The sequence below is a fragment of the Hibiscus syriacus genome, unplaced genomic scaffold, assembly GCF_006381635.1.
Source record: "Hibiscus syriacus cultivar Baekdansim isolate YM2019G1 unplaced genomic scaffold, ASM638163v2 tig00111097_pilon, whole genome shotgun sequence".
NCBI classification, from domain to species: domain Eukaryota; kingdom Viridiplantae; phylum Streptophyta; class Magnoliopsida; order Malvales; family Malvaceae; genus Hibiscus; species Hibiscus syriacus.
The window spans coordinates 311,098-383,186 of NW_024062982.1; the positions used below are offsets into that span (position 1 = coordinate 311,098).

Sequence of the window (72,089 nt, forward strand, 5' to 3'; positions counted from 1 at the left end):
CGATCGTGAAATGTTTGCAATGTTTCCCTTTGCCTTAAGGCAGTATGCATCATCATCCAAGTTGGTTCCAACGAGTTGGACAATCCAAATTAGGACCCAAAGCTTTTTATTAACGGACTTACAAAATCGTTTATAATCATTTAGTCTTTTGTTGTTGTTACAAAGAACCGATTTTATCATTGTTTTGAATTCTAATCTAATCGGCTCAATAACCTCCAAACGGCTTGCACGGATAAATTAATTATGTGTGCAACGCAAGGGTATGAAAAAACGCACCGTCTAAAATCGGTGAAAGTAATATTTCAATCTTGGAACCGCGTTTGTATTATTCGATGCATTATCAAAGGATATAGAAAAAACTTTATTTTCTAATTTATAAAGACAAATTACCCTTTTTAAAAGTGTAAATAAATTAACACCGATATGCGGCTCACCGAATAATTCAAACGCGATTGTTCTTTTCATCATTTGCCAATTATCTTGATCTAACCAATGTGACGTAACGGCTAAAAAGAATTTCCGGTATTATGAGGGGAACTCCAAACGTCACATGTAAGCGACACACCATAACGGTGTTCTTGGAATCCTAAAATCATTTTTTTCCCTCGCCGTACGCCACATTTTTATAGCATCTCTTCTAAGGGTAGTACGACTTACTTGAGTATAACGTGGTTGCATTAGTTGTTGAATTGTTGTCGTGAAATCTTCATCATCAAGTGGTCGAACGGCAATGCTTTTGTAATCACGAACTTTGTAAACGCTTCTCGTAATTTTTCGTTGTCGTAAACAAAAACCCACCTTGCGGTGTAAGATTCGATTGACTAGGATCCGATCTTGAGCGAAGTGCCTTGCATGATTTTGTCAAATGGTTCTTCAACGTTGTGTTTCCTTCCGATGCAAGAAACTTTAGACAAAGTTTACAACGCGCCCTCCTCGAGCCATTTGACATCTCACATAAATCGTAGTGATCCCAAATGTCTTTGTTTCGAGTGTGTTCGATCACTCTCACGACTTCAAGGTTTCCCCTGACGGAAGATTCAGCCGTGTTACTCATGATGAACAAAAAATTACAAAAGTAAGATTTGAGAGATGTTTAAGTGTTGTGTAATAAGATTTGAGGAATTTGTAATCAACCAAATACATCCCCAACCTATTTATACATGTTTAGGGTGGTAAAATGGTAATTTTTTAAAGAAAAAAACGGTCAAAAACGGTCACAAAACCCCCCCAACGGCTATATTAACGGCTAGTTTTTTAAACCCAGACCGATTTTTTTTTCCGGATAAAAACCGGTTTTTTAACCGGTTTTTTATCCGGTAAAAAAACCGGTCTAGGTTTTTTTCTCCAAACCGGTTAAAATAACCGGTTTAAAAAAATCCGAACCGGTTAAAAAAAACCGGTTTTTCCCAAAACCGGTTTTGGATATTTTTTTCGGATATTCGGATATTCGGATTTTTTGTGCACCCCTAACCACACCTAACTTCATGAGAACCTCTTCTATCAATCAAAGAATATGAGATATTCACTAAATCCAAAAAGTATTAGTGACCTTTGGTGTGAATTACCCGGAAAGTATTGATCAAAGCTACATATGATTGCTCGATGTTGAGACTGTTAGAAAAGATTTTATCGGCTATTTTAATCATATCTAAGGTATCTTGTTTTACCATCAATGATTTACGTGCACCGATGAAGCCTTGCCTTGCCTCAAGTTCAGTCATTCCCAACAACTGCAAAAACAAAGTTAGAAAAAGCAGTGAGAACAGGCCCCTGGTAAGTATTTCTGTGACAATCTCATCAATTCAACTTACCCCTTTCATTCACCTCTTGGATGATATAATTCAAATAACTGATAAAATCTTTTCTAACGGTCTCGATATGAACAGCACCTTCTAAAGGATCATAATATATCTGCACGAGGAAGGTCACGAGAGAAGCATCGCATTCTAGGCCTCCAGGGCCATCAGGCATTATAGCAAAACCGGAAGGGTTATGTTAGCCATTCTATGATCACAGTCCTCATAAAAGCTTTGCTTTCCGCAAACAATGTGAACGTTCACAAACTCTTCAGGAATAGTTTTGGATAGGATAAAGGAGCAATATTCGTCCACTGAAACTTCCTGTAAGATGTATAAGGTTCCCTGATACAACGAGAAAGTGGAAACGAATGACTGAGCGAACACTAGTAAAAAAAAAAAGGAAAATTTTGGGTTTTATTTGTGAGCATACTTTTACCTGTTCTGTATTCCTTCTGTGCAGGAAGTTGATATTACTTTTATCATCAGTGGCAAATGTGAACAATTGCTCAGGCTCCTCATGGACCTCATCAATCTCAGAGTTTGAAAACGCACAGAACTGAAATGCACATTCTATTTCATCAGAAATGGACAACAATTGGTTTAAAAGATTTATTTCTTTCATACCGCCAACTGTAGATCCCTTTTCATTAAAAATTGAAAAAACTGAGAGCGGTTTATCTTGAACCCTGAAGCTGTTTAGGCCGACATCTGTTAGCGTTCGGTTATGCAGAATCCTTACTGGATCTTAATCACTAGTTGTTACAGTAAGTACAGCTTTATCGGGATGCTGAGAAACACACTCCATAAAGAAACGCTTCATGGGTTGGGTTAAAGCCAAGAGAAAAGAAACAGCTGCACACCACAACACTGACAAATGCTAGAATCAAAAAGTTTAATGTCCGAGAATAAAACTGAAAAGAAAACAAGACTTGTTAGTACCTCTGGGATGCACATCAATTTTGATATCAGCAAAAGAGCTCTTGTCACGCTTCAGCTTCCATAATAGTGTGCTTATCCAACGATGTGCACAGTATGCCAAGTGGGAAATGATTATTGAGTACAAGTTTTCTCTGATTTCCTCCACTTCCACATTCTCAATCCATATAATCTGTTCGAGAAGAAATTTGGAATACTAACTGAAAAATATTTTTCCATTACACTGAAGCAACTGTAAGGGAAAAACAAGTTATAAAAGACTACAAACCTCAGAATCTTTAGGTCCATGTTCCCTGATTATTACCGCTGATGGTCTCTTTTCACTATTACACTTTGCATGAGGATGACCAACATAATGGCTTGTGAAATCAACAATTATGTAAACACCATCCATTATCTCTTTAACATAGAGCAAAAATTCGAAATATCTAGTCGGCACCAATGTTGATGGTAGTTGAATCTCTGCATGCACCTGTGCCAATCATATATACATGGAACATACAAGTTTAGTATAGGGGACAAAATCAAAGACAATCGTGCCTGCAAATCTCAATCTCAGCTAAACAAACATGCATTGGTTGACAGATGAGCAAATGACACTAACCAAATGGAAGTGAACTCCATGAAAAGAAGACCAGTTTACCTCTATTGCACCCCATATGGTTACATCAGTTATGCTTAAATCCCGAAGACCCCCAATTACTTTATACTCCTCTCCATGTTTGACTAAGGGAAACAGTGACTTTTAGACCACTTATTGTTCTGGAAACATATACAGCAAGAGCATAAGAAGGGACAACTTCTAATGATTATGAAGTATGAACCATTGATACACAAAACTTGCAATATCAGATCCACTACAATTCTCAAGTCTTAACAAAAGGGAATCTAAGAAAAATATGAAATACTCACCACATGCATCATGATAGCGACCATCTCAGATGCTGGGATATCTGGAATGACTGCAGTTGCAGCAGAGAATTCTATCTTTTTTCCAGGAAGAGGTGGAGTTCGGAACACATTTACAAGATCATCCAGATTACCTAACCAGGGCTTTGCTCGAACCCAAGTGCCTGCTTCCTTTGCCAGTGTCATGACCTCCAGGTAAGCTGCCTTTCAGTGATCGTTTGCAAATTGCAATATTTGGTAGTCAGTAACTAGTCGTTTACGAGTAAGTGGTCTGAACAATATTGAAGAGTCTATACAGGCGTATATTCTATTTGCAGAAGGCTTGTCTTCCTTTTTATGCCTATTCAACTCAATAGAAGAGGGTCCATTGCATTTGCCTTCCTTTGTAGAAGTTCTAGTTCTTTCTTCATCTGCAAAAGCTCCACCCGTAGAGTTTTCGTGATCATCTACATATATCCTTATCCTCCTACACCTAGAAGGTCCAGGAAACTGCAGCAAGCGACTTTTGTCAAAATCAAAGATTTAAGTATCATTTTAGTTTTTCTCTTAATTATTGCACTTAAATACTAAAATGCTTCATCTTTATTGTTTCAACCAAAAAGAAAATTGGTGAATTTTTATACTACACCGGTCTAGAGTCCATCACCAGATCTTCGACACCTTGGTTTCCAAGCCTGAAAGACATAAAAAAAATTGAAAGTCAAGTTTACAAAAAACAAGAAAAAAAAATAATGTTCTCAAGGTTTCTCATGCGCTCTCCAAGAAAAGAAAAGAAAATACCTGAAGAAGATTAATTAGCTGTCCAAGAATCAAAATAAAGTGATTGAAACTACAAGAAAGAAAAAGGCCAAAGAGAAGAAAACGAATTTCTTGGAAAATTAATGTGATACATTCATAAGTTTATCAAGAAAATTTGTTTGTTCTTCGATACTGATGATTCAAAATCAAATGCAATCTATCTTTCAATTCAATGAAGAAAAATAGGAACGGAAAAGGATAAAAGATAAGTAAAACAAAGAGCAGAAAAAATACCTCGGAAAACAAGAACAAACTCAAATATTTCTTCAGATGGAGAAGAAGTTGAGAGAGAGAGAGAGAGAGAGAGAGAGAGAGAAAAGGGCTTTAAAGAGGGTTTTTTATAGTGAGATTAAGGATTGTTTCTGTTTCCAGTTATACTCCCGCCAGAACTTGAAAAGTCTCCAAGGGTTTAAGGTAGTTATATAAGTTGACGCGTGTTTCCGTTGGTCTTCTAGAAGCAAGATAGATTGAGTATAAATTATGAAGTGTTCAATCGGTTAACTCGGTTAACTTATTAATTGATTATCCAAAATTCATTAAACGAATTGTTTATTTTTTAGCAGTTATAATTGAACTATTTTTTTTAAACAAATTAACCAAACCGAACTAAATTATGTTAATTGGCCTGCTAACTAAATTAATCAAAATTTATAAAAAATATATTTTATATATTAAATATTAAATATTTTTATTTTATTTGATTATTTTGGTCGGTTAATTCATTTAAAATCAAAGTTTAAACACCCATAAACTAAATAATATATAGATAATATATAAGTATAAAATATTTAATAATTTCAGTTAATTTTATTAATTAACTCATTTCGAACTTAATTACTCAATAACTTAAATTTGAAAAAAATCACTAATTATTAACCAATTAATCGACTAAAATTTCGATTTGATTGACTAATTCGATTTTAACTAAATTATGAATATGTCTATAAATGTGGGCCAAAGAAAGAAATAGAAATCGATTTAAATTAGATTGTATGATTTAATTTAATTTAAAATTTTATTTTCATTCAGTTTAAACATTTGATAATTTATAAATGACTGCTCCAATTTAAATTTTTTAAAAGAATATTATTTTATTTTATTATTAAAATCACTTAATATATTTAAGCTTAAAATATACTTTCTTTGGATTATCTTCAAACTTTAATTAAAGCAATAATGACACTGTAGATACGCCTATAGAGACCCTGAAATTGCATGTAAAAAAAATAGAGATCCTCAAATCAAACCATACTTTTTTTCCCAGTTCTAAAATAGGTTCACCCAGAAAATCCCTCTGTTTGCTCCGTGTTTCTCTGTTTTCAGTCACTCTCTTTGGTGGGTCTCTTACTTCCTTTACAATAGCTGCAGATTTCACCAACTTAGTCTTCAAGGGCAGTGCAGACCAGAAATTTCAAGACGCATCAGGAGTTTACTTACAGAACCTCATGTCAACACTGGTTTCACAGTCATCACTGAAACCATTCTCCAAGGCAAGCTCCGGCGAGGACACGAATGCGATAATGGGGCTTTACCAATACAGGGGAGACCTTACAACGACCCCGTGTTATACCTGCGTCAGTAAGATCCCAGAAATGATTGATAAGCTTTGTGGAAAAGCTGTTGATGCTTGGATTCAGCTGAGCAGTTGTTATCTGAGGTACGAGATCGTTGGGTTCAAACAGGTGCCGGCGACTGAGTTTCTGTACAGGGTTTGTGGGTCATCGCAGGCGAGTGAAGCCGAGCTCGAGAGCAGGAGAGACGCCGCTTTCAACACGGCAGAGAATGGTGTAAAAAGTGGTGGCGGGGGCAACTTGTTTTACACCGGACAATATGTATCGTTTTACGTTTTGGGGCAGTGTGAGGGTGATTTGGGAACGAGTGATTGTGGGGATTGTGGGAAAAGTGCTTTTGAGGCTGCAAAAGAGGACTGTGGTGACTCGGTTTCGGGGCAGGTTTATCTGCACCAGTGCTACATTAGCTATAGCTACTATTTTGATGAAGCTCATGTTGCGGAATACGGTTATCGGATAGAACAAAATCGTTACTGATAATTTAAGAAAATAAAAATGAAGATAAAGAAGACACAAATTTTACGTGGAAAATCGCTAAACAATATAGGGTAAAAACCATAGGCAAAGATAGAAGAATTTTACAATGAGAAAATAGAAATTACAACTTTTCTCGATCTAACAAAGAAAAAACAATAATAATGATCTCTTTATAAAAATGAGAAAACAAATATAAAAAAAAACTCTATAAATTCTCTAGTATTGAGAGAAAACTAGAATGATTTGGGATGATTTTGAAGCCAAATGGGTTAGGGAATTTATAGTTGAAGTTTAGGATTAATCTTGTAAATACCCTAAAGTACATGGACTAATTTAGCAATTTTACCATTTATGTTTTTCAACAATTGCTGCACTGAATTTTGACAAATTATTTTTGGTGTAACAACTTGCACCACCGAAAACCAATTTTCAACAATATCCCATTTGAAGATTTGATTGGAACAATCATATCTTCACACCATTCTTTCTACCTTGTACCATCATGTTGCTTACGTCTCTGACAGGCCATAAGTGGATCGACACTAGGTAAATTTATCAACATTGATTGCCTTCGTCATGAAATCTGCTATGTTGTCTTTGGTATAGATTTTCTGCATATCTATCGTCACTTCTTCCACCTTTTCACGAATGAAATGGTATTGAACTTGTATATGTTTTGCCCTTGAATGAAATGATGGATTCCTTTCTAGATGCAAGGAGCTTTGACTGTCACAAAACAAAGAGACATACTCTTGGTTGTGCCCAAGCTCCTCCAATAACATCTTCAACCAAATTGCTTCTTTACTGGCTTATGTAGCTGCTACATATTCTGCTTCTGTTGTAGATGTAGCCACAACTGACTGCAATTTTGAAACCCAGCTTACAGTTCCACCAGCAATTTTGAACACATATCCTGTTGTAGATTTGCTTTTATCCAAATCCCCTACATAGTCAGAATCGACATACCCATTGATAAATAAGTTTGATCCTCCGTAATATAATGCAACATTTGAGGTCCCTTTGATGTATCTTAGGATTCTCTTTATTGTATTCCAATCCTCTTTACCTGGATTCGCCATGTACAAACTAACCACTTCCAGTGATTGTTCAATGTATGGTCTTGTGCATATCATAGCGAACATTAAACTTCCTAATACCGATGCATACGACACTCGAGACATCTCCATCCTCTCCTCTTTACTGCTAAGACTCATACTGGAGGATAATTTGAAGTTAATTGGAAGAGGGGTAGAAATTGGCTTACAATCTTACATGTTGAATCGTGACAAGATCTTCTTCAAGTAATTCTTTTGTGAAAGCCAAATCTTACTATTATTTATGTCTCGGTGAATTTGTATCCCTAGAATCTTGTTTGTTGATCCCAAGTCCTTCATTTCAAATTCCCTATCCAGTTGTGCCTTCAATTCTTCAATATGATCATTGTTGGGTCCTGCAACCAACATGTCATCCACATACAACAGTAATATAACAAAATCATTATCACCAAACCTCTTGAAATAAACACAAGGGTCTGCATTAAGTCTGTTGTATCCAAGACACATAATGAAGGAATAAAATCTCTTATACCAACACCTCGGCGCCTGCTTTAGACCGTACAAAGATTTGTTCAACCTACAAACCAAGTTCTTCTTTTCTTCTTCTTCAAAACCTTCAGGCTGGAGCATATAAATCTAGTCTTCAAGATTTCCATGAAGAAAAGTTGTTTTAACATCTAGCTGCTTTAGATGTAAATTCAATGTAGCACATATTGTCAAGACTACTCGAACTGTTGTTAGTCGAACCACAGGAGAAAAAATTTCATTGAAATCAATACATTCTTTTTGAGATATCCTTTGACCACCAGTCTTGCACGATACTCTCCACTTGATCGTCACCATTTCACTTGATTTTGAAGACCTATTTGTTACCAATTGGCTTCCTTCCTTGTGGTAGTGGCACAAGGTCCCATGTATTATTTTTATGAAGGGCTTTAATTTCTTCTTGCATCACCATCATCCACAGTAAAGCATCTGATCTTTTTATTGCCTCCTGGTATGTTGATGGCTCACCATCCTTTGTTAAAAGGCAGTATGCAATATTTCCTTCTATAACATAATCTGAGCATCAATTTGGATGTCTTCTCACACGATCTAATTGACGAGTTGTTGGAGCTTCAGAACTCTCTGGTTTTTGTTCATCATGTGCTGGTTCTGCTTAAGAAGAATATACTTGTTCAAACTCATTTTCCACATTTATCTGTGTAGTCTCTGACTTTTCAGTGCTATCATCTTCTTCTTTTCTTTGTAGTTTATCTTCTACAAAGATAACATCCCTACTGATGATCACTTTGCGGGCAGTGGGATCTCACAAGTGATACACCTTTACTCCATCAGCATACCTCAAGAATTTGTATTTCCTGGATTTTGGATCCAACTTTGAAATTTATTGGGAGTTTTATATCACATACGCAATACTTCCAAATACATGGAGGTTTGAATAATCAGCTGGTTTACTAGTCTACATCTCCATTGGTGTCTTCAGCTCTATTACAGTTGATGGAGCTCGATTCACCAAATAACAGGTGGTATTGACTGCTTCTGCCCAAAATGATTTTTCTAGGCCTGCAGCCCTCAACATTACTCTTGTTCTTTCTAACAAGGTTATGTTCATATGCTTTGCCATTCCATTTTGTTGAGGAGTGTTCACCACTGTGAACTGTCTTTGATGTCTTCTTTCTTGCAAAAGTCATCAAATTCTTCACTTGTGTATTCTTCTCCATTATTTGTTCTGAAACACTTGATCTTATTTCCAGAATCAAGTTCTACCCGTGCTTTGAAGTTTTTTAAAGTTAAAAACACATCTGACTTATTCTTAATAGGATACACCCAACATCTCATGGAGTAGTCATCAATAAATGAGACAAAGTATTTTGCTCCACCTAGGGATGTAACTGATGCTTACCATACGTTAGAATTATCTAATTCTAGAACACTTTTGACTCTAGAATTTGACGTGTTAAATTTCAACTGGTGTTTCTTACTTGTTATGCAATGTTCACACAAAGTAAGTGATACCTTTGTTATGCCTGGAAGTAGTTTTTTCTCCACAAGGACTTTCATTCCTTGTTCTGACATGTGTCCAAGTTTCTGATGACATAGCATTGCAGAATCTGAACTACATGAGGCAACAGAGGCTTCTATTTCTAGCAAAGTCTCTCCCTTCAGCATGTATAAGTTTGCTGCTATATTTTCACCTTTCATCACCACAAGCGCTCCACGAAACACCTTCATGATTCCTTTCCATGTTTTAATCTTTCTTGCATTATTATCCAACAATCCGTAGGATAATAAATTTTTCTTCAGGCCTTTCACGTGCCGCACATCTCGAACAACTTTAATTGTTCCACCATACATCTTCAATTTGATGGTTCCCATGCCAACGATCTCTAAGGCATGATCATTGCAACTATACACAGATCCTCCTAAGACAGGTTCATAATGATGAAACCATTCTCTTCTTGAGGTCATGTGATATGTTGCTCCTGAATCAATGAGCCATATATCTACAAATCTCTTTCCATAATATGAAGTGTTTGTTGTATTGCCTTGTGGATTGGAGTTTTATTTAGACTCCAACAATCCTTCTTCAAGTGACCCTTATTTTCATAGTTGTAGCACTTTAAATCCTTCTTGCTTCTCGACTTTGATATACTATGTTTGTGACTGCTTCTTTGGCCACTTTCTGTTGATCTCCCTCTCATCGTTGTCAACGCTTCTGCTTGTTATAGATTTACTTGTCTGTCTTCCTTGTTCTTGCACTGATTTTCTTCTTGTAGAACAGCAGCTGCAACATCATCGAAGACTAGAATGGTGACATTATTGTTTGTCAAGTTGATGATGAGTTGATCATACGAATCAGGTAGACTTTGAAGTAGAAGTTCAGCACGTTCTTGTTCTCCTATTGTACATCTTAAGGATGTAAGCTGAAAAAATAAAGTGTTCAATGTGTTTAAGTGCTCCGTCACTGAAGTAGATTCTGGCATCCGGAGAGTGTATAATTTCCTCTTAAGGAAAATTTTATTGTGCAACGATGTGGCCTCGTACAGTTTGGTGAGATGATCCCATATCTCCTTAGATGTCTTATTCTTCTCGATGCTTGACAATACTTCATTTGCTAATGGTAGATGAAAATTTACCATAACATTCCCGTTTTCGATCCATTTGTTGTCATCTGTGAAATTTACCAGCATTTCACTGATAGCTGCTAGACAACCGTCTTTCCTCAGGAGTGCCTTCATCTTCAATTTCCAAAATGAGAAATTTCTCCCATTGAACTTTTCAATATCAAATTTCGTTGCCATAACTTCTATTACGGATAGCTCTCACTATTTCACTATCGTGAATAGTTCTCTAAAACCTTCAAAGAATGGGTAATACCTTATTACTTTCTTATGTTATAAGATCTACCTTTTGGTGGCAACCACAAATACAATAAGTAGATATTACACACTCAAATCTGGCTCTGATACCAATTATTGCGGAATACGGATAGAGCAAAATCGTAACTGATAATTTGAGAAAATAAAAATGAAGATAAAGAAGACACAAATTTTACGTGGAAAACCGCTAAATAATATAGGGTAAAAACCACAGGTAAAGATAGAAGAATTTCACTATAAGAAAATAAGAATTACAACTTCTCTTAATCTAACAAGGAGAAAACAATAATAGTTCTCTCTTGATAAAAAGGAGAAAACAACTCTAAAAAACTCTCTAAATTCTCTAGTATTGGGAGAAAACTAAAATGATTTGGGATGATTTTGAAGCTAAATGAGTTAGGATATTTATAGTTGAAGCTTAAGGACTAATCTTGTAAATACCTTAAAGTATATGGGTTAATTTAGCAATTTTACCATTTAAGTTTTTCAACAATTATTGCACCGAATTTTGACAATTTTTTTCGGTACTTTCGATGCAACAACTTGCACCACCGAAAACCAATTTTCAACAGCTCCGACCATATCCCCATCTTCTGGTAAAGAACAATAAATTATCTTCCAGTTCTACATTAACATGTATGTCAAACTTGGTTTCTTGCACCAATCTATCCCTTTGTTTTTATTTTTTTATACTTTCTTCTATGATCACCTCTTGAAAAACTGAAGAAGATAATTTGCAAGCTTGAATTCTCGGGCCAAGGCTCCACCTGGACCTCTAAGTTTTCGTTTTATGCTCTAAAGATAAAGCAAATGACTTTAAACAATGATGTAGATCGTGGCTAATTAAAAAGAGATTGGTCTTTTTGTGAAGAATACATGTGGATTTCTATTTTGTTTCCTATGGTTTTTGTATTTCCACTTTATAAAATCGGATCAAATAAAAATCCATCGGATTCAAATATTAGTATAATAATAATAATCTTGTAGAGGTCCCTTGTTTATTAATGGTCCTTTAATTTATGTTAGTATCCTAGCTTCATTCTTTGTCTTAGAATCTTCACCTAATAAGCCAACATACTTGCAAAATAAAATATGGTGTGGTGGTTTTTCAACTGGTGTAGGGACAAGGACAGGTACGATGAGGCAAAGTACTCAGAGGACGGTGGCAATCGTTTTCGGAGGAGTGGCTGCTTTGGGGTTCGTTATCGTTTGCCTCATGTTTCTAAAATCAATGTTTAAGAAACGAAGAAGCAAGCTTTCAGGTTATGCTACAATTTCTAACACATTTACTCATCTCTCACAAGTGTCAGATCATTAATTTTGTCGATACTGGGAAATTATACATTTTCTGACATGATTATGTGCAGGGTATTGAGAAAATGAGCTTTGCGGTCTAAAATGTAGAAATTTTCATGGGAAAATGTCAATCTTCGCCACAGATGAATACTAACCATTTTAACTTGCAGCGCATGTTATTTTTTGTAGCTTATAGGCTGGTCTTTCATATGTATATACATTTTCTATGTATATGTATATATATAATAACATATATCAAGAGTTTTTCTAAGATTCATATACTTGAAGAATTGTAACTTCATAATTATTATCAAATATCTACTGAATGCATAAGTCGAATGTGTACACTTTTACAGGAAATTTTCATTCGCTGGCTATTTAAGTGCTTGCCAAGGCTTCGGGAATGCTATCGATATCGCTAGGCACCATACATTCATCTCCATCTTCATCTATTTCCTAGAGAAAACTAGCATAAGCTGCTTGAACATGGCTGTAACAACAGAAAAATCAATGTTTTTTTTAGAATGTAAGTTGAGAAGTTGAATAAGAAGAAATGAATAACATCTGGTTTTATTATTATTCCATCTCTGTAACTACAACACAACTAGCTTATATAGTAGTCATGACTTCAAGCTTTCTCAATCTCACAACTACCTGTAACAACATCCATAACAAACTTCATACGTCACTATTCTTAACAACCATAACAACTCACACACACACAGTAAAGCTCAGTCAATGCACACATTAGCATTCTACATACTCCAATATTCTCACTACTCTTTTCATTCTCCTTGAGCAAATGAGAAAACATGCACTTTAGGTCGAAATTGCTCAAACGAAGATTTGGACAACGATTTAGTAAACCATCCATTCTAGTTGAATTGAAAGTACGATAACTCATTCCGTTCGACTTGAATTTGAAGTGCGATGCTTCCTTCCGTTCGACTTGAATCGAAAGTACGATGCCTCCTTCCGTTCGACTTGAATCGGAAGTGCGATGCTTCTTTTCGTTCGACTTGAACCGATGCAAACTTTTGATGTGAATGAACATTAAAAAAAAATTCTAAAAAATTATATTCTATAAAAATGTGAAACAAACCAGACACCAGCAACATCATTGAAACATTTGGTCGAATAGATTGGAAGCATGAACATACGAATTGTGATTAGGATCAACCGCTTTTCCTTGAGCAAGATTGAAACTCATCGAAAGTGTTTCAACTTGAGTATCAAACCCAACAAGTTAAGTTTAGACAACAGTACATAAGCTTTTCAGGGAAAGTGATTCCCTCATGGCAATTATAACAAAAAAAATGGTTGATATTCACACGACAACCCCTTTAAAATACTGACCACATGCTCCATCGACGAAATCAGATTTCCACAGGAGGCAAGAACATTGCACACCTCTTTAATTCGAGTAAGGTAAACCCATATTGTATCACTACCTTTCTTGAGCGATTGAAGTTTATAATGGAGGCTCATTACTATCGTTGTCGACCGGTTTGCAAAGAATTACAACACACGCACTCCAGATGACCTCAAATTTCTCAGTTTTTCCCAACACTATCTCAATCTTAGCTTTCTCGAACTGACGACCCTTTCGATCCTAATGGGTGTTGAGCACAATCGATGTCATTATTCATTTCTGGATTGCAAATCTATTTCGCTTCAGGATCTCAACTATGGTAACAATAGTAGGAATAGCCATTCCTAAGCCTCAAAGTTCAACCTCGTTGAACGTATTGATGTACCTCTTGGCATTCAAATAGAAGATGAATGACTTCTTGGTGATGGAGACTTGCACCTCTTTCTTCTGTTTCTTTTTCTTATCGTTCTTCATGCTCTTGGTCTCTTGGACTGACTCGACAGTTACTGTTGGAGAAATGGTGAGAGCAACCTCGGCATGGTGATTGGCGGTGACAACTACATCAACGATAATCTGTTTCTTGTCATTCTCTAAGTTGAAGTCATCGCCGGAGATGATAGTCTCCTCGATCTTGGCTTCTTCGTTGGCTTTAGGTCTCTTCGATTCAACTCGTTCAACTACAATGCTCGACTCCATGAGTGAAGAAACAGAAAGAAAGAAAATCTAGAAGCGTGAAAACAAAATGCCCAGAACCTTGGCGAAAGGTACCATGTTGAGAAGTTGAATAAGAAGAAATGAATATCAGCTGGTTTTATTATTATTCCATCTCTGTAACTACAACACAACTAGCTTATATAGTAGTCATGACTTCAAGCTTACTCAATCTCACAACTACCTGTAATAACATCCATAACAAACTTCATACGTCACTATTCTTAATAACCATAACAACTCACACACACAGAGTAAAGCTCACTCAATGCACATACTAGCATTCTACATACTCCAATAATGTAGATTACAATATACATATTAGGGAAACAATGGTGAAGAGTGAAAGAAAATTACGGTTACCAATCTTGAGGAGAGGCTTGAACTGCTCATTCGAAGTAGCTTGAAGCTCTTTCTTCATCACGGTGTAGCTCCCATACTAACTTGGCATATTGCGATAGGGTTTCACCATCTTTCAGATCCGCTAGAATGGCTCGACTGTAATACTCTTTTTGACTGTTAAAAAATGCTCTCAGTGATTACCATATCAGAAGAAAGAAAATGGAAAGGTGAATTAAGTGTAAACTAGTAATCGAAAACACACCTGATATAAAAACTGAGCATAATTCCCCAAAAATATAGGGTTCCTTGGATTTTCCTTCACCATTCTCTTGTAATACTCCTCGATTTCACCATCTCCATTAGAGTATGCTGAGTTAAAATCACCTCCACTGCCTCCCCAATCGCCACCCCTCCTGTCACCATCATCCATGGATGCCTCAAGTCCTATAGAAAGAAACATTTCTACACCCACTAACCCTTTTTCATCACTGACTGTAACCTGCTCATTCAATGACGGTTTCTCCAAGCTGATTGAGTTGAATCCATAACTACTACCATTTACTCCAGCCATTACCTCTTCTTCTTCTCCTTCGGAATCATTCTCGTCTTCTTCCTCACGCCTCGAGCCTGAATTATAAAATGAAAAGGATGGTATGGTTTGCAACACCAAGCACTTGTTTCTTGCAGACAACTTCTTGTGTTGGTTCTGATTGTAAAATTCATCATTACCATTACAAGCAGAATAGGCCAGTCCTTCCAAGTTCCCATCAGATTACGCCCGACGAAAACCTTTGATTTCGAAATCCGAACTTTGGTCGATGATAGAAGGGGATATAGGAGAGGAACCACAAGAAACTAGTGTAGAAAGGTGGACTGAGCCTGGAGATGGATGAAATGAGAGTCTGTTGCCATGAAATAAGCTTGATGGGTAGCACCTTAAGGGGGTTATGGTTTCATGGTGGTGATTGTTGTTGTTAGGACTATCAGCAGCTATGTAAGATATGAGTGATCCAAGAACCGGAGTTGAAGAACTTCTTAGCAGCATACCCCTATTCTAGTTTTGAGAAAGAAAACAATGTTTTAATAAACAGTTGATTGAAGAAATGCAAAATGTTGAGAATCAAAGTTAGTGTTATTATTGGAACTTTTTATAGGAAAGAAAACAAATAAGAAATGAACATGCATATTCCTATTTGGTTAATTATAATTTTCTATGTTTGGTTCAAAAGAAATATAATTTTCTAGGATGTTTAGAATTATATTTCCCAATAAAATTTATAATAATTTGTGTGGTAGGCATAGCTTTGATTTGATCTTCATGGGGAGGAAAACTTTAACACCCTACTCCAATTAGACCTGAAGATCCCTAGATTACAATGTTACATGGGACTACCGAAATAGTGACAATTTGTTTTTATTTTAACACTGCTTGTAAATCTCTAAAATTTAGACATCCATAATGTAATATAAAAACATAGAAATAAATTGAGTTTATAATTAATGGGGAGCTCCCAAAATAAACCCGCAAAAAATACAAAATAATGAGTTTCAAAAGAGTTATGACTGAATACATAACAAGGTCTATAACAGTACATGCCCTCTAAAGATGACTCAAGACATACTCTGAGAGGTCTCTGAAAATCTGCTCTGTTGCACTAGAATATCTGATGACGATAACTCCCAACAATTTTCCCCTAAGAACTTGCGTACGGAAACACATTCCAAACATTGAGCTTTCGAGCTCAATGTCTCACTAAAAACTGTACTATACTATATGCATTCACTACATGAAATGAAAATATCATAGGTATGAGTGTACAACTACTGGACTGCTAATCTGTGGCTGACATCATGATACGACTAAGGGATTTTGTATCTCGGAGCTCACGCACCCCTCTAGCACTACCGAAGCACCATCGGGTACTCATGGGTGAGATCCAGAATTTTTTATCGGAATATACACCCACCGACTTACTTCATCGAGTCTTGGGGCATCTGCGCCCAGTCGACTACTATAGTGTCGTGGCACTGACTTGGATCCACTGACTATCGTATTTCTTCTAAAAGGGGCTCGAGTGTCCTGATTATTTTCTCGAGCTTTCAAACAAGGATAGTTTTATTTAAACCTAGCTATTTTTGTTTCTTCTATCCTTATATTAATTATTGTTCTCGCTTGAAGTCTTATTGGAGGATATACTAAAGGGTTGGGATACCTTGAGTCTAATTCCCTTAAAAACTGGATTTTTGTCCAAAATAGACTGAAAAGTATCGATACTAACCCAAGAGTATCGATACTCTTGAAAAGTTTTGAAATTTATTTAAGTGTAGATACTTTTAAACATTATGTTCTGCCTGGTTTTAAATTTTTATGGGAGTTTCGAAACAATGACCCAAAGTATCAATACTCTTTTGAGAGTATCGATACTCTTGTCCAAAAACTCACGAGTTTTCCCGAGAAGAAGAACAAGTTTTGATACAATCCCTTTAGTATCAAAACTCATCCTGCATAGAGCATAAAATATGTAACCACCTAGACCCGGCCTGGAGGTTATGCTTATTTCTAGGTGATTACGTATCACATTCAGAAGTTCTTTTTATTTTAAAACAATATTGAAATCCATGTTTCATTAACATATGAAATTTATCCATAATAAATATTTATACAATAAACATATATGAATACATATTTTAGAAAACCATATAAAACACATACATATCAAAATACCACAGAAAAACCGTATAAAACATTTACAGAACAAAATATCGGTAATACAGATATATCCAAAAATGATAGCAAAATACATGTCACCAAATACAACTGAAAAACATATAGATATATACGGTCATACAAAAGTAAAGGTAGTTGATCTCCCCTGATGCCAAATCTGCTAGATTACGGTATGCTGTTATCTGAAAATGGTAAAATTTACAGAATAAACTAAAAAGCTCAGTGTGCTCTTGTGGTGTATAAAAACATATAGATCAAAGTAATTCATAAGAAAACAATCAATTTATCAAACATGTTTTAAAAACATGAACACTACCCCATCCAATCACCAGAATGTGTAGGTTCACCCGAACCGTACACCCACCTGTACACCGGTAAGTGTTAACCTGTGCACAAAGCAGAGGAGCCTAGGAAAACTGTAAGGCTTACCCTTGCACACAGTAAAAGAACATGGGAAACTATAAGGCTTACCATTGCACATAGCAAAGGAACCTTGGAAACTATAAGGCTTACCCTTGCACACAACAAAGGAACCTGGGAAACTGTAAGGCTTACCCTTGCACACAGCAAAGGAACCTGAAATACTTCCTTCAATCATACCCCCAGTGACAATAATAACATGTATGTATTGGAGTAAAAACGGTAATTAATCCATTAAAATATGAAAATGTTCCATATTTAGAAATCAGGTACAAAAATACCGTAACTATAAACCATATCAGAAATATATGGTAAATCAGACATTAAATAAACATTATTCACAACATCGAATATTTTCTAATAAAAATATTTAGTATCCTCAGAAATATAAAACAATTCATATAGATAATTTAAAAATAATTAGATAACACCGTCAGGAAACACACCTGTAACAGACTGAGTAATCGGATAGGGAAGCCTACTATTGAGTCTGTCGATCACGCTCTGCTACAGCTCTAGATCCTACGAATCGGAAAAATTCATATTAAAATCTTAATATGAATAATCTTAACCTTTATTTAAATAATTTATGAAAACCTACAGGTAATTCTCGTAGTACGCGGTTTGGGCGGATTTGACGAACGAACAATATCGGGCCTAACTGATTCTCACTTAGGTGAAACACAAGTACCTTCATAAAATATCTTATTGGATTAATTCCATAACCATATCTCAAATAAATAATCAAAAATGCTAAAAATACTAAGCATTTTTGGGTTAACGAGCTCGATTTTGGGATTTTGGGATTTCGGGTTAGAATTTGGCAAAACGTACTTCGGAATCAGATTCAGGACGTCGAAAAACATAAAATATGACTTTTCAAAAATTGACTTTTTGGTTAAAGTCAAAGTCAACGGTTTTGATTGACGATTTCGAGGCTTTCAGATTCGAATTTCTAAAAACGGACTTCGGATTCGTACTCAGGATGTCGAAAAACCTAAATTATGACTTTTCGAAAAAAATGACTTTTTGGTCAATGTCATCGGTCAACGGGTCGGGTCGGGTAAACGTGTCGAACCGATTCGGACTGGTCAAACTACTTATAACCTATTTCAAAGCTCCCCCACGCGTAAGGGCGAAGCATGAGACCTCCTCTGGTGCTGGAAAAATTACAAAAAAATTTCCTAAAATTATTTTATGCGATTTTGAGGCACTTACAAAGCTCGATTAACAATTTTGAACGGCAGAGAGCTTGATTTCAACAAGCCTGAAACTTTAACCGCTTCACCTCCCTCATGCGCCAGCTACCATGGAGACGCCACGTATACGGGTGAACTCAGAATGACACAAGGAACTCGATGGTGCGGGAGGTGTCAAAAACGGAGCAACGATCGAAGATTAATTGAACATTTTCTTCGACGGTGGGGCTAAAAAAACGTCGAGACTTTGAATCGAAATTCATGGCGTTTGACAGCGTTTCAATTTAATTGTTTTACAGGGATTGTTCATCGATTGATGACGAACGCAATGGTGGTTTCAAATAGTCGATCGGTGGCCGGACGACATCAGGATCGGGTTTGGAAGTTGGGCGTTGGAGGAGGTAATTTGATCAATTAGTTTCTATTTTGCAGAAACCAATTGCACACATATATAACCAAAATTCTACCGACACTCTAATGGTATATTCAGGGTTTGGTCCCTGAATTTCATTCAATTCTAAAATGGCCTACAAGTTTTGAAAACTTTTAATTTAATCCTCAAATTTTGCCAATTTACACAATTATAAAAAAATTCTACTTTTCCAGGTTGTTACAATTCTCCCCATCTACAAGAAATTTCATCCTCAAAATTTACCTTATGAAAATAGATGAGGAAATTAAGCCTCCATTGACTCCAATATCTCCTAAGTAGCTTTTGAGGGGCCACAGTTACTCCACTGAACTTTAACCATTGGAATATACCTATTCCGAAGAGCACGCTCATCCCTTTCTAAAATCTGAACATGCTCCTCCTCGTATGACAAATCAAGTCTCAGCTCTACCTCATGAACCTGAATGATGTGATCTGGATCTGGACGGTATCACCTTAACATAAACACATGAAAAATATTATGAATACGACTGAGATGGGGAGGCAACTCAAGCTGATAAGCAACAGGTCCGACTTTTTTTAGAATACGATATGGCCCAATAAATCTCGGACTCAGTTTACCCTTACATCCAAATTTCAATACTTTCTTCCATGGAGATAACTTGAGAAAAACCTGATCCCTAACCTCAAACTCGATATCCTTCCGTCGCTTATCTGCGTATGATTTATGCCTATCAAATGCCTCTCTTAAGCGATCACGGATCAGTCTGACAGTAACTTTAGACTCTCGAACCAAGTATGGACCCAAAGTTGTCCTATCATGCAACTCTATCAAACATATAGGAGTTTGACATCTAGCTAAGATTCTGACTGGTTCCTCTGACTGGTTCCTCTGAATAGGTCATATATGAGTTGACCTCGATATGTTCTAAAGGTATGACTTATAAAGGATTGGAACGGTATCTTCTGAGCATAGATATATGGAACACATTTTGAATGCGCTCCAACTCTGATGGTAAAACTAGTTTATTAGTCACTGATCTAATTCTCTCAAGCACCTCGTAAGGTCCTATGAAACAATGAGTCAACTTTCCCTTGTGCCCGAAGTGGAGCACCTTCTTCCAAGGGGAAACCTTGGGAAATACCTTATCCCCAACTACGAACTTGATATTCTTACGCTTTAAATCTACGTAAGACCTATGTCTATATGAAGCTTCCTTAAGTCAATTCTGAATCAATCAAACCTTATCCTTGGTCTCTCTAATTAAGTCTCGACCTACAATCTTACCCTCACTGAGTTCATTCCAACAGAGTAGAGTCCTACACTTCTGCCCATACAAGGCCTCATATGGAGCCATCTGAATGCTCGAGTAGAAATTATTGTTGTAGGAAAACTCCATTAACGACAAGTGGTCCTCCTAACTACCCTCTAAATCGATGATAGTACACCTGAGCATGTCCTCGAGAATCTGGATAACTCATTCAAACTGGCCATATGTCTGAGCATGGAAAGTTGTACTGAAGTGTAATCAGGTGCCTAAATACCCATTAAGAGTTTTCCATAAGTGATAAGTGAAACGAGGATCCCTATATGAAATAATGGAAGTCAGTACACCGTACAACCTCATTATCTTACGGATATACAACTGAGCTAGCCTATCTAAGATATAGTTCATCCTAATTGGGAGGAAGTGAGATGATTTGGTTAGGCGATCTACTATGACCCAAACTATGTCATGTCTCTGTCTAGTCATTGGTAACCCAGTCACAAAGTCCATGGTCACCCTGTCTCATTTCCACTGAAGTATCTGAATGGGATTAAGTAAGCCTGAGGGAACCTGGTGTTCCACTTTAACCTACTGACACACTAGACATCTAGAGACAAACTCTGATACTTCCTTTTTCATGCCTGACTAATAGAACAATCTACGAAGCTCCTGGTACATCTTGTTACTGCCTAGATGTACGGAGAGTGGTCTGCAATGTGCTTCATGGAGAACCTTAATACGTAACCAAGCAGCTGTGGGTACGCATAACTGACCCCTAAAGTATAACACATCTCTATTTCGAAGCTCAAAACCTGAGGTCTTTCCCTGGCGAACCTGATCGATCTAACTTCTCAACCGGTCATCTAAACGTTGTAGCCTCCTTTTGAATTCACCTATCAACTCTAGCTCGAATCGTAATTCGACTAGCAAACCATCATCACTGGATAAACTCAAACGTGCTAGGAGGGCTCATAACTCAGTCATTGATTTTCTGCTCAATGCGTTTGCTACTACATTCACCTTTCCCATATGATAATCTACCACATAGACGTAGTCCTTAAGCAACTCAAACCATATGCACTGTCTAAGTTTAAACTCCTTCTGAGTGAGAAGATACTCGAGACTCTTGTGATCGGTGAAGATATAATACTTCTCAATAAAAAGATGGTGTCGCCAAATCTTCAAAACGAACACTATTACTACTAGATCAAGGTCATGATTAGGGTAATTATGCTCATGAGACTTAAATTGATGGGACATATAAGCTAAAACTTTACCTTCTTGCATCAAGATGCATCCAAGCCTATTCAAAGAAGCATTGCTGAAAACTGTAAAGTCTCTACCCGACTCTGGTTGGGTCAACACTAGGGCTTGGGTCAAAATGACCTTTAACTGCTCGAAGCTCTCCTGTTGGCTTTCATCCCACACAAAGGGAACTTCATTCTAAAGCAATTTGGTTAATGAGGTTGCTATAATCGAGAAACCCTAAACAAGTCGACGATAGTACCCGACTAACCCAAGGAAGCTACGTGCATCTAAAACATTCTTAGGGGGATCCCACTCAACTATAGCCCAAATTTTTTTAAGGTTGACTCTGATGTCGTCAGCTAAAACGACATAACCTAAGAATGCCACCTTCAATAGCCAAAACTAACACTTCCCAAATTTGGTATACAACTGTCTGTCTTTAAGGGTCCGGAGAACAATACGCCGATACTATTCATGTTCTCCCTCCAATTGGGAGTACACTAGGATATAGACTATAGTCACCACCACAAAATGGTCCAAGAATGGGTGGAAGACGTGATTCATTAGGTCTATGAATGTCGTTGGGGCGTTGGTAAGCCCAAACGACATTACTAAGAATTCATAATAACTGTACCTTGTTCTAAAAGTCGTCTTCGCCACATCCTTGTCCTTGAATTTCAACTGATACTATCCTGATCGTAGATCAGTATTTGAGAAGACACATGCCCCTCTGAGCTGGTCGAAGAGCTCGTCTATCCTGGGGAATGGGTAACAGTTCTTGATGGTCAACTTATTTAACTGCCTGTATTCGATGCACAACCTCTTCGACCCATCTTTCTTCTTAACGAATAAGATAAGCACTCCCTAAGAAGAGATACATTGCCAGATGAAACCCTTCTATAGTAACTCCTGAATATGAGCTTTTAACTCCTTGAGTTCAGTCCGTGCTACACGATAGGGAGTAATGGACTTCAGTGCTGAACTGGCATTAGTTCAATGTCGAACAATAATTTACGCTCGGGTGGCAAACCCAACAATTCCTTTGGGAACATATCGAGAAAGTCTCGCACTGTTTGGATATCCCCGAGTGTAGGTACTGAAATTCAGGTGTCGACCACGTGAGCTAAGAAGGCTTCACACCCATGGTCGATCATCATTTAGGCTTTCAAAATTGAAATAATCCTCGTCTTACGGGATCTTTCACTAATAATCACCATCTTGGTTTCATCAATGGCTCTGAGCTTAAGTTGTCTGGATTTGCACCTTAAACTGAAATCGTGCTCGGTTAACCAATCCATCCCTAAGATCAAGTCAAACTCCATGAAGGGTAACTCCATAAAGTCTGTTGGAAAGGTCTGATCCTGAATCCTCACTTGGCATTGTTTGAAAAATTTTTCCACCAAGACTTCTAAACCTAGTGGGGTAGAGACTTGAACACCTATATCTAGGTTCTCTACAGGGATTTATATTTCTTGAATTAAGTTGGAGCAGATGTAAAAATATGTGAAATCGAGGTTTATCAATGTGGTAAATGGTAAAGAAAATATCGTTAAGGTACCTGATATGACATTTGTCGCATCGTAATCCTCTATGGATCGCACTACATACTGCCCGAAGGCCACTCTCGACTCGACCCCAGTCTTAGATCTAGCCATCCCATGACTCTGCTGCCCAGACGTATCGCCACCTCTAGCTGGCCCTCGTCATCTCTGTACTGATGGTTCTAATTGTTGAGTCGCCACTAATGTTGTGCCCTAAGCTCCTAGGCAGTCTCTGGTGAAATAGCCCATGCAGCAACAACTATAACAACCTCCATACCCCATCCTACATGTCCCTGTGTACCTTTTTCTGCACCTAAAACATGAGGTAAAGGTGAACCATTCAGTCGGATCATTAGCAACACTCTCAAACACTAAGTTTAATGGCATCCACCTCGAGTCAGACCTGACTCCACGACCTGAACTCTGCCTGATCTTTCAGGATTGCATTGTTGGGGGCCTTAAAGAACCCTGACTGTCTCTAACTCTCTTGGTTGAAGTCTGAGAAGGCCTTGCTGACTCAGCGACTCTCCTGACCTGTCCTATAGCTTCACTGGACTACCTAGTCTTGCTATCTAGTGCCCTCTCAACTGTTTTCGCATGGTGGGATAGTTGAGCAAAGAATTTAGGAGGATTTGTTGCAAGATGGGTCAAAATGTCACCCCGAAGGCCCTATCTGAACTGATATTAGCGATACTCCTCAGTCGGGATCAGTTCTGCGACATATTTACTAAGCCAGAGAAACTCTCGCTCATACTCCACCACTAAGCAGTCCCCCTAAGTCAAGTGTAGGAACTGCTCCATTAGGTCTTGGTATGGATCTGTCCAATGTAATTCTCTTTGAATTGGGTGAAGAACTAGTCCCAAGTAGACATCTCTGGCTCCATCGCCAACTTTACAGTCTCTCACCACTCTATCGCATCACATTTAAACAGAAATATGACACACTCTAAATTACCCACTAGGGAGAGATGCAATTGTCTGAGGGTACAAAGCATCTCTCTGAGCCACTAATCCGCCGCAATAGGATCATCATCACCAGAACTGAAGAACTCGGTGGTCTTATATCGACAGAGTCGCTCTACTGGGGACTCTTGGGAATGGGCACTCACTGAGCTGGGGGTATTAGTGGGGGATGTGGTACAGCTGAAGAACTAGGGAGAGACCTAGCTATCTACCTAAGTATGGAGGTAAGGTCCCTGAAGAAGATAGCCTCCTCAATCCATACATCTGTTGGATACTGGCGTTCATAGGTATTAGAAATAAATCCCTCACTAATATTGGGTGGTGGTGAGGCATGATACTCATCTCTTCCATCCTAACTATAATTTGGGTCGTCTTCCATATGGTCTATATGAAATTAGAAAATGAAGGTATTTATTATCGTCACTACAATCATTTAAGTACTTTGGTCTCTCTAGAGGCATGTACGTATATAGACACTTATAGACTCTAACCCACAGATCCTAGAAATGACTAAACATGGACGCTTTGATACCACCAAATATAACACCCTAGTCCAATTAGACTTGAAGATCCCTAGATATAATGTTACATGGGACTACCAAAAAGTGACCCAAAAATTTCTTTTAATACTGTTTGTAAATATCTAAAATTTAGACATCCATAATGTAATATAAAAACATAGAAATAAAATGGGTTTACAAATAATAGGGAGCTCCCAAAATATATCCGCAAAATAATACAAAATATTGGAGTTATGACTAAATATATAACAAGGTCTATAGCAGTACATGCCCTCTAAAGATGACTCAAGACGTACTCTGAGAGGTCTCTGGAAATCTGCTATGTTACACTGGAATATCCGATGACGATAGCTCCCCACAATCTGCCCCTAAGAACCTACGTATGAAAACACATTTCGAACATCGAGCTTACGAGCTCAGTGCCTCACAAAAAATTGTACTATAATATATGCATTCACTACATGAAATGAAAAGTGGCACATGTCTGAGTATACAACTATTGGACTGCTAATCTGTGGCTGGCATCATGGTGCGACTGAGGGATTTTGTATCTAGGAGCTCACGCACCCCTCTAGCACTACCGAAGCACCATCGGGTACTCCTTGGTGAGATCCAAAATTCTGCATCAGAATGTACACCCACTGACTTAGTCCATCGATTCTTGGGGCATCTGATCCCAGTCGACTGCTATAGTGTCATGGCATTGACTTGGATCTACCGACTGTCGTATTTCTGCTAAAAGAGACTCGGGTGTCCTGATTGTTTTTTGGAGTATTCAAACAATGCTAGTTTTATCTAAACCTAGCTATTTCTGTTTCTACTGTTATTATATTAATTATTGTTCTCGCTTGAAGTCTTATTTGAGGATATACTGAAGGGTTGGAGTACTTCGAGTCCAATTCCCTTAAAACTGGTCTTTTTGTCCAAAAAAACTGAAAATATCGATACTAACCCAAGAATATCCATACTCCTAAAAAGTTTCGATACTTTATATAAGTACTGATAGTTTTAAACATTATGTTCTGCCTAGTTTCGAAACTTTCTGGGAGTTTTAAAACTATGGCCCAAAGTATCGATACTATTGCCCAAAAACTCACGAAGTTTCGATACTATCCCTCTAATATCAAAACCTATCCTGTAGATATCATAAAATAGGTGCAAAAACTCCTATTATACTATCCAAAAAACCTTAGTGAGGTCCCCAAACATTATTAATGTTTTATTAAGATACAAAGGAGCATAAATAGGGCTTTAAACATGTTTATAACTCTAAAACATGAAATTTACCATGGGGATGCTTCAAGCTTATGCAACCTACTACATTTCATCTAAATGACTTACATATGGTATAGTTGAGTCAATAGTGAGTTACATTTGATGCTAAACTGCTGAAAATACCCAATGCTCAACCAAGGGTGGGTTTCTCTTTCCCTTTAGCTTTGGAGCTTTCTCCAACCTCCCTCATTAAACAAGATTCAAAACAAAGATTACTAGTTGAAAGTGAAGGCTAAGAAGGGTTTAAAAACACTTTCTATAGTTAGGAAACACTGAAAATGAGATGGATTCTTTGAATTCCTTAAATCCCTTTAAAACCGATTTTTGGCATCCATCACCAAACCTTACAAGAGTCGGCTTGAAATGATGCTTGGGAAGAGTAGAATGTGGTTCTTACCTTGGTTTAAAAGGATAAACTAGAGATAAACTAAAGCTTCCACCTTTTCTCAAGTTTTCTAAGAATGAAGATGAAGCTTTGGAAGAAGAAAATGACAAATGAGAGTTGAGAAAATAAGGAAGGGAAACAGACGTGAAATCAACTTCAATTAAATGATTTCAACTTTTTTTTAACAAAGGTATAATTGTTTCCTTAGTCCCTCCAACACTGACTGCAGATTAGAAACACCCGTTTTAATCTCTATTGGGCTTATCTCAAGCCTACATCCTCTATAATTTGGGTCAAAACTTCCTACAAGCTAAGGAATTAAACCAAGGCCCATCTCGGGTTAGCCTAATACTTCTAGACCGGGATTCGGGGCGTTACAAAAACACCAAGTTGTCCTCCTCACATAATTATGACATGGGTCAGATGAAGTTAGGATTTTGATATATTTAAATTTATTTTAATAATTAAATCTTTTTATTCGCATTCCCCTGATTTAAGTTTAGAAAGATTTCGTTTGATCTAAAGCTCGATCTGAATTTTAAAATTTAAAATTTACATACGATTTGATTTGATCTATATATACATTTATATTATTTAATTGAAAAAATATAATATAAAGAGAGTATAATTTTAATTATTTTTAAATATATAAAGAATAATTATAGTGTTATTTAGGAATGGTCAGGTAGAATTACTTTTTCAATTCGATATGACTTCATCCAACGCTACTCTAAATTTTTTTTAACCCAGAGCCGGCTTTAGGGTGTGCAACCTGAGCAATTACTCAGGGCCCCTAAAATTTTAATTTTTATAAAATAGTCCTCATCTTTTACTTTTATAATTAAAAATCATAATTTAGTCATTTTTATGCTTTATTAATATAATATTAGATTAATTATTCAAAATAGTGTAATATATCTCCGTTCTATAGGTTTTATTTTTCAGTTTTGCTCAAGGTTTATAGTTAAGAATTCCTAATTTTTTTATTTTATAAAAAAATCCATAGTTTTTTGCTTTTATAACTAAGATCACACAATTTAATCATTTTTCTATGATTTATTAATCTAAAATTAAATTAATTTTTCAAAATAGTAGAATATATTTTTGTTTTATAGGCCCTATTTTGAGTTTTCGATCAAAGTTTATAACTAAGGGCTCCTAATTTTTTTAGTTTTATAAAATTATCCCTACTTTTTACCTTTTATAGCGAGGGCTCATAGTTCAATTATTTTTTTATGATTTATTAATATAATATTAAATTAATTATTTAAAATAATAGAATCTATTTTCATTCTATATGACCTATATTTAAGTTTTAGCTCAAAGCTCTGAAAATATTCGAGACGATTTTGTTCTAACCCGACCTAATTCAAATATTAATTTTAAAAGAAACGACCTAATTAAATCAGATCAAGTCAAAATCCTTTGAATCTAGATCAAATACAAATAGAGCTACTGGGACATATGCCGGTCTTGAGATTCCCAGCTAATTACCTTGCTTTGAAAATTCAGTGGTTTTGCCCGGTTGATATCAAACCTAAGCCAAATAAAACCAAAACCCAAGCTTGTGGCGTTCCATGTAACATATGATATTGTGATGTAATTACCACGGTTGATATGCATGTTTAAAGTGCTGCATTTTGTCAAGAAAGCATCAAACCCAAGTTATATTATTACTAGTTTTAAGATTGTTCAACTAAATTTTACATACTTTATGTATTATATAATTCTACCAATATTTAATCTATTGATTGATTAATTTAGATTGTGTCCTGTAAACAATTTATTATAAGAATAGTTTTCAATCTAATTTATTCTATTTACAACGATGAGAATTAAATTCCTGACCTTATTTATCTAGTACATTATCTTAATAAATCAACTAATTTTTATTTCATATATTATTTTTTTAAATATTAAATGACATAAAATTGGGTTAAACACTTGGAAATTAGTTCAAAAATATTTTGTCCCTAAGTCGTTTGAAAGTAAGCATTGGACCATCGACTCAGATCGTTGTAATCAACCCATTGGGAATACATGAAAAAAATGAGAAACCCGAAGCTTTTTTCATGGGGTTCCAAGCGAGTCGAGATAAAGGATCACAACTGACTCCAAGCTATTGCAAATTTCACACACATAGATAGCTTCACATTGAAAGAAATTGAAAAGAAACGAACTTTGAAGTTAGAAGGGTTTAGGGAACATCCATTTGTGACGTAAGGACGAAAGATATGTTGGCGAGAAGGTTGACTTCTTTCTTCAAAAGTTCTCCATCTTCAAATATTTTTAGGTACTATTTGTTTTTTTGTTCATCTCAGTTCTTTTGCCATTCTTTCTTTTTTTTAGAGTTCAAGTTTAAGCATGTTTTTTTTGGGTTGATTTAAGTATTACTGTTTACCAGTCTCATACTCAACTGATTTTTTTTTGCGAGATATTAAAAGTGGGTTAGTACCCAAAACTGAAAAAAAATCAAGGGATTTCAAGTTTGCCAAGTTGACTTTTAGGATCAGTGTCAAATCCCAGACGGAGAATTAGAAATTCAATGTTCCTTCTAAGTTGGCACATTAGTAATTTGTAATTAATAGTTGAGTTTGTTGTAATTAATAGTATTTTTTTTGTGACAGATTCAAAAATATTTTTTAGGGTGAGTACACATATATATTAATCATATAAAATTTTAATAAAATGTAGACACAACTAAAATTTCAGGATGGACAAAACTATTAAAATATGTAATTATCCGAAGAAAATTTGAATTTAAAAGTGTACACGTGCTCACCCTAGATCCTTAATGGATCAATCACTGGTAGAACTGATCATATATTAAAATTAACACAAGTGAACTAATAACTTAAAATAAATTAATGTTTTTTTAATTGAAAACAAAATAAGGTTTAATTGAGAAACTTATAATTACAAGAGAACGTAATATTTTTATTAATACATAATACAATTGCAATATAATACACTTACCTCATTATTTTTTTATTCTCTACCTATAAGTTCTCTTACTCTAACATACTTTTTATAATCTTCACTACTCTAGTAACAATGATAAATCTCATCTCATATTTATAAATTTTAGTGTTCATTGGATTATTGATACATGTCAATATTTTAACTATTAATCTTATAAACGTTGAAAATATTTTATAGATAATTCTAGATGTAATATAAAATATTACAAATATCTAAATTATTTTACGAATATTTTTAGATATATATTATTTTAGAATATTTTCAGGATATATCTCGTAAATGATAATTATATATTTATATAGTGGTTTTTCAACATTTGTCTTTTTAATGGTTAAAAGAGAGATTCTTTTATTTTAATAAAAAATTAGTTAATTTTTACAAATTACTATTAATTCTTTTCTATCGTTGTCTACAACCGCACGCCGATAAAGCTTTCATTTTTCGTATTTGTTAGATATTCGATATGACTTGACAATATATCATGATGTAGTCCCTTTATCTTAGATTGAATTTTTCTTCTCTTATTTCCCCAGTTGGATGAGGCAACAATGTCGACCCTGTAATATATTTAGGACTGACTGTATATGCCTCGTACAAAACAAGTTGCCTATAACAAGAAGTTCTGCTGTGAGACGCCTAAAATAAGGTTGATGAACGATGTGACCAGTAAAAAAGTAATATGTTAAAAGCGGAGCACAAAATATTATAAATCAAAACCCAAAAAATTATCAATCGAAATAATATAACATGTTGCACTAAAATGTTATACAATGTAAGAAAATAAGTTATAATAGGTAAATGTTACATATACTATTAACATTTTATGTTTTATCTAAAAGGTTACCAGAGTTTAAGCTGATGGGACCTTAGACATTCTCACGATAAGAAAATAAGTTAAAAGCTGAAATATTATGAATATATATATAAGAAATACGGTTGCTCTAAGAATGCCATAGATCGCTAAGAAATAAGTTGCAATTTGTAATATTAATATTTTTATTAATTATTCAAAAGTATTTATAGATTTTAATCCTTTAATTGATTCAAATATATTATTTTAATTTTTGAAATGTATTTATTAATTAATGTTATGAAATATAGATTTAATTTAGTGATTTGATTATATGTTGATTTTGTATTTGTAATTTGTAATTCTTTGATTTAGTATGCATAAAAAAATTTCTTTGACTTAATATATATATATATATATATATATATATATATATATTGATATTATGTTTGATATTTATAAATTTATGTTTGGTATATATTAATTAATTTAAATATAATATTTTGATTTTTGGAAAGTTGATTACTGTCGTTTATCCATGTGATCTCAGAGAATCTTATCCACTTGTCGTCGTGAAGTTGCTCATCGTATGAATTCACGGTCGGAGATATTCGCTGTCACTGAAAAATCTCAATAAAAGTTTTGACCTTTCCTTTAGATTTTCTCTATTTATTTTAGTTTATTCGGTTAATTCTTCTCTATTTTTTAAGGTTTGTAGACTATTTTTTGCAGCTTTTTAGATTGTGTTACAATTTTTTTTACATGTTATAGTCTTATCATATTATTGGAGTTTTTCTAGATTAATCGTTGAAATTTGGGAATAGGTAATGATTTTTGCGTTTTCCGGTATTGGGTGAAAAGTGAATTTGGAGGGGTTGAGTTGATCGGTTAAAGGTTACTATTGGGGTTAAGAGTATTGGATCTGGATTGTATATTAAATTTAGGTTGCATATTGGATTTGGGTTTTAACTAGATATATTTTTGGTTTATTTTGATTCGGGCTTATGAATGAATTTTTAAATCCAAACAAAAATAATGTTTATAATAGGTATTTTTAGTTATCTTTTGAGCATGAATAAATTCAAGATGGGTACAAAAAAAATTAACATAGGCACAAATTAATTTTAGAGTGACACATATATAATTTGAATATTTAATAACTAATTTTAAATTCTAGGGTGGACACATGCCTACCCTAAAAAACATATACCCCACCACTGTTTGTTGTTTATATATGCATTAATTCTTTTATTTTTGGAGTCTTTTTAGGCTCCACCAAAAGATAAGCTATCTAAAATGCTCAACTATGCTGTTGCTAAAGGGATTTTCAGCTTTCACCCAAAGTGTAAGAAAATTGGTCTTACTCACTTAACTTTTGCTGATGACCTCCTTATTTTCTGCAAAGGAAACCTTGATTTAGTTGTCCTCAACTCTTTTTATGAGCTTTTTGGTCTAAAACTTAATGCCCTAAAGAGTGAAATCTTTATTGCTGGAATTTCTGCTCATGATATTGATAACATTATTTCTTTTTCGGGATTCAAGCATGGCATTCTGCCTGTTAGATATTTGGGAATTCCCCTGATTACCAGGAAACTTTCTTTCAAAGACTGTCAACCTCTCCTTGAAAAGATTAATTCTAGACTTCACCAATGGTCTAGGCTGAAACTTAGTTATGCATGCAGGATTGAATTGGTTAAAACTGTTCTCTTCTCTGTTGCTAATTTTTGGTGTAGACAATTGATTTTACCTCAATCTATCATATATAAGATTGAACAAATTTGCTCCAGATTTTTTTGGAAAGGTTCTGACATCCCTACCACTGGAGCTAGAGTGAGTTGGGATCGAATATGCACACCAAAGTCTGAAGGTGGATTAGGGATTAAGGACATTAAATCCTGGAACAAACTCTGCACGATCATACTTATCAAAAACCTCCTGGCTGGGGTGGGTTCCCTCTGGATTGCATGGATTCAAAATTACATTATAAAGCAGTAAAACTTCTAGACCATGGACATTCCTACTAATTCTAGTTGGACATTTAAGAGAATCATGAAACTTCGATCTCTTGCTTATCCTATTTTGTCTGCATGAATTAAGTGTACTAAAAGTTTATGGGAAGAGGTTCGATCGAAGAGCAGCAAAGTTTCCTAGCAGAAACTGATATGGTACCCAATGCACATCCCCAAACACAACATCATCACTTGGATGATAATTCTGGACCGTTTGCCACTAAAGACATGCTGCAGAAATTTGGAATCATTACTAATGCTCAGTGCATCTTATGTTCTGAAGCAAACGAAACCAGAAATAATCTTTTTGCAGATCTTAAGATGGCAGTCTCTATCTGGCGCTCTCTTCTTCTTCTTTATGGTATTCACAAACCTCAATTATCCTGGTCTAACATGTTGATTTGGGCGACTACAACTTGGAAAGGTAAATCGATTATTACCAGTATTTTAAAGCTCTCTTGGTGCGCTTTCAACTATACAATTTGGGAGGAAAGAAACCATCGGCTTTTCAGAGGTGCTTATAGAACCGAGGAAGTCCTTCTTGCAATCAAGCACATTATTAGTACTCACTGAAGTAACAGAAAAATTAATAGATTAGATAGCACTAATTTAGATATATGTAACAATTGGAGTATAATATGATTTTGTTGTACATAGTTTACCCTTGATCTTGTTCCATTGATTGAATTGGTTCTTTTGTAGCAGTTCCTTTGGATAATAAAATCTTATTTATCAAAAGAAGAAGAAGATAATTTATAAGTTGATAATAGTTTACTTGTTTGATTGTATTATGCAGCACAGGAAATTCTGTGAATGAGGAAAAGAGCAAGACGTTTAATTTGTTCCATTTAGATTGTGTATTATAAAAAGTTCATTATGAGAGTAATTTTCAATCTAATTTGTTCTATTTATAACATGAGACTTAAATCCCTGACCTTATTTATCTATTACATTATGTTTATAAATCAACTAATTTTTAATTCATATATTATTTATTTATAGAGTAACATATAAAATTGGGTTAAACACTCGAAAATTCGTTCAAAAGTATATTTTTTCTCAAGTGGTTCAAACAGAAGCATTGGGCCATTTACTCAGTTGATTGTAATAAACCCATTGGTAATACATAAAAAAACGAGAAGCCCAAAGGTTTTTTAATGGGGTTCCAAGCGAGTAGCTAAAGGATCACAGCTGACTCCAAGCTATAACACGTATTCAAATTTCACATACAGATAGCTTCACATTGAAAGAGATTAAAAAAAGAAACGAACATTGAAGATAGAAGGGTTTAGCCAACATCCATTTATGTTGGCGAGAAGGTTGACTTCTTTCTTCAAAAGTTCTCCATCTTCAAAGATTTTCAGGTACTATTTTCTTTTTTGTTCGTCTCAGTTTTTTTCGCAATTCCTTACTTTTTTTGGAGTTTAAGTTTAAGCATGTCCTTTTTGGGCTGATTTAACTATTACTGTTTACCATTCCCATACTCATCTGATTTTTTTTTTGTGAGATATTGAAAGTGACTTAGTACCCAAAACTGAAAAAAAATCAAGGAATTTCAAGTTTGCCCAAGTTGCCTTGTAGGATAAGTGTCAAATCCCAGACTGAGAATTAGAAATTCAATGTGCAGATAGTTATTTCTAAGTTGTCACATTAATTCTTTTATTTTTGGTGTGTTTTTAGGCTCCTCCAAAAGATAAGTTCTAAGTTGATAGTAGTTTACTTGTTTGATTGTATTATGCAGCACTGGAAATTCTGTGAATGAGGAAAAGAGCAAGACGTTTGGTCGTAAAGCAGTGTCTTTTGTCTTGATTACTGTAACAGGTGGTGTAGCCTTGAGTGCTCTTGATGACCTTGCAATCTACCATGGTTGTACAAGGTATGTTCCACTGCATCCGACACTGCTATCGAATTCTAATTATCTAAGGTCTTTGCTTTTCCAAAAATGGCCGACAAGATTCTTGCGTGTGGCTGGGCATGAAACAATGGTGGTATTCATTTCGAAATGCCTTACAACATAGGATTGGATTTAGTGAGTCCAACATGCTTAACTTTCGATTCTCTTCAGGACACAGAAGAGATGAAATTCATTTGCCTCTTGTCATGCAGAAGTTGTGTGGCAGGAAGTGTCAATGGTCCATATGCAAAATTGAGGGTTCCTTGGGTTCTTTTAGAACTCGGTAACTATGCACAGAAGGTTTAAGTCCTTGAATACCATAATCCATACTATGTCTTGACTCAGAAGAGAGATACTTGCATGTTGTTTTATTCTAGTATTATTTATAACATAGCATCCGGGAAATATGAGAAATTGGTAGCTTTATTATTTGTGTTATTGTCATGCAGCTCCGTGCGTAATCCTGTACTTGAGCCCCGGCAACATAGTTTCGGTGTGCATAAAATTTTATTTCATTGAAAGAAGAGATATAGTTTTTATTTTCGTATTATTTCTAGTTTCTAATGAAAATATCTACTTTATTCCTTTTTTCTATTAGTAGTAATAACAAGTCCTTTTTCCTAGTAGGGTACCTTTTCCATTTTCATCTCATTCTCCACTTTCTGTTTGTAATATATATATATATATGCAACTTATCCTTATTGTTGGCCTATCAACATTTCAGCACGGCCATGGAGAAAGCCAGTAAGCATCAGGCAATTATAGATGCTATTGGGGAACCAATTAAGAAGGGACCATGGTACAATGCTTCTCTTGCCGTTGCTCACAAGAGGCGTTCTGTATCTTGCACATTTCCCGTGTCAGGACCACAAGGCGATGGAGTATTACAATTGAAGGCAGTTCGTAATGGAGGTTAGTTTCATCTGCTTATGTGTTTCGTCTTGTCTTTTTCTTGTTCAAACATCTAGATCCACTCATTAGTTACAAAATTGTAACCTCCAAAATCACTCACCTTATCATTTGCCAGTTAGTACGCTTACTCAATTCTTGGTGGGCAGTTCGTAATGGAGGTTAGTTTCATCTGCTTATGTGTTTCGTCTTGTCTTTTTCTTGTTCAAACATCTAGATCCACTCATTAGTTACAAAATTGTAACCTCCAAAATCACTCACCTTATCATTTGCCAGTTAGTACGCTTACTCAATTCTTGGTGGTAAGTTTATTCATAAATAGCTTCCATGTGGAAAGCGCTTTATTAGCTAGTTGTGTTTTAATGAGCAATTGTAATTTTTCAATCCATCTTCTTTCCAAATCATACATTAAGCAGTTGTCCGTATTATTATCTCTTATTCTGAATTATTCATAAGCTGGATATGTATTTCTCTTTCAACCCGAAGCCATTCTGAAACGGGGTTCTTTTACAGATGATACTTGGTATTCCTATTTCCTTCCTCGAGACTGGGAAATCCTAATCATGGAAGCCCTTCTACACGTTCCTGGGAACGAAGAGAAGCAGCGAGCATTACGAATTAGTCTCCTGGAAAACATCCCTCATCCAGCTCAGAGGGCATGCACTGAGTCCAGGCCTCAGAAATCTGAGAATCAAGAGAAGAAATGAGTACCCATACTTGTGGCAAATTTTTTTCTTTCCGTTGGAGTTCGAATCCAACTCTTCTCATGTCAGAACTCCATATCTGATGTGCCCCTGCAGATGAATAAATTTTGTGAAATTTTGCTGTCTTTTGTAGCTTAAAATATGGTAAAAACACCAATTATAAATTTGGTTAATAGGCAGATAGGATTCAAATAACTTTCCTTGTTAAAATAAAACATTCTTTCAGAGAGTCTGATTTGTCTGATGATGTTTTTAAAGAGTGAATCCTTGTGATAATAAAATTTCATTGTTCAAATTTCAGGTTGTATCTGCAACTTTTATATCCCTTCTTCCAATTATTGCATGTAAATGGCAGAATCTTTGTAACTTAAAGTTTTGAGGTACAATGGATTTATCATCTTGCATGACTCGGCTCCTGAAAAACAACTTTATTTGCAGGAGAGAGCCAGCTTGATATACAGTTGATATTCTGAAGGCTATGAACCAGTGATTACAAGCTTTTAACAAATACAATGCTACATACAAACTAGAATATAGTTTTGGAAAGGGAGATTTTATTATGTTCCTAGAACAGGCCATTTACAGGTGATGTGCTAAACACTGGCATGTCTTTGGTCGATGCATTACCGCCATTGCTGCTATTACTGCTTTTCCTCCAAGGATTTGCTTCACCAAGCATCGTAATCACGTCCCTCATTGATGGACGGTCCTTGGGGTGCTTGGCTGTGCAGAGAAGTGCTATCCGAACAACTAAGAGCATCTCCTTTTGAATATGCTTACAGTTCCCTAAGTTAGGATCTAATGCCTCTTCTAAAACTTTGTTATCTCCAACCTTTCTCCTAATCCAGTCGACAATATTGATGGATTCTCCGAACTCTGAATCTAAAGGTCGTTTCCCAATTAAAAATTAGAGTAAAACCACCCCAAAACTGTAAATGTCGATCTTTTCATCCACCTTCAAGGTGTAACCATATTCCGTTACAGGATAATTCAGAAATAAATTAGGATTATCTATAAACAGGGAATCAAATCCATGGAAGTGAGATGTCAAAACTGCTGACTTACCAGGAGCTATGTAGCCGTAAGACCCTGCAACCATCGAGACTGTTTCGTTCTTTCTGACCATCATCCTTGCCAAACCAAAATCAGCAATTCTTGCCTCGAGATTTGCATCAAGCAGTATGTTGTTCGACTTGATATCTCGATGTATAACAGGTGGATGACAATCATGGTGGAGATAAGCAAGCCCTTGTGCAACTCCGACTGCTACGTTATACCTTGAAACCCAATCTACCAGCAACCGACTGGCTTGTTTGCCATTTAAGGCATTGGCTAAGCTACCATTTTGCATAAACTCATACACTATCATCATACTGGTATCATTATGAAGGAATCCTAATAACCGAACTATGTTTCGATGCCTAAGTTTCCCTAGGACATTCACCTCTCCGACTAAATCCCCACCGTTTCCAGATTCGACATCAGCTCCCGATCTCCACAACTTTTTAACTGCTACAACTGCATTTGACTGTGGCATCTTGGCCTTGTATACGACCCCGGTGGCTCCCATCCCCACCACATTTGTTTCTTTGATATAGGCTATGATGTCAGCAGCTGTGAAACCAAGTCTTTGGAATGCCATTAATCTCCATGGCCATTCTCCCTTTCCTGCTTCATACCTTTCTTCGAAGCAACCGCCATTGGAGTACATCCTTTTATAGAGCAATCGCCCACTGATGAGTAACATTCCAGCTACTAGAACAAATGAAATCCCAATGACCCATTCGGCAACAATATGCCTTGCTCGCAAGCTTCTTTGTCTTGATGAAGAAGTTGCTGAATATAAGTTACATGGAGGGAGAACACCGCCACAGAGATCAGCATTGCCGACAAGGTCATCTGGATTGATTGTTTTTAGCAGACCGTTTGCTTGAATCGTACCCTCTAGTTTGTTATATGAAACATTGAACACTTCTAAAGCTGGAGAGCTTCCGAAACTGTTAGGTATCCCACCTGTTAAAGAGTTGTTAGACAAATCAACAACAGCCAAAGTGGACATCTTTGCAATCGATTCTGAAATTTCTCCATTCAATCGGTTATTCCTCAGATTCAAAGTGACTAATTTCTCACACAAAGCAATGCTAGCTGGTATGCATCCTGTGAAATGGTTTGTTGACAGATCAAGCACAGAAAGTGAAGGCCAATCCTGAAACTGATCTGGGATTTCACCAACCAAGTTATTGTTTGAGGCAATGAATGCTTGCAGGCTTGGGATTGAAAGAATGGTAGATGGAGAGGAGGATTGAAGGCCATTACTAGAAAGATCAATAAAAGAAAGTGATGTAGAAGAAGTTTACCGAGTCCAACCGGATTTGTCCCGGATAGAAGATTGTTCTGCATTCGAACACGAACAAGCGACGAACAATTCGATAAGCTGACTGGCACCGGACCTGAGAAAGCGTTGTTAAATAGAATGAGCTTGGTGAGATTGCCTCCATTGCACAAGGTTTCCGGTATTTCACCAGTGAACGAATTGGATGATAAATCAAACCACAGCAACGGCAAATTCTTTCAAAGATCGACCGTAAGTGATCTTGACAGGGAACTGTTCCACAACTCAAGAACCTGCAATTGTGTCAAGCCTCCAATTCCAGCAGGAACAGAGCCTGATAACTGATTACACATTTCAAGAGCTGTAAGTTCTTAAGCTCGGAGATCTCATCAGGGATTTCTCCAGATAACTCATTATCAGATAAATCCTGCGCCTTCAATGAAGTGATGTTGCCGATCGACTGGTGAATCTTGCCCTCCAAACTGTTCTGATACAAAAACACTGTTTCAAGTAACTTGAGTCTCCCTTGTTCAGCTGGAATCTCTCCACTAAGATTGCCAACAGCTAAATCAAGGTACTTTAGAAAGGTTACCGAACTCGACGGGTACATCGCCTTCGAATTCATTGTACCCCATAATTATAGTCTCCAGCGATGAAAGCTGCCCGAGTTCGCCCGGTATCTGGCCAGTGAGTTTATTCCCAGAAAGGCCAAGGATTTTCAACTTCTGCAAGTCCTTGAAAGACCTTGGAACTGAGCCCTGGAAGAAATTTCCCCTCAGGTCTAAAGTCTCCAATGAAGTTACATTGCCTAGATCCTCAGGTAGCACACCTGTGAAACTATTGCTCGAAGCATTCAGCAATGTTAGCCCGAAGCTCTTCCAAAACCAACAGGAAAGCTCCCATTGAATGAATTCTGGCTCACGGTAATGCTGCTGAGTAATGTGAGATGGGTCAGGTTTTCGGCAAAGCCGATGACATATCATTGCAGCACTAGTTGAGAGAACTTAGGCCTTTCAGTTTTCCGTTATCGTCCGAAACTAGCTCACGTCAAGCTTTTCAACTGCACCATCAGAGTTGCACCGTACTCCAGTCCAGTTGCAGTAAGCCGAGGCCACGTTTTCCGGCAATATCCAATCGCCAAGGCGGTTCAATGGATCGATGAGACCGTACTTTATCGATAACGAAGCCGATACTTCATAGTTGGAGTTGTTTTTTTCACTGAAAGAACAAGAACCAAGGCGGCAGCACAGGAAGAAGAAGAAGGACAGCAGCAAAAAATGGGTTCCAACTTCCAAGATTCATATTGATCTTCTTGAATGGCATCTCAGTAGACCATTTTTGATATTGAAGAACTGTAGTGTAGCAGGAACAAGCACGGTTACACCAGTGTTTTTTGAGCTTTGATGATAAAATGATGGGGGAAAGAAGAAGACTGATTAATGTATAAGTTTGGGTATATAAATAAATATTAAAGAAATGGGTGATTAGTTTAGCCATTGGAGAGCTCGTGAGATATTGGGTTCTGGAACAGCTATTAATCCAAGTAACGACGAGGAAGCTTTTGGTCCGTATTCGAAGTTCCTCCGATATTAAACATGGTAAAAAACTGCGTTTATTCCATTTTTAAATCAAAGGTTTAATTATGATACCAATACTTTTGCTCTTTCAAATTTTAAAATTTAGTCTCTTTTACTTTTAATTATAGGGATCTAATCCTTTTACACCTAATTACGTTCAAATTCAATTATATGAGTTTTTAGATTGAGGACCTACATGTAATCCGAATTTTAATGTTATACCAAGTATTTGATTTAAGGGTAATGTATACAAATGATCTTTTGAATATATGATAATTTTTTACTGAGTCTTTCTAATATTAAAAGTTACAAAATAATAATTTGATTAATTATTATGTTTCAAACTTATCCTATTTTATTTAAAAATTGATAATTGTTAATATGACGATCGAGAATATGATAGTCGTTTGAGATTTTGTGATCATATTTTATCACATCACAATCAACATGTTAATATTTAACTCATAATACAATCAATTTTTAACAAAAAGTGATGAGTTTGTAATATAATCAATAGTAGGTGACCATTTTATAATTTTTTTTATAATTTTTATAGTCGATAAACTCAACAAAACAACACTTTATATAGTCAAATAACACTTTTACATCTTTTAATAATTGGATGACTTAATAAAGCAACATCATATAGTTAGGAGACTATTTGTGTACTTTACTCTTGCACTCGTTTAATGCATTATCAATGTAAACCACATTTCTACCATCTCAGATGTTACGAACGGATTATCAGGAATATTCTGTACAAAAGTAGGATCTTAACAATTAAATCAGTAATTTATCGGGTTAGATACGAATTCTCAGGATACTTTCTCATTCAAAGTCAACTGGGACTAATTTTACCTGTCAAGGGCATTTTCGTAATTTCTTAACCAGGTAATTTGGGTATTAAAACTCTTAACAAGGATAAATAGAATTTAGAGATCCTAGGGTTAATTGCTTTTCCGAATAATCTTTGAACTTTAACTTATTCCTTATCAAACTTCTAATTTCTTGTACAAGCCGTCAGAATTTTATTCAGTTACCGACTTTTTACCTCATTCGGATCGAGTATAGGAATTAATTAATTACCCAGATGAGACAAAACATTTTCATTCATGCATTTACCAATAACAACATGTTCTATAAAGCATGAAAAGGTAGTAATGTATTATCTCGATTTTCGTGCCATATCGATCGACCAATTAATCTCGATTCGATCACTCTCAAACTTGAAATCAACTTCTAATAATTCTTCAGATACATAACAACAAAAATTTCATCAGAAACAGAGCTTAATTGAGAAAAACTGATCGAATTAGGTGGTTAAATAGTGAAAAACAGCTTACCGGATTCGAATTTGGCGAAACGAACCTAAAAAATGGACTCAGGACGTCGAAAAATATCAGAATATATATACCCAAAAAAAGTCAACAGACGATCAATGGCGGTCAACGGTCAAAGACTCGGTCTAGGCATAGTTCGGTCTAGGCACAGTTTGGTTCAGGCGGCTCGGTCGACTCGACTTAGACCGGTCCAGCTAGTCAACATACTCCATGGCTGGCAGACGAGGCCCATGTGCAGGGAGGCGCATGCGACGCCTCCGGTCGTCGGTTCGACACGAAAATTTCCAGATTGCTAGATCGTGACCTTGGGATTCTCGTGTAAGTGTTATTTTTCAATGAAACATATTGGATTGCAGAATTTTAAAACATACGAACTTCTTCAATGGTGACCGACGAGTGAAGATGACAGAGCAACAAAGGCACGACGATTTCGATCGGGTTTTGAGCGCACGGTGACGGTGAGTCTGATAGTGCATGATGAACGGGTGGTCGGATTGATCAGAATCGACGAAAATCCTAGTATTGGGGGAGGATTTTGTCGCCTACTTTAGAGCCAAAATTACGACGAACGGCGTTTCACAATGCGATAATGCTTAGGCTTTGGTCGTCGGTCAACGATGAACACGATGGTGGTGGCGACGAGCTGAACTGTGGCCGTACAGTAGAGAATCATGGCGACAAAGAGGTGTCGACGGGGAAGATAATTTGGGGAAATTTAAGGTTTGCTTTGTTTCTGGTTTGAAACCAAAAACCAAACTATAACATATATTTTTTTCTTTGCCAACACAAAATGAGAAAATTTAGGGCTAGGTCCCTGAATTTCCTCAAACTTTCAAAACTGGTTATTTTGACACCTAAATTGGGGTGTGATAATAAGTGAAAGAAAAAATATGTTTTAAACTGCTATTGTTTTAAAAAGATTTGTATATTTTCACTGGTTTTGCGAGAACACACTAGATAACTTATTATGATATCCTAAACCCAGTCATCCGAAATATTTCCCTATGAACTGAAAGCTTACTGTTACTACCTAAGATATCAGTGGGACCTCAGCTCAGCCTAAAAATTTGTAGATGTCTGAAGCGATAAGGAAATATATGCTTATATATTATCTGCACGTTCTTCAGCATCATCTGGTAGTTCTGTATTACTGAGCTTTCCAAAGCTCACTCTATTACTCATCCGTTCCAGTTTAAAAGAATAATATCAATGCAGCTATCGACATCATCAAGGGAGTTCCTTCGACGTTGCTTGCATAGTATGATACATGTGATTAGGGGGCATGTAGGTTGTATTTTGTTATATATACGAGTATGAAAATATGTATTATTTCGGATTACTGATAAATTTTACTTTTGTATTCATAAAATCATTTTATGAGTGTACACGTTTTGATAAAAGTTTTAAATTTTTTGAGATTTTTATGGTGGGTCGAACTGATAGCCCTAATGTGACACCTTGGATCGGGTCGGGTCACCCGTATTGATCTGGAGGTGTTACATTTAGTGGTATTAGAACTTCAGTTGAGTTAAAATTTTCAAGATAGACCGGTCGTTCTACAGTTAAAAGATGTATGGTTAGTACATGCCCCTAGACTACAACCATACTTTTCTAAGATGGTACTCCAAGGTCGAGTTCCTCCCTGTAACGAGTTAACTAAAGTTTTTTATCTGTTAGGGCTCGACCTATACATATTGGAATACCCGTAACGTCTGTCTAAATTCTATAAAATACCTCACTAGTAATGTGTGAGTTACTTATCGAGAAATTCTGATATGACTCCTGAAATAAAATTAGGATATGTTATCGCTCTATGAACATATTCTCGTAACCAAGGCTAAATTGATTCCACAAGATTAAATTTGTTCTGATTCTTTTATTGGAATGAATGAGAGTTCTGATGAAAATGTATACTCAGCTGGTTAAAGATTAGTATAGGACATGTACTTCTGTAAAAGCTACTAAAAGACATGGAAAAACTTATGGAAGTTTCATTTCTGCAGCTCTGTGGCATGAATCAATTTCGAGGACGAAATTCTTTTAAGGAGGGGAGAATTGTCACTCCCCAATTTAGGGGTCAAATTATAAACTTTAGAAACTTATAATCATTTTTAGAAGTTGGAGGAAATTTGGGGACCTAGCCTTGAATTTTCCCATTTTTTGTCAGAAGAGAAAAAAATGTTATAGTTTAGTTTCTGGTTTCAAACAAGAAACAAAGTAAACCCCAAATTCTCCAAAATTATATTCCCCATCGACACCTCTTTGTCACCCCGATTCTCCATTATTCGGCCACTGTTCAGTTCGTCGCCACCACCATTGTGTTTGTCGTCGACCGACGACCAAAGTCCAAACATTATCGCGTCGTAACGCCACCGTTCATCGTAATTTTGGCTCTAAAGTGGGCGACAAAATCCTCCCCTAACGCTTAGATTTTTGTTGATTCCGGTCGATCTGGCTACCCATTCATCACACCGCATGCACCATCGGACTCACCGTCACCGTGCGCTCAAAACCCGACCGAAATCATCGTGCCTTTGTTGCTCCGTCATCGTCATTCGCCGGAGATTTCATGATTAAGGTTTAAGGAGGTTTAGTGATCTTGAAGAATTGATGAAGGATTTTTATGTTTTTGATGTTAGTGATTATTTCTAAAACACGTATGATGATCAAAATTATTGTACATGCATAAATAAGGTTTGACTTAATTAGGGTTTATGGAAGTGTTAGGATTTGGATTCAATTTGATGTTGTTATGGTTAAAATAACATGAAAATGGTGCAAAGAAGATGAATTCAAGCTTGAAATTGAATGAAATCTTTACCCTTTTTCATTAGATATATTCGGCCAAACAAGGAAAATTAGGGGAAAATATTGAAAAATTTTCTATGGTCTAGAAATGATATTAGAAGTATTCTATGTGAGTTGGGAGTTCATTTGAATCAATTTGGAAGCATAGATAACAAAAAGAGCTATTTTCTAAGTTTTGAGAATTTTAAGACTTTATTGCAAGAATGTAATTTTTGAAATGTTTAATACTGATTTTTGGTACTTGAAATGCTGGAAATTTAACTTGGAAAGTTGATTAGAGTTAAATTGCAAAATTTGGAATTATTAGGTCGGAATTCGAAAAGCCTTGGTAATAGTGGGACTTGGGTGTTAGTTTTTAAATGTAAAAGTACCATTTGGGCGAGTTAGAATAATTATGGAAATTCTGGAAAGTGTGCTGATTTTGGAGTTTAAGTATTAAGTTGGGATTGAATTTCAAGTTTATCAAGTTGTAAGGTTGAAATTGAAAAGTCTAAGAAAGTTTAGGATGAAATTGTAAGCTTTTGAGTGTTGAAGTATTGATTTGAACTTTTATTTTAGTTGTGGAAATTTTATATATTTAATGGGAAATGATCATAATAGTGAAGAGCTATTATGAAATTAAAGGAAAAGTTGAGTTGAATTCTAGAAAGAATTTAAAATATGTGGTTTAATTTTAAAATTGGTAAAAGTTGAAGAATCAATTTGGGAATAATTATTTGTGGAATTGAATAAGTGTTTCAAGAAGTTTGAAGTTATAATGGAGTTATGAGTTAAGATATCGATTTAGTTATCGATTTTATTTTATAGATTTTCAAATGTCAAAATGAGCTTATGTTAGAATGATACTAATATGCAGTTTAAACATTTTGTGTTATAATTTGGTATTGTCAGATTACAATAAATTTTTGGGGACTTGTTTGCATGTTCTCAAATGAAGAAGTATTATTTTAGTAAATTATTGAATTCTGGAAAATTTATTGGTATGCTGAATTTTGAATTAAATATTGAGTTGAGGTTGAATTACAAATTTATTTAAGTTTGGTGGTTGAAAATCGAAAGTTAGGAAAGTTTGAGTTGAAATAATAAATGTTTGAAATGTTGAGGTGTTGATTTGAGCATTTTATTAAAGTGCTGGAATTTTTATATTTAATGTGCAATGATTTTAATGGTGAAGGACCATTTTATATAAGTTGGAAAAGTTGGTTCAAAAAAAAAAGATAATTAAAAAGTGTTAAAGTATTTGGTGGTGAATAGGTTTCAAGTATGATTATGAAATTTATTTTGAAAATGTATTTATGTTAGTGCAATACTAACATATGTATCGATATGAATTTATGATTTTGTACAGATCGTGATTGATTTGGTGTTCAAAACAAATAGAGTATAAAAAGGACTAAGTTGGAGCATAGTGAGGAAAAATATTTTGAAAATTTTAAAGTGTCAAGGTGAGTGCAATACATGCATGACATTGTACATAGATGTTTTATACATCATGTACATAGATGTTTTATACATCATCAGGAAGACTTGCGATAAGTCGACCTTGTTTATGTGACGTAATATTTATGTCATTTATCATATATTTGGCATATTTTAAATATGTTAAAGGTTGAATATAAAATGCATTGATCACTGATCATTACATATGATGTTATCATGAACATATATGATATTTATCATGAATGATATTTTGGGTATGAACTGTCCAATGTTAAGTGGTATTAATATACTTTGCCATTGATGGATCAAATAAAATAGAATATATGTCCAAGTATATTATTGAGGATCAATGGTATTAATGGTATGCCATAGAGTCTAGCAGCTGCATATTAGGTAGCACTAGAGTGTCTAGAGAATTGTCTCTGGATTTTTAAGATATTACCCAGACTTGAAAAGTAAACTCTTAGACCTCTCTCTCTATCTCGCTTGCTCTCTCTTTTAAGCTCAAATCACCCACGATTCAGGTACTTTTAATATTGTTTCCCCCGTGTATTTTATTCCAATCGATCTTTATTTGAACCTTATAATTGTTAATAAACTTACTTATTATTATTATTAACCTAATTACACAATTTATCTTATAATTGTTAATAAACTTACTAGCAATAAATTAAAATCGTACTTAGTAACCAACTAGGCTTTTTTGTACCCCTCAATTCTCTAGCGTTTTTCTGGTGCATCTTCTGTCTTCTTTGGTTTCATTTTTCATAGTTTCTCATAGCTTCGACTATAGATGATTACTTGAGGTCATGCCCGTCTTTTAGAGCCCATGGGGCGTATAGGGGGAGGGCTCGATATAGTGGTGACAAGGAGACTAGACTTAGAGTTTGTTCGTTGAATGTAGGCACATTAAATGCTAGGCTGCTAGAGATGACCGACGTACTTAATAATAGGAAAATAGATTTTGCATGTTTTCAGGAGACTAGGTGGAAAGGGGCTCGCGCCAGAGAGTGTAATAGGTACAAGTTGTGGTATTCAGGCGTAGATAAAGCTAGAAATGGGGTGGGTATCTTGGTATCCTCTAGGCTCAAGGAAAATGTAGTTAAAGTTTGTAGATACCGGGATAGGATCATGATGATTAAGGTTATTATAGAAGAGAAAGTGGTGAATGTCCTTTCAGTGTACGCCCCACACGTTGGCTTAGGGGAGGGGGAGAAACGTTGCTTCTGGGACCAGTTAGATGATGTACTTAGGAGCATTCCGGAGGACCAAAGAGTTTTCATAGGGGGAGACTCCAATGGCCATATAGGTAGTGCAACCGACGGGTTTGACGGTGTTCATGGGGGTTTCAGTTATGGTAGCAGGAACGATGAGGGACGTACGTTGCTTGAATTCGCTACTGTACACGATTTGGTGGTCACTAACTCCTTATTTAATAAGAGAGATGCGAACTTGATTACGTTTCATAGCGGGGGACATTGTACCCAAATCGACTACATCCTGGTTCGAAATCAGGATCGATGGGCTTGCATTGACTGTAAGGTGTCCCCTGAAGAGGCATGCGTATCGCAACACAAATTATTGGAACTACAAACCTAGGATCTTTTGGAAGAAGTTACATGGAGCGACAACTGATGACTTTAGGAGTAAGGTTTTGTCTAATACAGGTTTTGGAACTACAAACTCAAATAATGCAGATTTGTTATGGAAAAATATGGCAAATTCCATCAGAGAGATGGGCAAAAACACCCTGGGGTTGTCGACAGGGAAGGCCAAGGAACATAAAGAATCGTGGTGGTGGAACGACGAAGTCCAAACTAAGGTGAAGACAAAGCAAACTTGCTTCAAGGAGTTTCTACAATGCAATGACGACGAAGAAAGGTCGAGAGCTAAACAAAGATACAAGGAGGCAAAGCGGGAAGCCAAGAAAACGGTGGCTAAAGCAAAGGATAAGGCATACGAGGAAATGTACAAGAGATTAGACACCAAGGATGGACAAAATGACATATTTAGGCTTGCAAAATCTAGGGAGAATAAGAAAAAGGATCTAGGTAGCATTAGGTTTATTAAGGACAACAATGGTGTTCTTTTAGAGAAAGATCATGATATAAAGATGGTTTGGGGTAGTTACTTCTTTGGCTTATTTAATGACGGTGCCTCTCCCTGTAGAGATAGTACCGTTGATGGGTCAGCCGACCATCATACTACGGCCAATGACTGCCCTACAAGTAGGATTGGGTTTGAGGAAGTCAAAATGGCTTTTAGAAAGATGGGAAGGGACAAAGCTGTCGGTCCTGATCAAATTCCTATCACTGTGTGGTTAGCGCTAGGAGAAGAGGGAGTTAAGTGGTTGACCAACATCTTTAATATTATTTTAGAGACTGCCAAGATGCCAGAGGAGTGGAGAGAGTCCACGGTGATACCAATCTATAAGAATAAAGGAGATCCCCAACGTTGTGGTAACTACAGAGGTATTAAACTACTCATTCATACCATGAAGCTATGGGAAAGGGTGATAGAGGTTAGGTTGAGACAAGTTACTAGGGTTTCGGAAAACCAATTTGGCTTTATGCCAGGCAGGTCTACCACGGAGGCGATTCATCTACTTCAACGACTTATGGAGAAATATAGGGAAAAGTCTAGAGATCTTCACATGGCATTCATTGACCTTGAGAAGGCTTATGATAGCGTTCCCCGAGATACGATCTAGAAGACTTTGGAAACGAGACGGATCCCAACTGCTTATATCCGGGCGATTTGCGATATGTATTGTAGATCTACTACACACGTCAGGACTACAGTTGGCGACACCGAGGCATTCCCAGTGGAAATCGGACTCCACCAAGGGTCAACTCTTAGCCCTTACATCTTCTCCTTGATTATGGACGACATCTATTGTGCGACACCTGACGGTTTACCATGGTGTATGCTTTTCACTGACGACATTGTCCTAGTTGCTGAAACAAAATCTGAGTTGAATAGTAGACTGGCTACCTGGAAGACTGCTTTGGAAGAAAAAGGTCTAAGGATCAATATTGAAAAGACAGAGTATTTATGTTCAAACTTCAGTGGGGACCAAAACGATGAAGATGTAGAAGTATGCATAGAAGGACACGTTCTCCCCTCAAAGGATTATTTCAAGTACCTAGGGTCTATGATACATAAAGATGGGGGTGTAGAAGATGACGTTACACACCGTATAAAGGCGGGATGGCTAAGATGGAGGGCCACTACTGGAGTTTTGTGTGACAAGAAGGTGCCTCTAAAACTTAAGGGAAAATTTTATAGAATGGCAATAAGACCAGCACTGATGTATGGATCAGAATGTTGGGCAACCAAGAAGGATCATGTAAGGAGGATAGAGGCCGTAGAAATGAGAATGCTTCGATGGACATGCGGTAGGACTCTGTGGGATATGACAACAAACTCTGCTATTAGGATGTCCTTGGGGGTGGTGCCTGTTTCCGAAAAATTGAGGGAGGGAAGACTACGGTGGTTTGGGCATGTCCTTAGGCGACTACCGTCGGATGCGGTCAGGAGGGTAGAGTCGATTACAGTCGACAGTGCCAGAAGGCGAGGACGACCAAGGCAGAAATGGGAAGACTGCTTGAGATCTGATTTGATGGATTTAGCTCTTACCGAGGACATGACCTCTGATAGGAAAGTATGGAGACTCAAAACTAGGGTAGTCGAGTAGTGTGGGTAACTTCTACTTTTTATACGTTTCTGTTATTGGTATTTATGAAGGCTTAGAACTGGGCTTGCTTTCGTTGACTTCTGTGTAATATTCGCTTCACTTTTAAATTTAGTCGGGTCTTACGTTTTCTGTCTATATGCAGAGATTTTTTCGTATAGATTTATTTGCAGGGATTAATGCCCAAGTACAAACGCGCATATGATATTAATGATATTAATGTATGCATATGAATACTGTTCAACTATGTATTTATGTATTTATTTATACATGCATTGCATTTTATCTATATTTTTAATTTTCTGACTGCCGGAGGTCTTCCACGGAAGCTACTCTCAACCTGGCGTTGGGGGCAGCCTACTACCCTACCTCCCCCTTACCCCATTGCATATGGGAATTGGGTTTTGTTGTTGTTGTTGTTGTAGAGTGTCTAGAGAAGGCATGTAGTGCAGGCCTGAAAGTGTCTAGTGAAGACACGATACAAAACACTACGGTGTACAAGGTGGGTAAAGCTCGACCTCAACACTATGGTGCAATATTTGACTCCTATATCGGGGTTCTCATACAGTTATACTTTGGGTTATGGTTTATTGGTTAATGAATGATAAATATATAAAAAAAGCGTACGAGCTTATGGGATAAATGGAAAGTATATTGGTAAGAAATTTTATATTCGGTTATATCATGTTGATTATGTTAAAATATTGAACATGCATGTAAAGTGATCATATGGAATTGAATATGGTTATTAGTAAAATGATTAGAAATATATTATTATTATCTTGAGATTATGGTAAAATATTGGTCATGTGTATAAGGTGATTTTATTCCATTTGAAAATGACATGTAATTTCATGCATGATTTTGTATTGCACTATTTATTGTTTTAAATTGCCTCACTAAGTATATACTTAGCGTGTGATGACTTTCATGCGTAGGTAAAAAGCCAAAAGTAGAGTAAAGAGTACAAAGTACTCGAAACATCAAGAAGTATACTAAAGTATCAGTAAGAAATCCTATGATGAAATTTTGACTTTGTTAGTGGCATGTACTTATCAATGTCCTAGTTGTTCTGTTGAACTATTTTGGAAATGGTTTGTAATAACTAAACTAAACTAAACTAAATTGTTTACTCTGTTTCAATATGGATAGCATAAATCCATATTAATATATGTTTTAAATAGTATGTGATAATTTGATATGATATTGTTTTAATATCATTTACCATTTTAAGAAAAGAAATTTTAAATCACTTTAAATTGAAAATGTTTTTAGAAATTCAGGTGACTTCTATAATCTGTATAGGTATAATTATACGGGTTATGGGTGTTACATTTCAATTGATAACTGTTATTGTAGGCAAATACTTTTATTTTCCCATGATTCCTTGAACTCAATCAAACATGCTCTCAACATATCTTCTAATATCTGAATAGTACTTTCTGACTTACCATCCGTCTGTGGATGAAAAGTCGTACTGAAATTTAACCGAGTACCCAATGCTTTATGCAAAGTATTCCAAAATCTTGAAGTGAACCTTTGATCCATGTCTAATATGATGGATACTGTAATATCCCAAATTACGAGTTAGAGACTAAATCGTAAATTTTTGGAATTTGGGGATAAAAGTAGAATAGTTGAATAGTTCAATGATTTATTTGGAAATAGTTCCTGAAAGTTATTAGTAATTGTCAAAGGAATTAAAGGGTAAAATGGTCAATTGACAAGGAAAGATACCCCCTGGGGTATCGATTCCCCCTAAAGAAAAAAATGGAATTTTGGTTCATTAAACCGGCTTAAGTTATTAACATCAAGTTTAAGGTTTAGGCTTATGATAATTGTTTTGAAATGTTATATTTATGTAGATATTGAGCCTAAACAAGTTTCGGAATAATCAAAGAATTAGGATTGAATCAAAGCAAGCAAGGCTAAGGTGAGTGCAATTTATTTTGTACTTAGGTTCTTGAACAAACATTAACTTACGATGAGCTAATAATGGAGTTACTATAGTAAGAAATAACTTTTAAAATGATATGTTATTATTATGTGTGTATTAGTATATAGAAATGAATATATATTCTTATATGTTACATGATTTACATGTTTACGTGAAAATACATTAGTGATATATGTGATGTATTGGAAACATATGAGAACAAGAGATGAAATGATTTGTATGATGTATGAATTCATGAGTAAAGACATATGTGAATATAATTAGTATGCATTATATGTCATGTGAACATAAGAGGATAGAGCATGTTATATGATATGAGATTAAGTGATGAAACATAGATGATATATATATGATAATATAAGAATAAGACATGAATCAAATGATATATATGTTTATGTGAATCCATGCAAAGTGATATGAGCTATGTGACATATGAATATGAATTCATGAAATGTGACATGAATTACATGAAAGTAAACTATGTGATTATATGCACATGTGATATCTGATCATAAGAGCAATGATATGAGTACATGAATATATGAAGCAAAAGAAAAATGCCCATGTTATATGATACGAGAGTTATAGGTATAGTTGACATGCCAAGAGTCGAGGGTTATAGTGGTCCTTCGAGACAATACAGTGGTCTTTCGGGACAATACAGTAGTCCTTCGGGACAAATTTCATATGCCACTCAGTGGGACTTATACGAGCTGTGGTGACAACATTAGTGCACAACCTCAATGTACTCACATACCTTCAGTTCTCAACAGTGTATATGGGCTAATAAAGAAATTCAATAAGTATACTGAATATGATATGTATATGTGATTTGTTATATGGAATAGATCACCGAATTTATGTAAGGGTGTTAAATTATAAGAATTAATGATAATGAATATGAAATGTTAAACGTGTTGATGATGATATAGAAATTTCATGATGATATGTTTATTCCTTGGTATAGTGATATATGTGTTATATGATGAATATATGGTAAGAAAAAGGGATTAATGATAATATTTGCATATGTATGCCTTTTGTTTATATGAAATGATATATGTTTTATATGCCTCACTAAGTCATCGACTTAGCGTGTGATTGTTTCACACGTAGGTTTGGAAAGCGAAAAGAAAAGTAAAGAGGAACAAGACATGTCAGTTTTCCTTACCGAAGATCAGATCAGAAATGTTGATCGAATTACATGTATTTTGTTATAAATAATTTAGTTGGCATGTATTAAATTAAAAAGATGTGTATTGGATACGCTCTGATCGAGTTTTGAAATGTTGTAAAAGTATATATGTAAATGGTAAATGTATAATGATGAACGTTTTAAATTTTACGAGTTTTATACATGTTTTACTGAAGTAGTGTAGCAGTATTATAGTAGGGTATTGGTTCCATGTAGTAGGGGAATCGGTTCCCCTATGACAATCTGGAAAATTTTAACATTTGGGTACTATTCATGGTATTGTTCATTACTGTTCACAATACTATTCATTATTGTTCATACGGTACTGTTCATACCATATTTTACTGTTCATAAATGCGTTTTTGCCTCAAAATTTTATAACAAACACAATTCAATAATATATGATTGTATTTTCTTAAAATGAGTTCAAATGTTTTGATATTTTGTAAGAATATCATTTTTAAAAGTTAATATGACATCTCAGACTCGTATCCGGGTCGGGTACGGGTTGGGGTGTTACAGATACTGACACTCCATGTAATCGAACTATCTCCTTGATATATACAACTCTGCATATTTATCCAAGGTGTAGTCTTTCGCACCGGAATGAAATATGCTAACTTAATTAACCGGTCAACTATCACCCAAATGGAATCCTTTTTTTTATGTCAAAGGTAGCCCTATAACAAAATCCATGGTAACTCTTTCCCACTTCAACTCTGGAATAGAAATCAGTTGCAACAATCCCGAAGGCACTTGATGCTTAGCTTTTACTTGTTGACATGTCAAACATGTAGCAACAAACTCAGTAATGTTTCTTTTCATATCCGGCCACCAAAATAACTTTTTACATCCTGATACATTTTGTTCCCACCTGGATGCATAGTTAGTGGACTATAATGTGCCTCGGAAATAATATATTTCTTCACTCATCATCACGAGGAATACAAATTCTTCCTCAATAAAATAGACACCCATCAGACTTGACTTAAAAGTCTTTATCTCACATTTTTCACAAGTGAAATATTTTTTAAGCATCTCTCATTTTTTTCTTCTTCTTTTCTTTTTCTCTTTTTTTTTTCTTTTTTTTCTCTCTCTCTTTTTTTTAGCTCTTATACCTTCTACCGAGACAACATGACCAAGAAAAACAACTTCTGACATCCAAAACTCACACTTTAACAGTTTGACATATAACTTTTTACCCTTAAGTATCTCGAGCACAGTACGAAGATAAACATCATGCTCTATCTTTGTCTTCAAGTATACCAGAATGTCATCAACACAGATCACCTCAAATTAATCCAAGTAAAATTGAAATACTCGATTCATCAAATCCATGAATATTTCCGGAGCATTTGTCAAACCAAACAACATTACTACGAACTCATAGTGTCCATACCGTTTTCTGAAAATTATCTTTGGAACATCTTCCTTTTTAATCTTTAACTGGTGATATTCCGATCTACGATGAATCTTAGAGAAAACTGCTGCTCCCTTAAGCTGATCAAACAAGTCATCAATCCTCGGAAGAGGATACTTGTTCTTGATAGTTACTTTGTTTAACTGTCGATAATCTATGCATAATAATCTATGCATAATCGCATAGATCAATCTTTCATTTTCACAAACAACACTGGTGCACCCCAAGGTAAAATATTCGATCTAAAGAATCCTCGATTTAACAGCTCTTGCAATTGGTTCTTTATTCTCTTAACTCAATGGTAACTATTCGATACAAATCCATAAATACATGATCATTGCCTTGATAACCATAAATATTGAATTCCACCTCTCAATCTGGAGGTAACCCAAATAATAAATCTAAAAAGACATTTGGAAATTCCCGAGTTATGGAAATATCATATGATCTTACTTCAGATACTTGAGTATCTATCACCTTAGCTAGAAAATCTATGTATCCTTTTTACATCATCTTAATCATAACCATTGTTGATATCACGTTAGTGATGATTTCTCTTTTTCATCAATCATTAAAATTTTTAATTTCTTCGCATTTTTCTAAATTAATCACTTCTTGCGACCATTAACCCAACCTTAATGCAGAGACAACCAACTCATGATCAAAATGATCTAAAACTCGTTAATGATAATCCCATAAGATTCATCAGGAACATAAGATCCTAAATCTTTATCGGACATTTATTATTTGTCCGTCTAACACTTGTATCATGACCCATAGGTCTTCCGCCATAGTAAAACTTTTTATCAAGTTGAATTGAATATCTCTACTTTAGAATTCCTTAATTCATTCTTAAGAAAATCTGTATAACTTTTTCATATCCACATAATTTATTCTCGAGCAGTTGAAACATTTTCCATATCAATTGAAACTCTAAATGCCTACATTGTTCAATAAGAAAGATTGACAATTTGTAGCAATAACTTCATAGTAGTTAATGTTAAAATCACACAAGTAAACAAATTTACTATTTTTCTTATCATTACGAACTTGAAACATTTCAAGTTCTTGAGAATCCATCTCAATCTAAACAATAATTCATTGTAGCATGGAATGGTTAGACAATCCATTTCACAAATTTACCTTCACAAGGTAACTCTATCAAGTTTTATGGACTTGATATCTATTCTCAATCAAACTCATTATCATTGAATTCACTAGTAACTCAACTTTCTTTAAACTTTTAGCGAACAACTTATTACCTCTTATTTATATCCTCTTGCTCAAATCAACAATGATTTAAACAATTTAATGTTTAACTTAAATATTTCTCAATTATTTAAGCTTACCTAGAGGAACCTCAGAATCATCACTAGATTCAGAAATCTCCTCTGGATCCTCATCCGATTCGACTTTTCTTGTTAGTCATTCAAACTTTTAAATGAATTCTTCCAATTCAGAAACTTCGTTAAAAGTTGGGGCATTTCTTCCACAAAATGGAGGAAAATCCCTAATAGCACTCACCCTTTTAAGGCGTGTTACAGTAGTCATGTCAGGTTCTTTTTTGTCGATTTCAATCTTGACCTTCTTTTCGACATTTTTGACTTTTCTATCTTCGTCTTTAGTTTCCGACATCTGAACATAGTCAAAATCATCTTACATTAGTAAAGAGTAACTTTACTCCAATAAGCATCATCACAGTATATATATACAACTATCAGTAACTTTTGACATCCTAATGACATGTATACATTCTCAACAAAAATTAAAACTCATTTCATGTCCAGAAACGGCTAAACCTGTAGCTCTGATATCAATAAATGTAACACCTAAAACCCGTATAATTATACCTATACTTATTATAGATGTCACTTGAAATTTCGTAAAATATTTTCCAATTCAAAGTGATTTATTTTTTTTTCTTAAAATGGTAAATGATATTATAAGAATATCATATCATATCATATCAAATTATCACATACTATTTAAAACATATATTAATATGGATTTATGCTATACATATTGAAATAGAGTCAAACAATTTAGTTTAGTTTAGTTTAGTTATTACAAAATATTTTCAAAATAGTTCAACAGAACAGCTAGGACATTGATAAGTACATGCCACTAACAAAGTCAAAATTACATCATAGGATGTCTCACTGATATTTTAATATATTCCTTGATGCTTGGAGTGCTTTATACTCTTTACTCTACTCTTGGCTTTTTACCTACGCATAAAAATTATCACATGCTAAGTATATACTTAGTGAGGCAATTTAAAACAATAAATAGTGCAATACAAAATCATGCATGAAATTACATGTCATTTTCAAATGGAATAAAATCACCTTATACACATGACCAATATTTTACCATAATCCCAAGATAATAATATCAGATAATAATATCTTTATAATCATTTTACTAATAACCATATTCAATGCCATATGATCACTTTACCTGCATGTCTAATATTTTACCATAATCAACATGATATAACCAAATATAAAATTTCTTACCAATATACTTGTCATTTATCCCATAAGCTCGTAAGCTTATTTGTATGTTTATCATTCATTAACCAATAAACCATAACCCAAAGTATAACTGTATGAGAACCCCGGTATAGGAGTCAAAAATTGCACATAGTGCTAAGGTCGGGCTTTACCCACCTTGTACACCATAGTGTTTTGTATCGTGTCTTCACTAGACACTTTGAGGCCTGCACTATATTCCTTCTCTAGACACTCTAGTGTTACCTAATATGCAACTTCTAGACTCTGTGGCATGCCATTAATACCACTGATCCTCAATAACATACTTGGGCATATATTCTATTTTATTTGATCCATCCATGACAAAGTATATTAATACCATTTAGCATTGGACAGTTCATACCCGAAATATCATTCATGATAAATATCATATATGTTCATGATAACATCATATGTAATGATCAATGATCAATGCATTTTATATTCAACCTTTGACATATTTAAAATATGTCAAATATATGATAAATGACATAAATATTATGTCACATAAACAAGGTCGACTTACCGCAAGTCTTCCTGATGATGTATAAAACATCTATGTACATGATGTATAAAACATCTATGTACAATGTCATGCATGTATTGCACTCACCTTGACACTTTAAAATTTTCAAAATATTTTTCCTCACTATGCTCCAACTTAGTCCTTTTTATACTCAACTTGTTTTGAACACCGAATCAATCACGATCTGTACAAAATCATATATTCAGTATTGATATACACACTGGAATTTCATTTCGTTTCTTCTGTTGAAAACTATACTTGAATACGAATATATCCATATGAAGAAATCCTTCTATTTCTTTTTGTACAAGTTATGGTGAATTTTCAAAGTTGACCGACAGAATCTGTTTTGTGCAAAATCTGCTGCCCCGATTTTCTGACCTTTCCTCGGTTAAAAATTCATATATTTTTGTATATACCTTGAACTTGATCCCCATTTTTTTTAAAAACCTAGATTCATATAAAAACACAAATATATAAAAATAATCTCTAAATCAATTTTATATACGTTCTGGTGAATTTTCAAACTCACTGCCAAATTTAAAATCTAAACTGTTTTTCATTAATTTACATCCTTAGGTTCTTCATTGATTATTACAACACTTCTAATATCAAGAATCGATCTTTAATCATAAAAATCACACTTCCCCTTTATCAACATCTTACCAACTTGAGCATGAAACTTGAAATTTTTTTATACCAAATAAAAGAGAATTTCATGTAGGTTATTTTATCCTTAATAACATAACTTAAAATTCTAGTAAAACTGGACCAAAAATTTAAAAAAAAACTTGGTTACTTTGGCTATGGAGTTTCGTCCAATTGTTGGAGGAGAGAAGAAGAGTTCATGAAAATTCTAACAAAATATCTCCCACTTTATCCTTTAAAAATAAATTAAAAACTAATTTTTTATTCATTTGGGGCCAAAAGACTAAATTACCATTAATGAATTCCCAAAATTACAACCATGCCACTCCATGACATCATCCTTACATCACCATATCTATAAAAATATCTTAATTCTGATTTTATACTTCTATCCTTGAAATTTTTGAAAGTTGCAATTTAGTCACTAAATTGCACTATTTAAATTTATAGTGCAATTCTCGCCAAATTACACCAATCCAACTTAAATTCCACTAATTAAAAATATCCATACAAATTTTCATGTATCGATACTTCGAAGGTATAGATCAGATCCTTCACATGTAATTACACCGGATGAAATTGAGAATCAACCGGATTTATCATATGAAGAGGAGCCAGTAAAGATTTTAGCACATGGAATCAAAGAACTAAGAAATAAGACAATTCTATTGGTAAAAGTTCTTTGGCGGAATCATAAAGTTGAGGAAGCAACATAAGAATGAGAAGAATATATGAAGAAAAAAATATTTTCCTCATCTGTTTAATGTAGGTATGTAAATACATATGGAAAATTCGAGGACGAATTTTATTTAAGGGGGGAGGAATTGTAATACCCCAAATTTTGACCAGTGACTAAAATGTAAGTTTTGAAAATTTAGTGGCTAAAGTATAAACTTTGAAATGTTTAGGGGCTTAAATTGTAAAATTTCAAAAGTTAAATTGTTGGATTTGTGAATTGGTAGTTTATCTCACGACAATTAGTTTAGTGGGTTTCAGAATTTTTGATCTAGAGTTTGTATACAAGTTTATTAAAGGACAAAGATCAGTATATTATTCGAATAACCGGATCAAATTGGAAGATTACAAAAATTTGAAGAAAGGTAGAATTGGGTTGGAAAATTTGTATGGATATTTTTAATTAGTGGAATTTAAGTTGGATTGGTGTAATTTGGCGAGAATTGCACTATAAATTTAAATAGTGCAATTTAGTGACTAAATTGCAACTTTCAAAAATTTCAAGGATAGAAGTATAAAATCAGAATTAAGATATTTTTATGGATATGATAATGTAAGGATGTTATCATGGAGTGGCATGGTTGTAATTTTGGGAATTCATTAATGGTAATTTAGTATTTTGGCCCCAAATGAATAAAAAATTAGTTTTTAATTTATTTTAAAAGGTAAAGTGGGAGATATTTTGTTATAATTTTCAAGAACTCTCCTTCTCTCATCCACCAACTGGACGAAACTTCATAGCCAAGGTAACCAAGTTTTTGTTTTTAATTTTTGGTCCATTTTTACTAGAATTTTAAGTTAGGTTATTAAGGATAAAATAACCTACATGAATTTCTCTTTCATTTTGTATAAAAATCTTCATGTTTCATGCTCAAGTTGGTAAGATGTTGATGAAGGGGAAGTGTGATTTTCACGATTAAAGATCGATTCTTGATATTAGAAGTGTTGCAAGAATTGATGAAGGACCTAAGGATGCAAATTAATGAAAACAATTTAGATTTTTGAATCGTCTAGTGAGTTTGAAAATTCACCGGAAATTATATAAAAATGATTTGAAGATTATTTTTATATATTTGTGTTTGTATATGAATCTAGTTTTGTTTAAAGCAAACGGGGATCAATTTCAAGGTATATACAAAACAATATGAATTTTTAACCGAGGAAAGGTCAGAAAACTGGGCAACAGATTCTGTCGGTCAACTTTAAAAATTCACCATAAATTGTACATAATGAATTAGAAGGAGTTCTTTATATGGATAGTTTTTTATTCGAGTCTAGTTTACAACGGAAGAAACGAAATTAAATTCCAGTGTGTATAGCAATACAAAAATACTGATTCTTAAAATGTCGTGTGAGTTGTCTGAATAAGGAAATTTATAATTTAAGTGAGAATGGATTAGAAATTGAAGAGTAATGTTTAAATGTTTGATTTGAATGTTGAGTAAATTTTTGGATGCTTGGAATTAAATTTAAATGGTAAGATACCATTTTGAATAAATTGGAAATGTTGAGAAGAATTCTAAAAGAATTCATTTTAATGGTTAGATGGTGGAATTCGAAAGGTCCCAAAATTTTGGGGACTTGTTTCCATGTTCTCAAATGAAGAAGTATTATTTTAGCAAATTATTGAATTCTGGAAAATTTATTGGTATGCTGAATTTTGAATGAAATATTGAGTTGAGGTTGAATTAGAAATTTATTTAAGTTTGGTGGTTGAAAATCGAAAGTTAGGAAAGTTTGAGTTGAAATTATAAATGTTTGAAACGTTTAGGTATTGATTTGAGCATTTTATTAAAGTGCTGGAATTTTTATATTTAATGTGCAATGATTTTAATGGTGAAAAACCATTTTATAAGTTGGAAAGTTGGTGCCAAAAAAAAAGAGAATTAAAAAGTGTTAATGTATTTGGTGGTGAATAGGTTTCAAGTATGATTATGAAATTTTATTTTGGAAATGTATTTATGTTAGTACAATACTAACATATGTATCGATATGAATTTATGATTTTGTACAGATCGTGATTGATTCGATGTTCAAAACAAGTCGAGTATAAAAAGGACTAAGTTGGAGCATAGTGAGGAAAAATATTTTGAAAATTTTAAGGTGTCAAGGTGAGTGTAATACATGCATGACATTGTACATAGATGTTTTATACATCATCAGGAAGACTTGTGATAAGTCGACCTTGTTTATGTGACATAATATTTATGTCATTTATCATATATTTGACATATTTTAAATATGTCAAAGGTTAAATATAAAATGCATTGATCACTGATCATTACATATGATGTTATCATGAACATATATGATATTTATCATGAATGATATTTCAGATTGTTTCAATTTCAACCTTACAACTTGATAAACTTGAAATTAAATCCCATCTTAATACTTAAACTCCAAAATCAACACACTTTCCAGAATTTCCATAATTATTCTAACTCACCCAAATGATACTTCAACTTAATACTTAAACTCCAAAATCAACAAACTTTCCAAAATTTTCAGAATTATTCTAACTCACCCAAATAATACTTTTACATTTAAAAATTAACACCCAAGTCCCACTATTATCAAGGCTTTTCGAATTCCAACTTAAAAATTCCAAATTTTGCAATTTAATTCTAATCAACTTTCCAAATTAAATTTCCAGCATTTCAAGTACCAAAAATCAGTATTGAACCTTTCAAAAATTACATTCTTGCAATAAAGTCTCAAAATTCTCAAAACTTGGAAACTAGCTCTTTTTCTTATCTATGCTTCCAAATTGATTCAAATGAACTCTCTACTCACATAGAATACTTCTAATATCATTTCTAGACCATAGGAGATTTTTCAATATTTTCCCCCTAATTTTCCTTGTTTGGCCGAATATATCTAATGAAAAAGGGCAAAGATTCTATTCAATTTCAAGCATGAATTCATCTTCCTTGAGCCATTTTCATGTCATTTTAACCATAACAACATCAAATTGAATCCAAATCCTAACACTTCCATAAACCCTAATTAAGCCAATACATGTACAATAATTTTAATCATCATACATTCTTTAGAAATAATCACTAACATCAAAAACATAAAAATCCTTCATCAATTCTTCAAGATCACTAAACCTCCTTAAACCTCAACACTACGGTGCAATTTATTAGGTGAGCATGGCTCGACCTTAGCGTTATTACACAATTTTTGACTCCTATACCGGGTTCCTCATAGATTAATAAATTGGGCTATAGTTATTGATTTTATAACATGTCATGTTGATTTTGGCATGTAAGAAAATCTTATGGTATTTGATGGTGACATTTAAATTTTATGCATGAAATGATTGTTTATTATTTTTAAATTACCCCACTAAGTATATACTTAGCGTGTGATGATTTTCACGCGTAGGTAAACATCAGGAGTAAAAGTAAGGAGTATAGAGCAACATCAAGCATCAAGGAGTATAATACAATATCAGTAAGACATCCTTTGATGTAATTCTGACTTATTTAGTGGCATGTACTTATAAATGTTCTAGTTGCTTTGTTAACTATTTTGGAAATAGTTGTAATGGCTAAACTAAATTGTTTTACTCTATTTCATCTGGATGATATTATTTAGTATTACTTTTATAAATAGACGTATTTGATATTTAAATATTATATTAAAAATTATGTGATTTATTGTTTTATATCTTTTATTATAAAAAAAATTAAAGCCACTTTTGAATTGAGAAATGTTTTAAGTAAATCATATGACATCTATAACCTGTATTGGTATAAGTATACAGGCCGTAGGTGTTACATTTATTGGTATCAGAGCTACAGGTTTAGCCATTTCTGGACATGAAATGAGTTTTAATTTTTGTTAAGAATGTATACATGCCATTAGGATGTCAAAAGTTACTTATAGTTGTATATATATACTGTGATTATGCTTATTGGAGTAAAGTTACTCTTTACTAATGTAAGATGATTTTGACTATGTTCAGATGTCGGAAACTAAAGACGAAGGTAAGAAAGTCAAAAATGTTGAAAAGATCGAGATTAAAATTGACAAAAAGGAATCTGACATGGCTACATAACATGCCTTAAAAGGGTGAGTGCTATTAGGGATTTTCCTCCATTTTGTGGAAGAAATGCCCCAGTTTTTAACGAAGTTTCTGAATTGGAAGAATCCATTAAAAAGTTTGAATGGCTTACAAGAAAAGTCGAATCGAATGAGGATCCAGAGGAGATTTTTGAATATAGTGATGGTTTTGAGGTTCCTTCAGGTAAGCTTAAATAATTGAGAAATATTTATGTTAAACATTAATTTTTTTAAAGCATTGTTGATTTGAGTAAGAGGAAATAAATAAGCAGTAATAAGTTGTCCGCTAAAAGTTTAAAGAAAGCTGAGTTACTAGTGAATTCAATGATAATGAGTTTGATTGAGAATAGATATCAAGTCCATAAAACTTGATAGAGTTACCTTGTGATGGTAAATTTGTGAAATGGATTGTCTAACCATTCCATGCTACAATGAATTATTGTTTAGATTGAGATGGATTCTCAAGAACTTGAAAAGTGTCAAGTTCATAATGATAAAAAAAGAGTAAATTTGTTTACTAGTGTGTTTTTAGCATTAACTACTATGAAGTTATTGCTACAAATTGTTAATCTTTCTTATTGAACAATGTCGACATTTAGAGTTTCAATTGATATGGAAAATTTTTCAACTACTCGAGAATAAATTTTGTGGATATGGAAAAGTTATACAGATTTTCTTAAGAATGAATTAAGGAATTCTAAAGTAGAGATATTTAATTCAACTTGATAAAATGTTTTACTATGGCAAAAGACCTATGGGTCATGATACAAGTGTTAGACGGACAAATAATAAATGTCCGATAAAGATTTAGGATCTTATGTTCCTGATGAATCTTATGGGATTATCATTAACGAGTTTTAGATCATTTTGATCATGAGTTGGTTATCTCTGCATTAAGGTTGGGTTAATGGTCGCAAGAAGCGATTAGTTTAGAAAAATGTGAAGAAATTAAAATTTTTAATGATTGATGAAAATGTGAAATCATCACTAATGTGATATCAACAATGGTTATGATTAAGATGATGTAAAAATGATGCATAGCTTTTCTAGCTAAGGTGATAGATACTCAAGTATCTGAAGTAAGATCATATGATATTTCCATAACTCGAGAATTTTCATATGTCTTTTTAGATTTATTATTTGGGTTACCTCCAGATTGAGAGGTGAAATTCAATATTTATGGTTATCAAGGCATTGATCCTGTATTTATGGGTTTGTATCGTTATGGGTTTGTATCGAATGGTTGCGATTGAGTTAAAAGAATAAAGAACCAATTGCAAGAGCTATTAAAATCGAAGATTCTTTAGATCGAGTATTTTACCTTGGGGTGCACCGGTGTTGTTTGTGAAAATGAAAGATGGATCTATGCGATTATGCATAGATTATCGACAGTTAAACAAAGTAACTATCAAGAACAAGTATCCTATTCCGAGGATTGATGACTTATTTGATCAGCTTAAGGGAGCAATAGTTTTCTCTAAGATTGATCATAGATCGGAATATCACCAGTTAAAGATTAAAGAGGAAGATGTTCCAAAGATAGTTTTTCAAAAAACGGTATGGACACTACGAGTTCGTAGTAATACCGTTTGGTTTGACAAATGCTCCGACAGTATTCATAGATTTGATGAATCGATTATTTTAATTATACTTAGATTAATTTGAGGTGATATGTATTGATGATATTCTGGTATACTCGAAGATAAAGATAGAGCATGATGCTTACCTTTGTATTGTGCTCGAGATCCTTAAAGAGAAAAATTTATATGCCAAGCTATCAATGTGCAAATTTTGGCTGTCTAAAGTTCCTTTTCTTGGTCATGTGGTTTCGGCAGAAGGCATAAGGGTTGATCCTAAGAAAGTTCAAGCTATTGTAGAGTGGAAATCTCTAGAGAATATTACAGAGGTTCGAAGTTTCTTGAGACTTGCTAGTTATTATCGAAGGTTCGTGAAGAACTTTTCGATGATTTCTTCTCTATTGACTAAGCTCTTGATAAAGAATGTTCTATTTATTTGGACTGTGAAGTGCCAAGAAAGTTTTGAAACTCTAAAGAATATTTTATTTGTTTCGGCATAATTTTGGCTCTAAAGTGGGCAACAAAATCCTCCACCAACGCTCAGATTTTTGTCCATTCCAGTCGATCCGACCACCCGGTCATAACACCGCGTTCACCATCGGACCCACCATCACCGTATGTTCAAAACCCGACCGAAATCGTCGTGCCTTTGTTTCTCCGTCATCGTCACTTGTCGATTACCGTTTGAGAAGTTCGTACGTTTTAAAATTCTACAATACATTATGTTTATAGGTTAGGTATGTGTCGTGTCGTAACTAAATATTATTCCTTCTTTGTCTATGATTTGTTTTAACTGGACATTTCTTACTTCCAATTTTAGTGCACTTATATACCAATTGTTGAATCAAAATAGAGAAAAACTCTGATTGATCAAGAAGAAGAAAAACTCTCTTTAGAATAATCTCACAAAATTGCAAAAAGAGAATAACTATTAAGAAAACTTTAAAATGCTTATAATTAAGCTTTTATTGTTGTATGATAAAACTCAAATACAAATTAGGCATTTATAGGTTACAAGAAACAATCTAAATCACTCAATAAAATAAACACAAACTAATTTAAACCATTGAAATTAAACATGAGACAAATACCTAATTTTCACCTAAATAAATTAATGTAAGCAATGACATCTTCGCCTAACTAAATTGATGTAGAAGTCAATATTAGCCCACACCCAAATTAATTTGATTTCATTTCTTACATCAATTTAGTTAAGTGAAGAGTCATTGCTTAAATCAATTTATTTAGGTGAAAATTAGGTATTTGTCTCATGTTTAATTTTAATGGTTTAAATCAATTTGTGGTTATTTTAATAAGCGGTTTAGATTGTTTCTTGTAACCTATAAATACCTTATTTGTATCTGAGTTTTATCATCCAACAATAAAAGCTTAATTATAAGCATTTGAAAGTTTTCTTAAGAGTTATTCTCTTTTGGCAATTTTGTGAGATTATTCGAAATAGAGTTTTTCTTCTTGATCAAGTATAGTTTTTACTCCATTTTGATTCAACAATTGGTATATTAATGGGATATTAATGGGACTTTTATCTTTTAATTTAGGTATTATTTGTTTTTCTAAGTTTAAATCTTTAGGTTTTCCTAAAAAAAATTCAAGATCTTCTATAGTTATGCATCTATGTTTTTGTTCTTTATTCTGTATTTCAAATTTTTTCATAAAGTCTATTAATTTGTTTATATTCATATATTTTTCTAAAGGTTCCTCACCTTTTTGTTTTTCTTTCCTATTTTTTTAATTCATTTATTATATTTTGTAATTCATCTATTAATTCCTTAGGGATTTCTTTTTTATGTTGATTTTATTTTTTAAAAGCACAATTTTTTATTTGCATTAATAAATCTACTATTATATTTAATTGTGGATTAAAAGTATGGTATAAATGAGGGTAATTATAATCATCTTTTTGACTACATCATATTTGTAATAGCCCAAAATTTTAGTTAATGACCAAAATGTAAATTTTAAAATTTTGATAGCCAAAGTATAAAATTTGGGAAAAGTTTAAGGACCTAAGTGGTAAATTTCCCAAAAAATTATTCTATAAATGGATAGTTTACTATTTGAAATGAGATTTTATTTAAATTATATTATTGATCCGGAATTTAAATTGAAAACTAGAAAGGTTTAAAGTCTGGTAAGAAATCGATAAATCAGATCGAATAGAAATTTCGAGCCCTTTCATAATTTTTGCTAAATTTTCCTCATTCTTTAAGACCAAGGCTAAATTTTAAAGAATAATTTATAAGAAGATTGAACATGTTTTAACCATAAATCAAGCTTGAAAATGAATCTACAACCTAAAAAACATCAAGATTCATCATCAATTTCAAAAACTTGGGAAGGTAATGTGTTTCAGGTTAGCTTCTTGCATCCTTGATTTTGGCATTTTATTGATCTGATGAGGCAACCATTATGCTTTTCTTTTGGAAATGTTCACTGGTTCTCAGCCCTCGTGAGCGCCTTTGGACTGTGCAATGCTTTATCAAGAGATGTATAAGATCACCCTTCTATGCAGTGGTTGATGATCTTCATGTTCGAGTTGCCTTTTCAAGTTTTCAACTTGAACTCTCCTTTGGTTTCAAGATGTCATCTAAACTTTTACGTCTTGAACCCTCCTTTTACTATTTTCCCTATCATGCATTAAAAATTTTAGAAAACTAATTTTTGCTAATAAAATTAACCCCGAGGGGTGGAATGAAATCTGCAGATATTCTCTCCACTTACAAATCCATGTATTATTAGAAGGGACTTTTCAGGCACGTAACGTAGGCTAGAGCTCATAGTTATGAAAGAAATGGATAAATGGGCTCAAATGAGTGTTTAAGGGTTATTGACCCAAGGATCAATTCATTCCGTTATCTTTAATCATGTCTTGCTCAATCTGAATTTGCTCGTGTCTTTTTATTCTCTTTTTATTTTCCTTTAATGTTTCTTGATCTTCGGGTAAATTGATTTGAGTCATTCATCTTGAAGTATTTGATCAGTTTTATTTATTTATTTTTTTTGTCAAACTTTATTTGATATTCGAATGCTCCGTGTTTGGTCCACCTTGTGGTGTCTTGTTATTTCTCACTTTATTTCATCATGACTTGCTTCTGTAGCGAAATCTGGATTGATGATCTTCACTCATGCAAGCAGATGTTCTTCACCTTTCCCCCCATTGTGGAGGATGATCCTTGGTTTGGGTTAATCAGAAGAAAAATAATATAGACTCAAAAGGGGACAACAAGGGATATATATATATTTATATTTAAAAGGATAAATAAAACAAAGCCGTTCATCATCTCATACATGGAAGTCTTTGTAAAAGAGGTATCCCTAGGGGGATGAGTATTCAGGATTAACCTTATTTACATGAAAACAATATAATTAATGCATGATAGATGTCGTAACCGATTTTTGCCCGGGCACGAATTTTTTACTTGGCGGGAAAAATAAATGATTTTGATTTAAAAAATATTTTGGGAGTCACCATTGACCTTTTTGGGTTAGGTAGATCAAATACCTAAACACAATATTTTAAAATAGTTTTTAAGAAAACATAATTTAAAAGATAAATTGATCTGCATATAACCAAAAATTTTTAATAAAAAATGATTTGTGGTCGGTTACGTTTAGGGAAGGATTAGTACCCCTAAAACGCCCAAAATTGGTACTTAATAATTATAAATTGTCTCTATTATTAGAAATTTAAGAATTCAAATATATATTTAATTTATAATCCTGTTCTTTCAAATTTATTACTATAATTTTAAAAAAATCTATTAATTTGTGTGTGTGTGTGTGTATATATATATATATATATATAAGATATTTATTTCCTTAGAAATATCTGAAAAGGACTTCTAGGTGCTTTAAAACAACCCCTTTCTTGATATTAAAAACTAAATAATAAAATATTTCTAAACATAATTAAAAATAGATTAATATATATATTTTATAAAAGTAGGATATTTATTTACTTAGAAATATCAGAAAAAGACTTCTAGGTTCCTTAAGACAATCATTTTCTTAAAAAAATAAAAAAAATATGAAAATATGATTATTTTCCTAAAAATAATTTATATAAAATCAAATTTATAAATATATTTTTTAATCTAAAAATACAATTAAATAAATTTATATCACTTATTATATAAATATTTATGACTAAACAATAATACTAATAATAATAATTAAATATATTAAAAATAAACATATAAAATTAAAATATAAATAAACAATGACTAAAATAAATAAAATTTAAAAATAATAAAACTTGTAAAAATAAATGAAAGTAGTGATTAAATTATAACATATAAAACTTAAATACCCTAATTAGTAATTAATCATTTAAAATTATAGGGGCTAAACATGTTATTTTACCTTATTATTAATTTAGTGACTAAAATAAACATAATTAAAACAATATAATTTAAATGTAAAATATTAAAATTCAAGGACCTAATTCAAATTTAGCCTTAATTAAATATTTCGGGTTTAAAATAAAATTTATTAAAATTGTCAGGGACTAAATAAAGTATTTACTATATATATATATATATATATAAATACTGATGATGACTATATTACAAATTAATTAAAATTAGAAGACCAAATTAAAATAATTATAAATTGCTTTCAATGACTAAATTACAAAGTTTCATACTTGAAGGTACCACGGATATGGTTTTCCCCTAAAGAAAATTACAAAAACACTCCTCCCCCAAAACAACGTCGTTTGGGGGAGAGTATTAATACCTTTTAACCAATCCTCTTTGGAGCAAAATTTTCATTTTTTTGTTGACACCTCTCTCTATGAGAGAGAAGCTCTGCCCTCTCTCTTCATTTCGCACACCGGAGAGAAAACCGGTCCCGGCTGACTGCCTTGCTCCGGCGCCGATAATCACCGCCGGTCACTGTCAACGGTGGCCGAAAAACTTAAAATATACCCAAATCGAAGATTTCAGTTTCTAAAGGTCGAATCCGACCTTCTTTTTTTATAAATCCCTTTCGATCGTCATATATCTAAGGTTATTTACCTTAGATGTTTCGATTTTTCAGTGCCGCGGGGATGCTCCGATGACTCCTCAGTAAGTCTCATTCTCTTTTCCTTTTTTATGGTTGTTGGTTTTGGTCTGTCTGTCATTGGTTGCTTTCTGTCGTGCTTTCTTCCTTTTTTTCTGTTCTTGCTCGCTCCCTTCTCTTTGGTTTCTTTTTCATCTCGCAGGTGTGGTGGCTTTTTATAGCCTCACCGGTATCTTCTTCGGACTGGTCCCAAATGGTGACCCTAGGTAAGTCACCAGACTACGGTGGTGACTCACCATAGTGCTTTGACGTGGGGCAGTGACAAGGTGCTTTTGGAGGCTTCTATGGGACATGGCAGCTGTTTCTGGAATCACCTGGCAGTAAAGCGTCGGTAACAGCTGGTTGGGCCACCTGGCAGTAGAGCGTCGGCTGCATGGTGTATCAAAGGTAGTTGTTCATCTTCCCAGCGGCGGCTGGGTGCATGGGATATAAACCCTAATCAATTTAGGGTTTTTTAGGCCACCTAGGTTGGGCTTGGACTGGATCGGGCCACTGTGTTTTGGGTTAATGTTGGGCCTCCTCTTGGGCTCCAGGATTTTTGTAATTTGTAATATTTATTTAATAATAATAATAATATAATAATAATAATAATAATAATAATAATAATAATAATTTTAATAATAATAATAAAATGAAATGAAAAAATTAGTGTTTACAGCTGCCTCTCTTTGATCATTCTTGTGTTAATAAGAATAGAGCAAAGACGAAAGAAACAATAATTTTTTTCATTTGGCTTTTTTTGAGTATGATGGATAGGTTGAAAACATTCTTTCCAGAGGTCCTAAAAACATCATGCACTGAAGGGCTTACAGATGACCCGAAGGTTTTGAAAACATCATGCACTGAAGGGCTTACAGATGACCCGAAGGTTTTGAAAACATCATGCACTGAAGGGCTTACAGATGACCCGAAGGTTTTGAAAACATCATGCACTGAAGGGCTTACAGATGACCCGAAGGTTTTAAAAACATCATGCACTGAAGGTCTTACAGATGGCTCGAAGGTTTTGATAACATCATACACTGAAGGGCTTACAGATGACCCGAAGGTTTTGAAAACATCATGCATTGAAGGGCTTACAGATGACCTGAAGGTTTTGAAAACATCATGCACTGAAGGGCTTACAGATGACCCGAAGGTTTTGATAACATCATGCACTGAAGGGCTTACAGATGACCCGAAGGTTTTGAAAACATCATGCACTGAAGGGCTTACAGATGACCCGAAGGTTTTGAAAACAACATGCACTGAAGGTCTTACAGATGGCCCGAAGGTTTTGAAAACATCATGCACTGAAGGTCTTACAGATGGCCCGAAGGTTTTGAAAACATCATGCACTGAAGGGCTTACAGATGACCCGAAGGTTTTGATAACATCATGAACTGAAGGGCTTACAGATGACCCGAAGGTTTTGAAAACATCATGCACTGAAGGGCTTACAGATGACCCGAAGGTTTTGAAAACATCATGCACTGAAGGGCTTACAGATGACCCGAAGGTTTTGAAAACATCATGCACTGAAGGTCTTATGTATGGCCCATAAGACTTATAAATTTGGCAAATAGTTTACTAAGTAAGAAACTTTGGAAATCGTTTTCTTACTATTCAACAATTTCATTTTCAGAAAATATTGAAAGTGAAACTTTGGAAATCATTTTCTCATTTTTCAAAATAACTTGTTGATTGGGTAACATGCCCCATTTAAAAATAATGATTCTTCTGTGGATTGTGTCTATATATTCTTCAGATGTTTGCGTGATTCCTGCATTTGAGGTTTTGAATTCTACCTTCTTCTTGTAAGGTATTTTCATCATGAATTTTCTTTTTTATACGAAGATCTGAAAAAAAACCCTTATATTTGAATGCAATCAAATGTATCAATGTAATGCATTTTCTTTTATGCAAATGATGTTCTTATGAATGCATAAATGTTGATGGAATCTTCATGTGACTTCAAAGTGGCGAACTCGGTCTTCCTTCACTTAATCAAAATTTCATTTCAAGATGCATTTCTGATGAACCATCTGATCCACTTTTATCTTTGTGTCTTCTTTGTTTCATTAAAGTCTCAAAAGAAATGTTTCTTTTATGAAAATCTTACCGTAATCAGAATTATGACCTTGATGCCCCATTTTGTCGTGGATAAAATTGGTTTTCTTCATCTGAACTTGTGTAGAAATCCAATAAAGCTTTCATCTTTGTAAAGAGAATCTATCATCTTTGAAGAATGAATCTATCATCTTTAAAGAATGTAGATGTAGATGTGCCCAACTTAGCAGAGATTAATTAGGAGATCAGTGTCTGTTCTGATTTGACTCTTGAAACACATCACAAGGAAGATTTATCCTAATTAATTTCATATCTCCACATCTAATCAGATCTTGAACAAGGCAACTTGGACCATATCATGTTGAGATGTTTAACAACAATCTATTATTCAATCTTAGTTGGCTCCACTAGTTTCTTGTTGTTAAAATTTCAGCTTCCCTTTTGTGGAAAGAAATCTTCATCGTATCTCACTTCTAACCTTGAGGTTGAAGAAGGCAAACTTTATCTTGGATCAATAAATAGAAACCATCAATTGATCTTGATATTGTCTCGGTGCAAGGGTAAGTGTGATACCGATTACGTTTTCTTCCATAATGATGAAACCAAATGGATGAAAACTCAGTTCACCCCGACTGGCAATGATATCTAATGATAAAACTGATGTGAAAAACGTCTTCGTAGCCTTAATAGCATGATTGAAACTAACTTCCAGGAATCTCAAAGAAATATTTTCAATCATCACCGACGCATAAAATACCAAACTCGAAGCCGAGATCTTGAAGAACTGAACCCTAGATTGAATGGTCTGCTTGGGGACCATCTTTATCAATGCAACCTTGATGTGGCTTAACAAAGAATACGCTGTCATATGACACATGGTTAAGAAGATTGGGTATTTGAAACCATACTTGCTGAATAGATATTTGTTAAACAACAGGACCCTAATGCAACTGCCTGATGAACGAAACAATTATGGATAGTCAGCTCTATTATCACTGTTTCACTATTTTCATTCTTTATTCCTTTTTGTCTTATTGGAAGTATTTGCAATCAATGATATTTAATACATGATGATGTGGGCCTTCAGCATGCCCCAGTATTTACTTATATGAATGTATCAATATTTCTGATTCTGAATGAAATGGGCTTTCAGCATGTCCCAACAGTTGCTGATACAGATGTTAAAAATGTATTCACATTACTTCTTGTTGAGATGAGCCTC

At 34.4% G+C, this 72,089-nt stretch overlaps 4 protein-coding genes, 1 long non-coding RNA gene and 1 pseudogene across 6 annotated transcripts; 2 read left to right on the forward strand and 4 right to left on the reverse strand.

Annotated features, from left to right (window-relative positions):
* Positions 1-1,727: 1,727 nt before the first annotated feature.
* On the reverse strand, positions 1,728-2,455 carry LOC120152990. The gene is made up of 3 exons (XM_039165035.1): positions 2,424-2,455; positions 2,236-2,355; positions 1,728-2,141 (listed from the first exon to the last, which is right to left on the reverse strand). The coding sequence occupies exons 1-3, from the start codon at positions 2,445-2,447 to the stop codon at positions 1,971-1,973; spliced, it is 315 nt and encodes a 104-aa protein (XP_039020966.1). The 5' UTR covers positions 2,448-2,455; the 3' UTR covers positions 1,728-1,970.
* A 92-nt stretch (positions 2,456-2,547) lies between these two features.
* LOC120152986 (homeobox-leucine zipper protein MERISTEM L1-like) lies at positions 2,548-3,895 on the reverse strand. Its single transcript, XM_039165032.1, has 4 exons — positions 3,648-3,895; positions 3,004-3,207; positions 2,740-2,907; positions 2,548-2,651 (listed from the first exon to the last, which is right to left on the reverse strand). The coding sequence occupies exons 1-4, from the start codon at positions 3,828-3,830 to the stop codon at positions 2,628-2,630; spliced, it is 579 nt and encodes a 192-aa protein (XP_039020963.1). The 5' UTR covers positions 3,831-3,895; the 3' UTR covers positions 2,548-2,627.
* Positions 3,896-4,269: 374 nt separating this feature from the next.
* LOC120152987 lies at positions 4,270-4,748 on the reverse strand. Its single transcript, XR_005518753.1, has 2 exons — positions 4,677-4,748; positions 4,270-4,318 (listed from the first exon to the last, which is right to left on the reverse strand). It is a non-coding gene; the product is annotated as an uncharacterized LOC120152987 (long non-coding RNA).
* An 870-nt stretch (positions 4,749-5,618) lies between these two features.
* Positions 5,619-12,303, forward strand: LOC120153003 (plasmodesmata-located protein 1-like). Its single transcript, XM_039165042.1, has 4 exons — positions 5,619-5,626; positions 5,707-6,461; positions 12,050-12,190; positions 12,296-12,303. The coding sequence occupies exons 1-4, from the start codon at positions 5,619-5,621 to the stop codon at positions 12,301-12,303; spliced, it is 912 nt and encodes a 303-aa protein (XP_039020973.1).
* Positions 12,304-28,749: 16,446 nt separating this feature from the next.
* LOC120152991 lies at positions 28,750-36,055 on the forward strand. 2 transcript variants are annotated; one of them, XM_039165037.1, is made up of 4 exons: positions 28,750-28,881; positions 34,111-34,245; positions 34,988-35,175; positions 35,686-36,055. In XM_039165037.1, exons 1-4 carry the CDS (start codon positions 28,823-28,825, stop codon positions 35,877-35,879), a joined length of 576 nt encoding a protein of 191 aa, XP_039020968.1. In that variant the 5' UTR covers positions 28,750-28,822; the 3' UTR covers positions 35,880-36,055. The 2 variants fall into 2 exon arrangements, with proteins under 2 accessions (XP_039020968.1, XP_039020967.1); XM_039165036.1 differs by lacking the exon at positions 28,750-28,881 and adding an exon at positions 33,623-33,733.
* Positions 36,056-36,441: 386 nt separating this feature from the next.
* Positions 36,442-43,479, reverse strand: LOC120153004 (annotated as a pseudogene).
* Positions 43,480-72,089: the final 28,610 nt, after the last annotated feature.

Coding starts and splice junctions, on each gene's coding strand:
- LOC120152990 (XM_039165035.1), bottom strand. CDS start 2,447: ATGAAAAGGGATCTACAGTTGGCG. Junction 2,356..2,423: donor AAAGGGATCTACAGTTGGCG/GTATGAAAGAAA, acceptor TGTGCATTTCAG/TTCTGTGCGTTTTCAAACTC. Junction 2,142..2,235: donor ACAGAAGGAATACAGAACAG/GTAAAAGTATGC, acceptor TCGTTGTATCAG/GGAACCTTATACATCTTACA.
- LOC120152986 (XM_039165032.1), bottom strand. CDS start 3,830: ATGACACTGGCAAAGGAAGCAGGCACTTGGGTTCGAGCAAAGCCCTGG. Junction 2,908..3,003: donor ATGGACCTAAAGATTCTGAG/GTTTGTAGTCTT, acceptor CTTCTCGAACAG/ATTATATGGATTGAGAATGT. Junction 2,652..2,739: donor AAATTGATGTGCATCCCAGA/GGTACTAACAAG, acceptor TGTGGTGTGCAG/CTGTTTCTTTTCTCTTGGCT.
- LOC120153003 (XM_039165042.1), top strand. Junction 6,462..12,049: donor AGCTCATGTTGCGGAATACG/GTTATCGGATAG, acceptor CAACTGGTGTAG/GGACAAGGACAGGTACGATG.
- LOC120152991 (XM_039165037.1), top strand. CDS start 28,823: ATGTTGGCGAGAAGGTTGACTTCTTTCTTCAAAAGTTCTCCATCTTCA. Junction 28,882..34,110: donor CCATCTTCAAATATTTTTAG/GTACTATTTGTT, acceptor TGTATTATGCAG/CACTGGAAATTCTGTGAATG. Junction 35,176..35,685: donor GAAGGCAGTTCGTAATGGAG/GTTAGTTTCATC, acceptor GTTCTTTTACAG/ATGATACTTGGTATTCCTAT.